Source organism: Pristis pectinata, chromosome 9 (assembly GCF_009764475.1).
Source record: "Pristis pectinata isolate sPriPec2 chromosome 9, sPriPec2.1.pri, whole genome shotgun sequence".
In the NCBI taxonomy this organism is placed as follows: Eukaryota; Metazoa; Chordata; class Chondrichthyes; order Rhinopristiformes; family Pristidae; genus Pristis; species Pristis pectinata.
In genome coordinates this window covers 100,317,528-100,389,616 of record NC_067413.1, presented here as the reverse complement: position 1 = coordinate 100,389,616, position 72,089 = coordinate 100,317,528, and the positions used below count along the sequence as shown (strand labels likewise).

At 41.8% G+C, this 72,089-nt stretch overlaps 1 protein-coding gene across 1 annotated transcript; it reads right to left on the bottom strand.

The window, feature by feature from the left end:
- Positions 1–44,135: 44,135 nt before the first annotated feature.
- plekhf2 (pleckstrin homology domain containing, family F (with FYVE domain) member 2) lies at positions 44,136–71,710 on the bottom strand. The gene is made up of 2 exons (XM_052022926.1): positions 71,568–71,710; positions 44,136–49,209 (listed from the first exon to the last, which is right to left on the bottom strand). The coding sequence occupies exons 1-2, from the start codon at positions 71,677–71,679 to the stop codon at positions 48,458–48,460; spliced, it is 864 nt and encodes a 287-aa protein (XP_051878886.1). The 5' UTR covers positions 71,680–71,710; the 3' UTR covers positions 44,136–48,457.
- Between the last annotated feature and the right edge of the window lie 379 nt (positions 71,711–72,089).

Genomic DNA, 72,089 nt, shown 5'->3' with positions numbered 1-72,089 from the left:
CTCAGCAGTGAACCTCCAGAAAGATTTTACAATTCAGCAAAGGATCACCAAGAAATTGTGAAAGAGGAACTAGAAGATGAAAGAAATCAGCAGGAGACATAAACACATATTAAACGTTACTGTGGGCATATAAAATATGAAGAGCTAGACAAAAGAAACAACATTTTAAAAACATTTTGTAACTCTTTAGAACAAAAATCACAACAAGTATTTTGTAAATAGTGAAAATTAAGAATCAAGTAAGAAAGAGGAATGAATAAATTAATATCAATTAAGAGAGTACTGAAGAAACCAATGAGGCCAAAGACAACTTATCTCTCAGATATAATGATTAATGTCGGAGGGGCTTTGTAAGAAGTAACTGCAGAGGCAGCGAATGCATGTATTTTGACCTCACAGAATTCATAGATTTTTGAAAAGGCGATGTTTGTTGTGAATGTGAAGGGATCAAATAGACCAAGCTGATTAAAATAGGAGGCGAAGAGAAAAGAAGGAATTATAGGCCAGTTACACTGACGTCGGCACTGGGGAATCCAGAGCAAAACACGGGACTAGTGGATGTAGAATGTATTTTTAAAAAAAGAATTTGATAACATGACAGAAAAATGGTTATCAGAATCAGGTTTATTATCACTGACATATGACGTGAAATTTGTAATTTTGCGGCAGCAGCACGGTGCAAGACATAAAAATTACTGTGTTACAAAAATACAGAGTGCAAAAGAGGAATAACGAGGTAGTGTTCGTGGATCGTTCAGAAATCTGATGCTGGGGGGGAAGAAGCTGTTCCTAAAACATTGAGTGTGGGTCTTCAGGTTCCTGTACCACCTCCCCGATGGTAGTACCGAGAAGAGGACATGTCCTGGATGGTGAGGGTCCTTAATGATGGATGCTGCCTTCTTGAGGCACCGCCTCTTGAAGATGTCCTTGATGGCGGGGAGGGTTGTGCCCGTGATGGAGCTGGCTGAGTCTACAACCCTCTGCAGCCTCTTGTGATCCTGTGCATTGGAGCCTCCACACCAGGCGGTGATGCAACTAGTCAGAATGCTCTCCACTGTACATCTGTAGAAATTTGTAAGAGCCTTTGGTGACGTACCAAACCTCCTCAAACTCCTAATGAAGCAGAGCCGCTGGCGTGCCTTCTTCATGATGGCATCAATGTGTTGGGCCCAGGATAGATCCTCCGAGATGTTGACGCCCAGGAACTTGAAGCTGCTCACCCTTTCCACCGCTGACCCCTCAATGAGGACTGGTGTGTGTTCTCCCGACTTCCCCTTCCTGAAGTCCACAGTCAATTCCTTGGTCTTGCTGATGTTGAGTGAGGTTGTTGTTGCGACACCACTCAACCAGCTGATCTATCTCACTCCTGTACGCCTCCTCCTCGTCATTTGAGATTCTACCAACAACATCGGCAAATTTATAGATGGCGTTTGAGCTGTACTTAGCTACACAGTCATGAGTGTAGAGAGAGTGGAGCATAATGGGATTGGGTTTATATATTCTCAGGAAGTGATCAATTGTTAACAAGCAGAAAACAGGTCTGTCAGGTTGTCAGGCAGGCCTCACGTATCAGAGCAAACTGTATGAATCCAGACTTCTATTCTGCTGTTTCCAATTGCCCGGGAGGAAATAACAAATGTGTTTCCTTTAACCACTATTAATTTAATCACTTAATGACTATAAATTATTACAAGCCTGAACTGCATACTGACTGACGTGGCCCAGATAATTGGGGATAGCCTTGAAGTATCTGAAGCCAAGGACAATCAGAATTGCAGTGACTTTACTGCAAAAGTAGTGCTCTAATAGTTGTGCAATGTTATTTAACTCTTTGCCTGCCCACCTTTCTTTTCATCCACTCGATGCTTATGAACATCTTTCTTGCTGTTAATGGTAGGCCCCTTAATAGCATTGAGGTACAGAGGGAAACCAGGGTCCAGGTCCATCGTTCACTGAGAGTGGCTACGCAAGTGGATAAGGTGGTAAAGAAGGCGTATGGAACACTTGCCTTCATTGGTCGGGGTGTTGTGTATAAGAGTAAGGAAGCTATGCTGCGGCTGTATAAAACTCTAGACAGACCACACTTGGAGTATCGTGTGCAGCTCTGGTCGCTCCATTATAGGAAGGATGTGGAGACTGTGGAAAAGGTGCAGAAGAGGTTCACCAGGATGCTGCCTGGATTAGAGGGTATGAGCTGTAAGGAGAGGTCGGACAAACTTGGGTTGTTCTCCTGAGGGCGTCAGAGGCTGAGGGGAGACCTGATAGAGGTCTTTAAAATTATGAGAGGCATAGATAGCGTAGATGGTCAGAGTCTGTTCCCTGGGGTAGAAACGTCAAACACCAGAGGACATGCTTTCAAGGTTAGTAGGGGGATGTTTAAAGGCGGCGTGAGGGGGAAGTTTTTATGCAGAGAGTGGGAGGTGCCCGGAATGGGTCACCAGGGTTGTAGTGGAAACAGGTAGTTTTGTGGGGTTTAAGAGGCTTTTAGATAGACACATGAATATGAAGGGAGTGGAGGGATGTGGATGATACACAGGAGGAGGACATTTAGTATAAATTGGCATCAAGATCGGCCCAACACTGTGCTGTACTGTTCTATGTTCTCCTTATGTAGCATGTTATTTTGTGTCTCTGATAACTGCTGCTGTGGAACCATTTGGGATGATTTCCCGTGTTCAAGGTGCGATATAAATCCAAGCTGCTGCTTAAGAAGAACAATAATGCAGCTATGTTCACCCTACTGGAGCATCACTGACTCCTCTAGTGACATGTCTTCTTTTATCTCTTGTACGTGCAGCTGGACCTTTATGTGCACCTTCCTCTAACAAGCGTCGATTTGTTGTATGATGAAAAGAGTGTGTTGTCAGGATCTCAGTTAAAGTTCAGAACTTTATATAGTCCCACCAGACGGTTTAAAATGATATGGTGTGAATGGAAACATTTTAGCTGCCTCCTGAAGCTATAACAAAGCCAACAGTGCCCATGTCTTCCTTATCCCCACCCACATCACAAAATATAACCGTGCAGGAAAAGAGCAGTTCACCCCATTGTCCCTTTGCGTTTTGCTCCATATATGCCCTTCATTCTACTTTATTGCTTGTTTCAGGACTCTGATTATCAACCACTTGTTCCCCTTTAAGAAGGTTTAGGAATTTTGCTTAAGCAAATACAAATAATGTTTAGAAATGAGTCATTTAATATTGTCCTCACAAACATGTTGCTGTGAGCAACTAAGTCAGTTATTGTCATATTTCATTCAATAAATGTTAAAACTGAGGAGCAGATCACTGGAGCCAGGACTGATAGTCCTTAGACATTGGCTTTACCTGCACCTATGTAGTAACTTGCAAACTAATATTGGCAATATTGAACGTCAGGAACAAGTGCAGGATCACTGATCACCCCTCCCCTGTATGTTCCTGAAGTGCGCAATCTGATTCATCTTGTTCACTGCTTTACACAGGTAATTGATTCTGACAGGGAAAAACTCTGAGATTATCACGCTGAAAGGTTCTTAGTCTAATGAACACATCTGTTGTCTTGACAATTCTGTGGACAGTGGACAGATAAATAAATGGTGTCCATTGAATTGTCTTGCTTGAGTTTCTGTTAACAATTCGTTTTAAAAGTTTCTTTAAAAATTCCCATGTTCCTCATGGCATACCAGAACAGAAATTTTGGTAAATATTGGTCTAGTGTTTGATTTAGCATGAGTTAGCAATGTTCTTACTGCAGGTTTGGCCATAGGACTGAGATGGTTAAATTATTTGCATGCCATGGAAGTCAAAGGTATGTTGTGGCTTATCGCTCACACCTGTGCGTAGCTGACCAGAACAAAGGAGAGAAATCAAAATCATCTGTTTAACCTCTTGAGGAAGATATGATGGGGGAAGTTTAGGCCTTCAGAACATTTCTATTCATGTGTAAAAAAGATTTTGATTTAAATTAGATTTTTAATTACTCTACATTCAGCAATAAATGAGAAAGACGATACTGCTGTACTACATACATAGAAAATTTAAGCTCTTCCAGTAAGTCCTGCTTCATATCCAAGCCACAGCTGAACTCACTTTACTCATTTGTGTGGAGTGGGGCATCATATACTTGAGCAGGTCCACAGAGAATTTTAATAGACAAGAAAGTAATTGCAGCTTTGATGTGCCCATGCCCCAACCCAACACTGGCCTTGGCCTCAAATGGCTTCGCACCAACGTAAGGAAAGAATTCTAACTTTATCTCTTTTTTATTACTTTGTCTATCAAAGCTCCGCCTTATGCCTGACATTAATTATTACATTTGCACAATTAATCATGCAATGATGTAGAAAATGTTATAATTGTGAGGAGAACTAGACCAGTTCTTTCCATCTGTGACAAAGTCCTGGCCCACTAGTCCCTGAGTGGACTGTGTGGTTAATTGCTCATGAAGCATTTACAGGAAGCTGTAAGCAGCAAAAAACATTATTCACACCAAAGTTACTTTGTCGGTGCTTTTCCATTTTCTGTACATAACAGAACTGTGAACAGGGGCCTCTTCTATATTTGTTACCACCCAGGAGGCTGTTTGGCCCATTCAGTCTGTGCTAGCTCCCAACGGAACAATTCCATTTCTGCTCTCCTTACTTCTCCTGAAGCACTACAACTTGTTCTCTCTCACATGCCCTTCAATTCCCCTTTGAGTTTTTTTGTCATGTGCCTACACCAAGGGGTAATTAACAACAACAAAATAATCTGTTAGCATGTCTTTAGGAGGTGGGAGAAAACTAGACGACCCTGAAGCCCACTTAGTGCCAGGGATAAAGTGCAAACATTCCCAGCTGGCCTGACACAATCACCGTCACAATCGTTGGTTTCTTTCAAATCCAGGGTGAGGTGAAGTGTGTAAAGACCAGTCGCTCCCATCACTGCTGCCACAGGAACCAGAGAACAGGGTTTGCTGTTCAGGGCAAGAGGTGCAGAGGGGACGTGAGGAAGGATTGTTTACCGCAGCAAGCAGTGACCACCTGGAAAGGATGGAAGCAGAGGTGGAAATAACCTCACAGGGCTTCAGCAAGAGAGCAGGAGAATGAGGTTGTCCGGATGGGTCTTCAGAAAGACGGCATGGACTTGAGGGGCCGATTAGCCTCTGTGTGTCCCATTGACTCATTGGCCATAAGGAGAGGTTGGACAATCTCAGATGTTTCCTCTGCAGTGTGGAAGGTGAGGAGAAACCTGAGGGAGGTTTATAAAACTACGAGAGGTGTAGATCGGGTAGACAGACAGAATCTTGTTCCAGGGTGGAAATGTCAAATACTAGAGGGCAGTTCTTTAAGGTGAGAGGGAGAATGTTTAAGAGATAAGATAAGATAAGATTTCTTTATTAGTCACATGTACATTGAAACACACAGTGAAATGCATAGTGGCCCACAAGTGTCGCCACACTTCCTGCACCAACATAGCATGCCCACAACTTCCTAACTCGTACGTCTTTGGAATGTGGGAGGAAACCAGAGCACCCGGAGGAAACCCACGCAGACACGGGGAGAACGTACAAACTCCTTACATCAGCGGCGGGAATTGTACCCAGGTCGCTGGTGCTGTAAAGCGTTACACTAACCACTACCCTATGATGTGAGGGGCAAGTCCTTTTACATAGAGAGCAGTGGGTGGCTGGAACCCACTGCCAGGGGAGGTGGTGGAAGGAGACGTGAGAATGGAGTTTCAGAGGCACACGAACAGGCAGGGACTGAGGGATATGGACCAGGTGCAGGCAGATGGGATTAGATTAATTTGGCACCATGGTTGGTGCAGACATTGTGGGCCAAGGGGCCCACTCCTGTGCTGTACTGTTCTGTGTTTTCTGTTCTAAAAGGTTAAGGGGAAAAGGAACAACTGTGAGAGGAAGGGAGCAATGAAGTGAAAACAAGGTGAAGGAGAAAGGGGCACTAAAGTTCTCTTTACACCTTCAGAAATCTAATGGGCAGTGAACTGATGTCCTGCTCAACTTTCCTCTCCATTGATTTCAGTCTGATCCACAACTGCTAGGAAGGTCCAAAGTGAAAACTACCCAGATAATCTTCACTCAGCTGACACTGAGTCCATTCACAGACGACACTGACTGGGCTAAAATTCAGAATGTTCATGGAATAAAAACTAAGCCCAAAACCGGTTTTATCTGAACTGGGACTAATTTTGGATCTCTAATTCATGTCAAATGCAATATGCAAGAACTATTACAAGGAGATTTGACTTCTGCAGATTGGGAGACAGTATAAGCATTCTACAGTGGCCCACATAAAAGAACCACTTCCCTATATGTATATTTTCATTGCCAGACAGTTTCTATAGCAGCTGAAGTGGCAGTTTTTAAGTTTCCACTTTTAGTTGCTTCAGTTTTCAGCTTCCAAAAATCCCCCACTGGCCAGAGAAAATCCAAACAAGTCATTTTATGAAACTTATTGAGTGCTTACAGGAAATACTTCACATTGGAGACTGTGGTGATGCTGTCATTTAAGGCACAGCTGAAAACTATTTAATTTCCCAGGAAATGCTTTATGCTGATAACTTTAGTATTAACATTGTGCTCCAGGTGTGAACATAAGTGGGCTGCAAGGTAGTTGTACTTCAACAGTTCAGAGAATGGAATGAGTGCCCTCATTGGTAAAGTAGTAGTACTGAACCAAACTGTAAGATGCAATTCATCCTGGAAGTTAAGTAACGTTAGTGAAGTGTTTTTAATTCTTACCTCCATAAACCTTCTAACATCTCACATTATACTTGACCCACCAGCACTACACTGTCTGACAGCAATGGTGTCTTCTGCAGTTTGTTACAAACAGTGCCACTCAGAGTTTCCCACCTCCCCCCCTGCATTTCTACAGAGAAGCAGCTGCTGACAAGATAAAAGACACACTGTGCCAGTCAATCCGCCTTCAACTGCAACAGGTCAGGACCATCGACTCTGTGCGGAAGCTAGAAGTAAGACTGAATCAGGAAGCATAACAGGTGTGGCAATAACAGAAAAGCAGAAGCCAGCGAGAGAGCTGCTACTCAGATACAGAGTTCCAGTAAAGTTCCACATCATAGCTGAGATCTCTCTGCTCTGCCGTCTCCAGTCATTTATGAAAATTCCCATATCATTCTGGGTCACTGCAGGCAGAAAGACCCAACACAGAACTGCTTGCGCATATCTAACTGTGGTACACAGTTTAAAAGATCTCAGGCTTGGCTATTAAAGTTACCAAAAGACACAAGAGACTGCAGATGCTGGAATCTGGAGCAAACTGTTAGAGGAACTCAGCACGTCAGGCAGCATCTGTGGAGGCAATGTGAAAGTCAACATTTTGGGTCAAAACCCTGCATCAAGACAGAGTGTAGAGGGAAGATTAAAGTTACCAGTCACTATATCCTTTGAAAGGAAGCAAAGATCAATTGGCAAAAATGAGGAACAACATGGATAAGTCCATTACTTGCACCTGTGCCATGACATTGACTACTTCACAGAACCCCTGTCCCCTAGGCACATACACCATCAGCTGGGACACAGCAGAGCAGCTGTTTTAGCTAAGTTCCTAAGCAGAGCCATGGACTCCCTCAGAAGGGCCAGAGGCTGACGTTCAGGCCCTTGGGTGGTAATCTTTGTGACTTGATTCTTACAGGATCCTCAAGGAGAGGGGATCATTCACCCAGGACACCAGCGAGCATTTGCAAACACACGTCTGATTGCCCGTCCGCACATGCAGATGGTCAAACATGCCAGTGGTTGATAGTTGGAGACAAGAATGAAGAAAATCTCTCTCAGAGTGAGTCATCATTCCGTTCAACCCAGACAAAGTACTCACTCAGAAGCAGGAAGCAAAAGCTCAGCCACACACCACGATGCCATGAGTGCATGAGGAGGTTACTGTCACAGCAAACCCTCCACTGCCTTCTCTTCCCAGGATACGACATTTCTTTGTTATCTAATAAGCAATTCTTACCATGCAGAAAGTAAAGCATGAAGAAAGCCTATTTTTCAAGAATTAACCATGTAAATTTGTACTAGAGTTTGGTATGGGAGCTCAGTTTGAGAAGCGGGAAGTGTTGTGTAATCACACGGATCTGATGTAGTGTCAAACAGGTCAGCAACACCTCAGAGGTAGTGTTGGTCACCTGAATCTTTACTTGAACAATCTAACCGTGTGCTCTTTGAAGACCCATTTCCGTCATCATTTGCTGCATTAGCTTTTGTTTGTTTTTCCCAAGGACTATCCTTCATCAGCAGAATGGTGTTGAAATAAATGAAATAAGATGTTGTTGAATACTGTAAAACTGCAGCAATTTCAAGTTCCCTGAAAGAGGAAGTTCCTTCGTTCATCATGAACCCATGCTGACTTTTGTCAAACCCATTTCTCTGATTTTCTAAGTTTTCTGTTATTACATTTTTTATAATAGATTCTAGCATTTTCCCCACTGCTGGTTTTAGGCTTCCCGGTCTGTAATGCTCTGTTTTTATTCTTTCTTTTTCCAGTAGTGAGGTTGCATTTGCTGGATCACGTTAGCAATCATTTCTGGGTCACTTAGCAACCAATCAGGAAATTATCCTGCACACTTCCACGCACGATTACCCTAAGCACAACTGGCACTCTCCCAGCAGCAGGTGACACAGCACACGTTTACCCCACTGCCATCAGAAGTTGCTTTCTAGTGAAACCGATGACCTTCATTGTTCACTTATTAAAAAAAACAGGGAGAATATTGAACACTGTTCAGGAATGAGATGGCAATGAAAGGGTCTCCAACATCACATTAATATCTTTCACACAGCACAGTCCAAGCCTTGTTATTCATTGGCCTGCATTAGGTCACTGATCACAACCTCTTTTATTAAATCAATGATAAGCTGCAGTCACTGGGCCCATGTTCACTGACGGTGGTTTGGGGCAGTACAAGGCACTGGGCTTGATTAGGGAAGTTCATTAGATAGGGAGAGTGCTGTATCCACACATTTGCATTCTTCCTAACCTCCATGGCAGACTTTTTCCTCAGGAAAAGTCTGTTAAGGTGCTGCCTCACTTCCAAGTGAGCTCCAGATGCAGCTCCTCACTTGAACCACAGAAGTTCCACTGTAATGCACCAAAATGTGTACCAAATGCCACAGCACCACCTCCATCAAGCTTCTGCCCAATTGTATGACGTGAGCATTATTGCTAAAGGCAGCACACACTTGGTGTACCAGAACAGTGTGAACACCACTTTCTAGGCATGGGTGGCTCATCAAACCATATCATGGTGTGATATAGTTACAAGGTAGCCAGGATTTATTCTTGCAGCTACAGAAGAGTTAAAAACTGTGATTCTACATCGTACCTGAACCCTGCTCTATCCAACAGCCATCTTCCTGGATTGGGAATCTTTAGAAGTGCGAGGGAGATCCCTGCAGTATTCCCAAGTGATAGAATCTGAGGAAGCTGAATACACTAAAGCAGGCAAAGGAACCCTCAGAAGCGGATAGTTTATACATAGAACCAAACCTTACAGTAAGAAACCTAATGACATAGATAGGTGCTCTCTCTGAGCCCTCCTCTCCTAAAGGGCAGTATTGTGGCAATCCCTATGGATAATTGTGGGTTGGGTGGTGGGTGGGGAGCATGGTGGTGATGTTTCTAAGACCCTACAAGATGCTCTCTATACGTGGCTGTCAGGAAACTAGCAGGGTGACCACATTGATCCATTAAAATTACTTGCCTAATGAAAGTTATCTCATTTTGTGCAGCTGTGTTTTTGATTAAAAATGACTTAATTGAAATTCAAAAGTAAGCTCTTTCATACAACCATGGATAATTGCTGAGAAATTCAGTTGCATAGAGAATGTTTTTTATTCATTAGCTGATTGAATGGAGGTGTAAAATTGAGCACCATCTATGCCTGGCATTGCCAAGCATACAGGGCTCACCTGGCAGATTGAGGCACATGCTCCAAGTGTGTGTTGCCCCTATGTAGGAGGGCTGATGGGAATGCAATGCACACTTGGTATTGTTGCTGTGACTTTGGAGCATGCGTATGTTACTGTGAACTCTGGTGGTCCTCAACCAGGATAGCAGGCCTCCTCACACAGAGTAGAGTTATGGCATGTTGAATCAGCTATGAAAGATATCCATGAATTTTTCTCTGATGTAACAATAGATCAGGCGTATCTGGATTTACAGGTGAGACCTTTGGGGGAGTTGGTGTGCCCGACTGCTCAGGTCACGTCCCAGAAGTCCATCTCTGCCACCACACTGTTTAATTGGGTGTCAGAGAGGTGGGGTGCCTGCTTCCATGTCTGTTCTGCCACTTCCAACATAAAGTTAGCTGAATTCACCTCGCTACTGGCAGCAGCAGTTCCTGTTAAGAACTACTAATTTAAGAGCTCGCATGTGACAGGAAGTTTGTGATGCTCACACTGTCCCTGGTGTCACATGTGGTTACTTAGCGTAACTGGACTGAAGGAATCACAGCAGTTCTGCACACAGCATCTGGCAGATACACAAATTACTTCTCTGCAGTCTGAGGAAACTGTCCTGCCCCACTTCAGCCTATACTTCCATATGCAAAACAATTTCCAGCCCAACTCATCTATTCCTGGCCCAAACTGAACTGTTATAACTGCTGAAGTTGGCCTGAATTTACATATTTACTGAATGACACCTGTATTTTGTACTCAAGACTTACAACATACCTGCACAATGGTTTGCATTGACAATGGGATGGTTAACATTATTCTGTTCATTATGCTAAACAATAAAATTTTCCATAAAAATGATAAAGAGAAAAAAATGATGCACCAATGAACCTTTACTCCTTTTCACCAAATGCAGTCAATGCAGAATCAAAAAAATAAAAATTAGCAAAAAATACTTTTTTTACCTGCACAAGCAACTTACAACCACAGCTAACTTCCCTACTTTTATTGTAAGAATTTATTTATTATGCACAAAATTAGCCACATCAACCACACAAAGTAAAGCAGCACAAAATACTTCCCTAAAGCAACGACAGAAGCAAGTTTGAATCTTCTGTACAGCTGTGTCCTGTATATTAAAAATACCTTAACTGAATTCAAAAATAAACCTGTTTCTATACTTGAGATAATGGCCTAGAGGTTCAGTAGCATAAAAGATGTCTTCTATTTAAATTCAGTACGTAACTGAATGGAAGTGTGAAATGATCATCAACCACGATAGGAACTTCTCAGCATGCATATATCATTGTGGTTTATGAAGAAGGGAGAGAAGTGAGTCAGGTTTTAGGTGCTCATGAGCATACCTTTTTGTAATTTAATTATTTTTCAGAATCTGGGCAAGAATGGCAAGGCCAGCATTTAATGCCTATCCCTGATGGTACAATTGAAATGACCAAGCAAGACCCTCAGAGGACATTTAGCAGTCAAGTACATGGAGTGGGTCTGGAGTCACATTTGGGCTGAGAACAGGTAAGGATGCAGGACATAGTGAACCAGGCGGGTAGTGTTGGTGGTCATCATTGCTCAGATAATTTGCTGCTCTTCCTCCAAATTCTGGATTATTAACTGAATTGAAATTCTACAACTGCTGTGACAGGATTTGAACCCAGGTCTCTGGATTACTAGTCTAGTAATCATAACACAGGATTGTTGGGAAATGATCAAGGTGGACCGGTTGATCTGTCAAAATCATCGATAACTCATGATAACTGAATATCAGAATTTTAGGCCTAGTTTTAATTATTTCTGTCAAATCTGCTCCACAGAATAATTGACGTGATTTTGCCTTCATGCTCCCGCACAACCACGGTAGGCATGATAAACAATCCCAAAAAGTACACAATCAAATCTAATCCAAAAAAATTGTGAAACATAATCAAACCTTCATGAAAAATAAACTGCAAAGTACGTGGACAGTCAGCAACAGTTTTCCTCGATTTCTCAGGCCATCCCTTGGGACTGAGGATGATTTACTTCCATTCCAGTTCCGGGGCTTCAGAGGTGACTGATGAAGCCAGTGAGAGAGTCAGGAACTGCCACAGATATTGGAGGGGGTACTTGATCGGGCAGGTGGGCGGACGACATGGCAGGTGAGATCCTTCCACTTTTCCACTGGGGTTTACGTGTGGGTCCTGATGATTGCATTTTAGCCTCTTGGTGCCATCTTGGATCCTCCTTCTCCACTTTAATTGATCACAAGCCATGGATTCCCATGAGTCGTGGGAATGTTTTACTTTGAGGAGAACGTTAGAACGTCCATGCAGCACTTTCTCTGTCCTCCTGGTAATCCCTCGTGCTGACAGAGCTCGGAGCAGAGTACTCATTCAAGAACAGAGATGCAGTACTGAGGACATTGGGCTGGGTGGGAGCAGGACGTAGAGCATCCCTGCTTTGCACATCTTAAATGAAAGGCTCATTCCCTCATGCCCTTCTACGAACAAGTCATCAATGACTTCCAGCTCAGCCTCCACCTGTGCACAAGCAAGAGCATGACCTACGTACCACAGCTTGGTGACTCAGGTTGGAGTCACCTCGGTTCTGGAATGGAAGTGAGAAAGGCTGAGCAGCTTCCCATTCCTCTTGTAGATTCGCTCCACACCAGTGGAGAGTTTGTTGTAGTCGAAATACAATACTGCAATGAAAATCAAAAGGAGGGTTGGAGCAATGGCACATCGACACTGGGATTGAGGCTGTGGTGAACCATTGGTGGGAATCTCAATGGAGAATGATTCTCAGTGCCTGCCATACTTGAGAAGGCTGCTCCAGTCCTACAATTGACAGAATCAAATGTTTCTGTAAGGCCAGAGAAAGCCACATATCGTGGTTGATGCTGCCTACTGTATTTCTCTTGGAGTTATCGTAAGTTAAAGGCATGTCACCGATGCATCGAGATTGATGGGATTCCATACTGTGATTCAAGGAGCCACGCTTTGGCCACAGAGAGAGGAGGCCAAAGGCATCCTTGCAATGACTTTCCTTGTGCAGACAGCACAGAATATTCCCTCCAACGATACCATTGTAGGGTTCGTCTTCTTTCTTGAAGCCAGTCAACATTATGCAAGTTGGCCTCTTCCCAGGTGTGGGAAACGAGGCCATGTATGTACCTTGAAGTTCCTCTGCATCAAGGATCAGAACTTCAGCAGGGAATACTTTTTCTGCCTTAGAAGCTACTTTTTCCCTGTTGATGTTTTGCCTTTAAACATTGTTGACCTGGGTGTTGGCAAGACTTGATCAGTTGGTACGTTGTGGGATTGAGTTAAGGACACACTTCAAGGACAGTGTCTTGATTGAGGAGTTTCTCCCCCAAAGTATTCCTTCCATAGAATTCCAGTTGACGTCTGCAGTCACAGGTCCATAAATTTGGGAAGCCGTTTCATTGAATGACTACAGTAATGCATCCTACGATTCCGTCAAATGTTCATCTATAATTTCCTAATACCATCACTCCAAAGACATGGCATTACCATCAATATTGTCCTAAGGGAGAGGTCATGGAAGTGATGAGCACTCGAGGGGTAGAGAGATGGGTCACAGGGACCGAGGTACCATGCTAAACACAACGATCTTTCTGTCTGAGCCTCTCATGGAACCTTCTCACATCTTGCTAAATGTTTGCTTGTGCTTTGAGTAATAATTCCTGAACGTGCTTTGTTTGCATCATTAAGACACCTACAACCGCCACTGTTCCATTTGAAACCCATGTCCCCATTCATAGGTTAGACTTCTCGTTTAAACGATGGCCATCAATAGTGTACACATTGTCAGTGAACAGATGATCTTGTGACAGGTTCAGTACGTGCTTCGATGGAGATGGGAGCCCTAACCAGACTACGGCAAATGCCTACCTGAGCAGTGCTGCAAATCCCAATGCATCTGCCACTCCCTACATCCGTGCCAAGGGACCGGAAGACATCTGGAAATCAACCCTGGCGCTTCATCCAAATACTCAACATGAGCTGACAACACCTACAGCTCTGCCGGGGGAAGGCCTCTAACTCAAGACAACTGTCCTCCAGCCTATCCTTCAGGTAAACTCCCAAGAGGGTAGGCATAGGACGATGATAATTCCTTACAAACTTTTGCAAACTAGGGTGCAGGAAAATGGAGACACAAGAACTGCAGACGTTGAATCTGGAGCAGCACAGAGTCTGCGGGGAGGAACTCAGCGGGTCGAGCAATGTCCGAGGGAGGGAGCAGATGCTGCTTGACCCGCTGAGTTCCTCCAGCAGATTGTTTATCGGCTGCAGCAAAGCCAGGAGAGCTTCAGAAGTTCTGAAAGTGGCCCGTACACAGGCCCCATGATCAAAGGGATGAGTCATGACTCCCATGAAGGGCAGCCATCTAACCTAAAGTTTAAAGGAATGTTCCTCAGACATCTTTGGGAACTTGCACCTCAAAATTAGAACCAGATGAAAAAGCCAAAATGAAAAATTACCCAACAGGAATGAGTTGAACACAGGCAGAGACCATATATACTGTCGACAACTGCCTGCAGTGACGTGCCTCAAGGTTATTCAATGAGTCCATCCAGCTGTACTTCCTGGTTTGTGCAACCACATTTCAACTCAAATATTTCGACATCATATAATTTTGTTACAGCTACATGTGAACGTGAGTTATTTTTAACAGCAGTGTGTGGATGCTGGAGTGCAGATAGCCCAAGGATTTCAGCAAGGAGCTGGAAGTAAAAATCAGAATCAGGTTTATTGGCACTGACGCACGACGTGAAATTTGTTGATTTTCCAGCAGCAGTACAGTGCAAGACATAAAAACATAAAAATTACTATAAATTACAAAAATAAATAAATAGTGCAAGAGGAATAACGAGGTAGTGTTCATGGACCGTTCAGAAATCTGATGGCGGAGGGGAAGAAGCTGTTCCTGAATCATTGAGTATGGGTCTTCAGGCTTCTGTGCCTCCTTCCTGCTGGTAGTAACGTGAAGAGGGCATATTCTGGGTGGCGTGTTGGGCCCGAGATAGATCTTCTGAAATGTTGACGCCCAGGAACTTGAAAACCCACATTTTCTTCAAAAGCTTCTAGCAACACCAAAAAAAACACTCTTAAAGAAGACATTCTGTAACACTGGTAAAATTGGGACTGTGTGATTCCTGACCAGACTGCAACCTGATACTTAGTTGAGCACCATTCAGAGAAGGGCCTTAACTCTTAAAGACAAGCTACACACGGCAACTACACAGCAGGAACGCATACTTTGCCACAGATGAGACGGACGCTACAGGAAAGAGGGAGAGAATTTCCACAGTCACTCAGAGATGCATGCAATACCTGGCAACAAGGAGGAAGGTCACATGATCTGACAAAACCCACAGCTCTTCTGAGGGAAGACCTCGAACTCAAGGCAACTGTCTCCAGCGTATCCTTCAGGTAAACTCCAAGAGGGTAGGCATAGGACGATGTTGTAGGAGGCCATTCAGTAAATGGAGCAGGAATTCATTACTTTATCTGTTACATTCAGCACCAGCTGGATCTGCACGGCTGGCTATGAAGAATTTTGTCACCTGGTCTCTTCCTCAATTATTACTGGTGTACTACATTAGTGTTAGGGATTGTAGGTATTGGTATTGGTTTATTATTGTCACTTGTACTGAGGTACAGTGAAAAACTTGTCTTGCATACCATTCATGCAGATCAATTCATTACACAGTGCATTGAGGTAGTACAAGGTAAAAACAATAACAGAATACAGAGTAAAGTGTCACAGCTACAGAGAAAGTGCAGGCAGACAGCAATGTGCAAGAGGTTGGGCAGGCTGGGTCTTTATTCCTTGGAATGTAGGAGAATGAGGGGCAACCTTATAGAAGTGTTTATAATTATGAGAGGCATAGATAAGGTGGAAGGTAACAGTCTTTTCCCCAGGGTAGGGCAGTCCAAAACTAGGGGTCATAGGTTTAGGGTGAGAGGAGAAAGATTTAAAAGGAACCTGAGGGGCAACTTTTTCACACAGCGGGTGGTGAGTGTGTGGAACGAGCTGCCAGAGGAAGTGGGTGAGGCAGGTACAACAGTATCATTGAAGAAGCCCTTGGATGGGTACATGGAGGGGCGGGGCTTGGAGGGATATGGGCCGAACACAGGAAATTGGGACTAACTGGGTGGGCACCATGGTCGGCATGGACTGGTTGGGCCGAAGGGCCTGTATCCATGACTCTCTATGACTATGACTGATAGACACCAGTGAGATACAGCACAGAATTTGCAATCCAGTGTCACATAGCTTATTGCTGCATGCTATTTGAAACTGTCTACTCAGTCTATAAATATTTTATTACATCAGACAATATTCTTTTTCAACTGGCTATATTTAACTGAGCATCACGTAATAGCAGACATTGACTCACAATGGGATCACTGGAAAACTTCATGAGCATAATATGACTCACCAATGCAAACAAAGGCAAATTTCACAGATTTTAGTTCTTAGAAAATACGTTTCAAATCATTAGGTAAACCCACTCAATATTCTTGGTTTTATGCGTGCCTCTGTACACTGTCTTGCCAATTTGATTAATTGCTCTTAAAAGACTATGAATTAGCAGGAGGAAACCAGATTGTGGCCGATCTGACTGTACCCTCAACCACATTCCTGACCATCTCTAATGACCTTTCTCCCCCTTGCTCATCAAACTCTGCCCTAAAAATATTCAGAATTCTGTATCCACTGCCCTTTGAGGAAGGAGGTTCCAAAGACTCACAACCCACAGAGAAAACAATCCCCTTCATCTGTCTTAAATGGATGCTGCCTTACATTTAAGCAGTAACCGCTAGTTTTAGCTTCTGCCACAGAGGAACCATCTTCTCTACATCTCCCCGTCTCGATTGCCCCGGATCTTACATGTTTCAGTCAAGTCCCTTCTCTTCCAGCAGATACAAACTTCGTCCATTCAACATTTCCTCAGAAGATAATCTGCTTATTCCAGGTATTAGTCTAGTAACTCTATACCCTCTCTGAAATGCTTGCCATGAATTTACATCCTTCCTCAAATAGATTCTTATACTGTACATCATACTCCAATGCTAGTCTCACCAGTGCTTTATATAACTGAAGGATAACCTCCCTACTTTTGTATTCAACACCGAGCTTTCCCATTTGGTTGCTATGAGCCTTCTGTGAACCATTTCAAATAGAGCTCCCAAATCTCTCACCACTCAGATAATATTGTTTCTTTTTCTATTCCTCCTGCAAAATGAACAATTTCACACTTTCTCACATTATGCACCATTTGCCAACTCTTTGCCCACTCGATTTATCTACATTCTTTTGTGCTCCTTGCATCTGCTTCACAACTTACTTTCTTACTCATCTTCATGTCATCAGCAAATTTAGAAACCCTATCTTCAATACTTTCATCCAGCTCATTTATACAAGTTGTAAAAAGCTGAAACCCCAGCATCGATCCCTGCGGTATGACACCCATTACATCTTGCAAATTGAAAAATGACCTGTTTGTGCCCGTTTAAAGAACTATTTTGTTGGTAGCTGCTTCTTTTGGGGGTTGGCGGAGCTCAAGAACTGCCCCTTCACCAAGAGAAATTGAAAATCCCACTAAGGAATTGGTGTCCTAATTTCTGGATCAGAAATGGTCTTCCTTATGACATCAAATCCTAGAAAGTCAGATGTGTAGCCCTGATTTTACGTTAAGCATCTGAAAATCTATTTTTTTCTGGAGTGGGACACGATTTCGATTACTTCTGGGTAAAATTGCGGCACCTCCCGACATTCAGCTGAGCACTTCCGATTGAAATTGATGCTTTCTTACCTGACGCTCTATTCCACAGCCCTGCACTGAACATCATAGCCTCTGATGGTCCTTTCTGATCATTTTGGCAGAAATTAGATTAAATTGTCCTAGTAGTGACCGTATTTGTTTTTGCACCTTCAAACTCCCCTCAACACCTAACTGACTACCTCCCTCCACCACCAATCCTCCCTGACTGTGCTATTCAACCTGACGGCTTCTCAATTCATCGAGTGGACCGTACAGAGTCCTCAGGCAAAGTTAAAGGCGGAGGGGTCTGCTTCTTAATCAATAACTTGTGGTGCTCAGAAGTGACGGTCCTGGCGAGCTCCTGCTCACCCAGCCTGGAATATCTAACGGTGAAGTGTCGACCATTCTATCTGCCAAGGGAGTTTGCTTCAGCTATCCTGACGGCAGTCTACATCCCACCACAGAAGGACATGAAGCCTGCACTCAATGAGCTATACTCCGTGGTCAACAACCTTGAGACAGGATACCCTGAGGCCTTCTGCATCATCGTAGGGGACTTCAATCAGACCAACCTCAAGAGTGTGTTACCGAAATACTATCAGCACATCTCCTGCCCCACCAGGGGCGCCAACACCCTTGACCACTGCTATACAACCATCAAAGGTGCCTTCCGAGCCACCCCTCGTCCTCACTTTGGGAAATCAGACCACCAGGCTGTGCTCCGTCTCCCTGCATACAAACAGAAACTGAAACGGGAGGATCCGGTACGGAGAGTCGTGCAGTGCTGGTCTGAGGAAACAGATGAGCTCCTACGTGACTGCTTTGAGACAGTGGACTGGTCCATGTTCAAAGACTCAGCTGCCAGCCTTGATGAGTATGCCACCACCATCACAGACTTTATCAGCAAGTGTGTGGAGGACGGTGTACCAAAGAAGACAATCCGGGTGTTCCCAAACCGGAAACCATGGATGAACTGGGAGATCCACTCCCTACTGAAGGAGAGGACTGTTGCACACAAATCTGGTGATCCTGATCTGTACGAGAAATCGAGGTATGACCTTCGGAAAGCAATCAGGGATGCCAAGAGACAACACTGACTCAAAATAGAGTCCCTGACCAGCCGCCAGTTATGGTAGGGCTTACATGCCATAACAGGCTACAAGACAAAGTCGGGCTGCATAGTTAACAACAGCGCATCCCTTCCTGATTAACTTAACGCATTCTATGCGCGTTTTGAACAAAAGGGAAGTGGATTGTCACCATCCACCCTGACAGCCACAAACGCAGCTGAACCTGTGATCACAGTGGAGGACGTAAGATCAGTCTTCCGAAGAGTGAACACGAGAAAAGCACCTGGCCCAGAAGGTGTCCCGGGCCGCGTGCTCAGATCTTGTGCTGATCAGCTGGCAGAAGTATTTACGGACATATTCAACCTCTCCCTGCTTCATTCTCAGGTTGCCTCCTGTTTTAAGAAGACCTCTATCATTCCGGTACCAAAGAAAAGCAAGGTAACATGCCTCAATGACTACCGACCAGTGGCTCTGACATCCACCATCATGAAGTGCCTTGAGAGGTTGGTCATGGCACGCATCAACTCCAGCCTCCCAGACAACCTGGACCCACTGCAATTCGCCTATCGCCGAAACAGGTCTACAGCGGATGCCATCTCCCTGGCCCTACACTCAGCTCTGGAGCATCTGGACAGTAAAGACACATATGTTAGACTATTGTTTATTGACTACAGCTCTGCCTTCAATACAATAATTCCAAGCAAGCTTGTCACCAAACTCCGAGACCTAGGACTCAACACCTCCCTCTGTAACTGGATCCTTGACTTTCTAACAAAAAGACCGCAATCAGTGAGCATAGGCAGCAATACCTCTGGCACAATTATTCTCAACTCTGGTGCCCCACAAAGCTACATCCTCAGTCCTCTACTCTACTCTCTATACACTCATGGCTGTGTGACCAGATTCTGCTCTAACTCCATCTACAAGTTTGCAGATGATACCACCGTTGTAGACCGTATCTCAAACAGCGATGAGTCAGAGTACAGGAAGGAGATAGAGAGCTTAGTGGAATGGTGTCATGACAACAACCTTTCCCTCAATGTCAACAAAACAAAAGAGCTGGTCACTGACTTCAGGAAGGGGGGCGGTGCACATGCACCCGTCTACATCAATGGTGCTGAAGTCGAGAGGGTTGAGAGCTTCAAGTTCCTGGGAGTGAACATCACCAACAGCCTGTCCTAGTCAAATCACGTAGATGCCACAGCCAAGAAGGCTCACCAGTGCCTCTACTTCCTCAGGAGACTAAAGAAATTTGGTTTGTCCTCTTCGACTGTCACCAACTTTTACCAATGCACCATAGAAAGCATCCTATCTGGATGTATCACAGCTTGGTACGGCAACTGCTCTGCCCAGTACCACAAGAAGCTGCAGAGAGTTGTGGACACAGCCCAGCGCATCACGGACACCAGCCTCCCCTCCTTGGACTCTGTCTTTACTTCTCATTGTCTTGGTGAAGCAGCCAGCATAATCAAAGACCCCACCCACCCGGACAATTCTCTCTTCTCTCCTCTTCCATCGGGTAGAAGATACAGGTGCCTGAGGGCGCGTACCACCAGACTTAAGGACAGCTTCTACCCCACTGTGATAAGACTATTGAACGGCTCCCTTATACAATGAGATGGACTATAACCTCACGTCACTTGTTGTGACCTTGCACCTTATTGCACTGCACTTTCTCTGTAGCTGTGACACTTTACCCTGTACTGTTACTGTTTTTACCTCTACTACATCAATGCACTCTGTACTAACTCAATGTAACTGCACTGTGTGATGAATTGATTTGTACGATCAGTTTGTAAGACAAGCTTTTCACTGGACCTCGGTACAAGTGACAATAATAAACCAATACCAATACATCCAAACAAACAGAAACCTCCCTCCTGACCTCAATCTTACTTACAGACATCCTCCCACCATCACCAACCTTGCTCAGTTGCCTGACCGCTGGGGTCTGACGGAGCCTACAGCTGGCTGCCACCTCTCCCCTGCCCCTCTCAACCAGTCTCAGGCTCCATCCTGGTGGCACATTTTCAACCTTTTGGTGCATTAGAGTTTCCAGGTAGATACAGCAGGGGCAAGATTTTGAACCAAGCAAAATCCAGTGCCTCAGAGGCAAACTACTAGTGCGAATACACACAAAGACCCTCAGACAGAGGATGTGCTCCAATGTTGGTTTCCATGAATACTACCCAGTGAAAGGAAATAAATACTTAGACTATCACCAAGTACTCAGAGCTTGTACCAGGAATGGAATCAGTAAAACACTCCCTCTTCCCCAACCTCAATGAAGATATAATGTTGGGAGTCAATGGCAAAAGATTTCCTCGCCTCATGTATCTGCTTTCCCAACAATCACAGAATGATATAATTTGGCAGTGGATTTGAGTCATCGACTCTATAGATTATGGATTACAATGGAATAGTTAAGGAACTAATCTCATTGAAAGCACATGGTGCTGTAATGTTAAATCTAAAGGTAAAACAGCCAAAGTACAAAAAGCAGATAAAAATAAAAATGAAATATTATACAAAATGAACAATGTTGGAAAGGTTAAAGGAAATATGGACCAAATGAAGAACCCAAGGACAAGGGTTGAGCTCCTCCAACCATGAACAAGTTATGCACTCATGTTTTCACAACACTGGAATGTGGACAGGAGAGTGGGTTCTTGTTTGTATTTTATTCCATTGCTAAAAGATCTGTTTGGCCTGTTGTTCTAGAAGGAGCCTGCTTCAGGAAAGAACTTGCACTGCTGGCAACAACCAGCAGTAAAACAGACAAAAACAAACCATACAATAATTGCAGTGAAATTTTCAAGGATGAACTTAGTGTATTTGCACCAGCCGAATAAAGCAGATGCCGTATCTTTATCCTGCTAACCATTTACACTCAGTTGGTAACTAATAGTCAGATATGTCTGTTGTCACTCTATTACAAAATACTAGCCTAGAAATACATCTGTGTAAACTCTCACATTAACACAATACTTCACAATCTGCCATCAATGGCACTGCTTTAATGAACTGAAACCACTGCTGCAAGTGCAATGTGGGCAATCAGCCCTGAAGAATGCAGGACAGACACAACTGTTCTTTGACAAATTGGCTCCACGTTTAACTTGTGGCAACGACAGGGGGGTTTGTATCTTATTATAGAGATCAGTAGGACTTGTGGCAGTTTCACTGGCATCTACCGGCCCCGAAACGTAGGAGGCTTCATTTTGAAGAGGTTCATTACATCACCGCACTTTAGCCCTGGGAGGTTCATGGTTATCCTCTGTAGTCACGACTCTCAGCACCTGCCTGTCTCGGAGACTCTAATTTATTGCCACTGTAATGAGTGTAATCAGTACCAGCGTAATAATTAAACAGAGGAGCAGTAAAGCAGCACTTCAGGCACTGAGAAATGGAGGTTGTAATCTGGATGGCTGTTGCACTTTAGAATCAGGGATGTTTATAGCAAAAGAAGATTCTACTTAGATGGTGACGGGGAGGTGTACAGGAGTGAGATAGATCAGCTGGTTGCGTGGTTTCGCAACAACAACCTCACACTCAACGTCAGCAAGACCAAGGAATTGATTGTGGACTTCAGGAAGCGGAAGTAGGGAGAACACACACCAGTCCTCATTGAGGGGTCAGCGGTGGAAAGGGTGAGCAGCTTCAAGTTCCTGGGTGTCAACATTTTCAGAGGATCTATCTTGGGACCAAAACATTGATGCAATCACAAAGAAGGCATGTCAGGAGCTTTACTTCATTAGGAGTTTGAGGAGATTCAGTATGTCACCAAAGACCCTTGCAAATTTCTACAGATGTACAGTGGAGAACATTCTGACTGGTTGCATCACCACCTGGTACGAAGGCTTCAATGCACAGGATCACAAGAGGCTGCAGAGGGTTGTAGACTCAGCCAGCTCCATCATGGGCACAACCCTCCCCACCATCGAGGACATCTTCAAGAGGCGGTGCCTCAAGAAGGCAGCATCCATCATTAAGGACCCTCACCATCCGGGACATGCCTTCTTCACTTTACTACCATCAGGGAGGAGGTACAGGAGCCTGAAGACCCACACACAATGATTCAGGAACAGCTTCTTCCCCTCCACCATCAGATTTCTGAATGGTCCATGAACCCATGAACACTACCTCGTTATTCTTCTTTTGCACTATTTGTTTTTGTAACTTATAGTAATTTTTATTCCTTGCACTGTACTGCTGCCGCAAAACAACACATTTCACGACACGTCAGTGATAATAAACCTGACTCTGATAGTCCTGGTAGATAAGGGTAGAAGGGTGGGAGGGAGGAGAAACACCAATGCTGAAAAAATAGAGCTCCAGATAAATATAATGCCAGGACATGATCAGCTTTTCCAAAATTTTATTCCCAGTATGAAAGCAGCAACCAGCCAGATTAACAGGCTGTGGGGAAGACAACAGAAAAGGTCCACAGCCAAGAACCATTCCCTGACAACAGATAAACAGAGGGTTGGCAGGGTGGGAGCGCCATTCAATCCAACTGTAGGTGTGGAAAAGGGGATGGGGGTTTTGACTGATTCCAGCAGATTTATGGGAAGGGCCAGACTGCTAACTCAAGTTTAAAATATCAGCATCATTACACACATCTATTCCCAGAGATACATCTTTCATACCAAACAATCCCCAGATAAGCACATGCTCCTCTTCCCAAGCCTACTCTAATATAAACAAATACAAGAGAATTCTCAGTCGATACACAACACTTGAATATAATCAACACTAATACACATAAATCAAATGGATGCAATTAGCATATATATTGGAGCCAAGCAATGCTGGTGATCACTGAACTACCCGCTAGACTTAAAGCCCTTCAAGTTTTTTCCTATCCGTTCAGGAAGGTAGTCTACACCAGTCCAGGTGTACGTGTGACTCAGGCTCACAGCAGGATGCCGTAGCAAGGCAATCAGTTCAGGGCCCCACCTACAATGTCCCTTTCCATAATTCTTTAATAGAGTAAAAAAAACTGAACCTTCTGGAGGAGGAAGCAGCTGTACTCTCAAGGCGATGCAACAACAATCTGTTGCCAATTGCGAGAGATACTTTCATTATTTCAACATCTGATTTAGCTGTACATCTCTCCCTTTCCTTCACATAAATGTACATCATCTGCGGACCAGCTCATGAATGGTCCCACCATCCTCTCCATTCTACACCAGCCCCAATTCCATACCCAAATAAACCCCGCATTTGCAGGAGTTATTCGCATTTACAACTAATGAACCAACAATTGCAGACTAAGTAAGGTGCTTGCTGCAATTCAAAGTTACAATAGCAAGCAGTGCTGAGGAAACCCTGCGGCTATCTCTGCAAGATGCACTCCGTGTTTGTTTTAGTTCAGTTTGGGCAACTTTGAAATGCAGTTATATTTATACAATGCACAAACTAATTAGCATTTTTTCTGCCTTTGCAGTTTATTAGCAAGCATATTTCAGAGCTGCCTTCTTCTGCAAGCAATATTGATTGATACAGAATAAGACTAAGTTGAGCAATTCTTCATTCTCATGCTCAATAACAATGAACAAAATATTTCCAGCAGATACGCAAGCCTGAGATTAGTTTTAAATGAGCTGTGACAAACAGCTGGAACCTCTGGCAATGACCGAGGTTGCTAGCTTGTCAATAGGAAGCAGAAAAACTCTGGTTGGGGCATTGCCATTAATGGAATCTCTGGTGATCTGACCGAGTTCCTGCCTTTCACATCATTTATAAAATATCACAAAACTTACATTTTACAAAATACACTGGTGAAATAAAGCCATCTGACTTGATGACTAACGTAAAGAAAAAGTAATAGCATTCCCAAAAAGATCTAAACTGGTGGCGAGAGCAGTTTCTACTGAAGTCCAAGTCTGAGGCGTTCAAGTTGGGTGACGCTGACCCATAGAGGAAATCGAGGTACGATTCCTGAAGCCATCAGGGATACTGAAGCTAGAGTCCCAGACCAGCCATCGATTGAGGCCAGCCTTACATGCTGTAATGGGCTACAAAACAAAGTCTGGCAGTATTGCTGGCAACAAGCATATCTCCCTGAGGAGCTCAATCCATTCTATGCATGTTTCAAATGGAAGGTCAGTGAAATGACACCACCTGCCCTGACAGTCTTTAATGCACCAGTACCTGTGGTCACTACCACTGACGTCCGATCAGCCTCCCTGAGAGTAAACCCGAGGAAAGTGTCTGGCCTGGATGGAGTCCCCAGCCGTGTCCTTAGATCCTGCATGGATCAGCTGGCAGGTGTACTTGCAGACATCTTTAACCTCTCCCTACTCCAATCAGATGTTCCCACCTGCTTTAAGACTACAATCCTCCCGGTGCTGAAGTTAACATGCTTTAATGACTACTGACCGGTGGCTCTGACATCCACCATCATGAAGTGCTTCAAGAGGCCGGTCACGGCACGCATCAACTCCAGCCTCCCAGACAACCTTGACCCACTGCAAATTCACCTACTGCCATAATAGGTCCAAGGCAGATATCATCTTCCTGGCCCTACACTCATCTCTGGAGCATTTGGATAACAAAGACACCTGTCAGACTCCTATTTTATTAACTATAGCTCTGCCTTCATCACTATAATTCCAAACAAACTCACCTCCAAACTCCTAGACCTAGGACTCAGCGCCTCCCTTTGCAACTGGATCCTTGACTTTCTGACCAACAGACCGCAATCAGTAAGGATAGGCAGCAAGACCTCCGTCACGATTATTCTCAACACCGGTGCCCTGTAATGCTGTGTCCTCAGTCCCCTACTCTACTCCCGATACACTCAGATTTTGTGGCCAGATTTTGCTCTAACTCCATTTACAAGTTTGCAGATGACACCGCCATATCTCAAACAATGATAAGATGGAGTACGGGAAGGAGATAGAGAGTCCAGTGTCAAGACAACAACCTTTCCCTCAATGTCAGCAAATTGAAGGAGCTGGTCATTGACTTCAGGAAGCGGGGTGGAGAACACGCCCCCGTCTGTACCAGTGGTGCCATGGTGGAGATGGTTAAGAGCTTCAAATTCCTAGGTGTAAATAGCACCAACAATTTGTCCTGGTCCAGTCATGTGGATGCTATGATCAATAAAGCACACCGATACCTCTACTTCCTTAGAAGGCTAAGGAAATTCAATATGCTCCCAATGACTCTTACTAATTTTTATCAATGCTCTACAGAAAGCATCGTGTCTGGATGATTCACAGAGAAGTATGGCAGCTGCTCTGCCCAAGACTGCCAGAAATTGCAGAGAGTTGTGAATATAGCCCAGTCCATCACACAAACCAGCCTCCCCTCCATTGACTGCATCTACACTTCCTGCTGCCTTGGGAAAACAGCTAACATAATCAAGGACCCTTCCCACCCCGGTCATTCTGTCTTCTACCCCCTCCTGTCAGGCAGAAGATACAGAAGCTTGGGAGCACGTACCACCAGGCTCAAGGAAAGCTTCCATCCAGCTGTTATCAGAGTCCTGAATGGACCTCTCATACACCAAAAGATGAACTCTTGATCTCCCAATCTATATCGTTGTGGCCCTTGCAGTTTGTCTACCTGCACTGTACTTTCTCTGTAACTGCAACACTATGTTCTGCATTTTGTTTTCTTTTTGTACTTCCTTGATGTACTCATATACAGAATGATCTGTCTGAATGACAAACAAAAGTTTTTCACTGTATCTCGGTACATGTGACAATAATAAAACAATACCAATTCAACTAGTTTTTCACCAGCCAGAATTCCAAGGTGAACATCAGCTGGCCTTTAGGGCTTTATATGAAATCCAGTTCCTAGTAAGTCTGGATTACAAAAATGGAGATAGAAAGAAAAATACTTGTTAGGCCGCCATACCATATGTAGATTTGAGCCCATTACAGAAACTATTGGGATAATGTAATATTGATTCACCAGCATGAAGTCAGGGATGGGAAACTACGGTCATGAGGAAAGACTTAAATACTTGGACAACTTTGAGTGAAACACTGAAGAGGAGGTGGAGAAACAAATGACTTCGGATGCTGGAATCTAGATAAAAAAAACACTGTGATGGTGGAGGAACTCAGCAGGCCGGGTGGAGATGCTTTTAAAATGAAGCAAGTGTTTTGATAAATGATCAGGGAAAAAAACAGTTCATTTCAGTCCAACGAGCCCATTCAGAAGCTGGCATGAGCACATCAATAGTTTGTTTAGAGCCTGTCCAGTTTAATTGTGGCTGAAATAAATAAAAAGTAAATCAAGCAAGATTGATAAAAATCACCACCATTATTCGCTGGAGCTGGAGTGAGGGCAAGACATTAATTGAAAATTATCACCAAAGAAACTGGACAGAACTTGAGGTTATATATTTTATAGATACATAGATAGTATTTTATATATTATTATAGATGAAGTGTAGGCAGTGGGTCTTTTACAAGAAGTTTGGATAAATACAGGCAGCCCTATAAGATACAGGGCTGTGAGGGGAGGAGAAGGCAGCGTGATACACCATGAATTGCTCTCACAATGAACCACCAGACAAGATGGGGCAAACCATGCCTTCTACTGTCTTATCTTTTTTATTTGCCACAAATCTGCTCACACAAAACATTGAAAGGATTTGTATAAATTGACAAAAGCAAAAAATTGCAGATCCTGGAAATCTGAAATAAAAATTAAAAATGCTGGAAATATTTAAGATAAGATAAAGATATCTTTATTAGTCACATGTACATCGAAACACACAGTGAAATGCATCTTTTGCGTGGAGTGTTCTGGGGGCAGCCCGCAAGTGTCGCCACGCTTCCGGCGCCAACATAGCATGCCCACAACTTCCTAACCTGTATGTCTTTGGAATGTGGGAGGAAGCCGGAGCACCTGGAGGAAACCCACGCAGACATGGGGAGAACGCACAAACTCCTTACAGACAGCGGTGGGAATTGAACCCAGGTTGCTGGTGCTGTAATAGCGTGATGCTAACCACAGCACTGTGAAGAGGGGAAAGGATCTAACATTTTGAGTCGATGATTTACATGAATCTATCAGGTACCACCTGCCTTGTTAACATATAATATTACATAGCAGATTGTCACTAATGCTGGAAATCTGAAAAAATACAGAAAATGCTGAAGATCCTCAGCAGATCAGGTGGCACCTGTGGAAAGAGAATCTCGAGTTAGTCGCTCTGTCTCCTCGAGTGCACCATTATAAGACAGTTGGAAGCAAAGGTAAATTCTTGATCACAAGGATTTATTACAAATGGCTAATTCTGAAGCTAAGTGAGATAGTTCAGACATGACATTTGTAATACATACAAAGTTTCATTGAGGATTGCATTTGCTTTTGTTGCTCAGTGGGTAATACTAGGGTGCATAAATATTTAGGTTTCCAATCCAATACTAGAGGGCATGCAATTAAGGTGAGAGGGGGTAGGTTCAGAGAAGACGTGAGGGGTAAGTCTTTTACTTAGCATGGTGGATGCCTGGAATGTGTTGCCTGATTGGGTGGTGGAGGCAAATTCATTGGGGGCTTTTAAGAAGGGCTTGGATGGGCACATGAATGAGAGGAAAATGGGCATTCTGTAGGTAGGAGGGACTAGCTATGTCGGCACAACATTGTGGGCCGAAGGGCCTGTTCTGTGCTGTACTGTTCTATGTTAAGTAGTGCTGCACTGAGGAAACTACATAGAGGTTATATTTTTGAGACATTAATCAAAGCCGCATTCAAAAGACATTCGGACAGGTACGTGGATAGGAAAGGTTTAGATGGAAATGGGCCAAACGCAGGCCAATGGCATTAGCTCAGGTGGGCACGGACCAGTTGGGCTGAACGGCCTACTTCCATGCTGTACGACTCTGTAACTTTAACATTTCATCAGCCTGAAATAAGAACACACAAGAGAGACTGCAGATGCTGGAAATCTGGAGCAATGTACAAAATGGGGAGGAATTCAGTGGGTCAGGCAGCATCTGTGGGGAGAAATGGACAGTTGACATTTTGGGCCGAGACCCTTCATCGGGACTAAAATATTAGTTTGTTTCTCTCTCCACAGGTTCTGTCACACCTGCTGAGTATTACCTGTATATTCTGTCCGTATTTATATATGCTATAACTGCAGGTATAATATTAAAACAAGTCAATGAGAGCAAGTTAGCATGTCCCAGTAGAACTGAAAAGCAACTTGCTGTTTATCCTCATTCAGTGCAGAGAGAGAAAATTCTAGTAACAAATGAATGCTTGCCGGCAAGAATCCAAGTGCAATTAGCAAGAGTTCAAAACTGGCCTCCAGAGCTAAATATTCTGCCAAGAATCAATGTCCAGGCTCAAATACAAGGAATATTCATTTGAGAACCATACCAGCAATGGGAGACGAAAAGTGCAAGAAAACAGCATGGGTGTAATTGGGTGATGCGGGCTCATTGGGCCAGAATCACAAAATAGATGATTTTATCATGAACCTTTGGAAGCGGCACTAACAGAATTTATAAAGTAACCTGGGGTATTACTCAAGATATCCACATAAATTTATCACCTTTTTAAATTTCAAACATCAGACTTGGAAATTAATCCAAAATTCTCTCAGAAAATTGTAACTCTAATTTACAGTTCTATGCAGTCAACTTATCGTGACAAATTAACCAAATTGCAGTGGATGTAAGGGTAGAGATGGCATCGTTCCAAAGGCAACTCTGCAATCAGGACTTCAGCTGTAGAACTGGAGACAGGAGTCAGAACACAGGTGAAGAATGGTTTGAAATTAATAACAAGGAGTTGAGTCAGTTTTAAATTATGCATGATTACCAATTATGAAATGAATTATTTACCTTCCTCTATCACATTGCCTCAGATGTGGTTTTCTTTGAAGCCCACACTTCTTCCCTTAAATAACAAGCAAATAATTTTCATCTTGGGCAGATGAGTTCCCCAAGTGTCAGCAAACCCCCTGCCAGTTACACATCCTGCCTAATTATCCTTCCTATTAATTTCAATTGAATATAAAATCCCACAGGATACATAATGGATAGGTGAACTGCTATCCCATTTTAGATTAGTTTATTGACGTATACACCGGGGTGCAATGAAATTCCTCGTTTGCCTGAAGCTCACAGAAAACAGTAAACAGTTTCACAGCCAAATGTTTCCCAACAGAATAAAAGTTTTGTTTGACCTTTCTTACTTGATCCTTTCTTCTTTCTCAAGTTATGCCCAATGCCGGTGCCACACCAGCAACAAGTCTAACCCACACAAAACATTATCCAAGTCAGCAGCAGTTGAAAATCTTGGCTGGTTTCTCTCAATCCTCATTATGTTTTATGTCCTTTTTTTGTTGCTTCTTTTCCTTCCCCTTCCAGAAAGTCAATATTGATTTTAAAAATTATTATACCATTGGGGAGGGTGGTATAGTTAAAAGGTCAAAGAATTAAACAGTAAAGGCTCTATTAACATACTGGTATTGGAGGATTTCAATTACCCCGTTGTAAAATGGCATAGTAAAGTTACAAAGGGCAAAGAGGGGGAGGAATTCCCGAAAAATGTACAGGAGAAATCTTAATTTACCTGCTTTCAACTCAATAAAGGAGGCTGTGCTGGGTCTACTGGATGACGGAATTGATGGCTTTGTGGCCATGTTTGCAGATGATACAAAGATAGGTGGAGGGGCAGGTAGTGTTGAGGAAGCAGGGAGTCTGCAGAAGGACTTGGACAGGTTGGGAGAATGGGCAAAGAAGTGACAGATGGAATACAGCGCAGGGAAGTGTGGGGTCATGCACTTTGGTAGAAGGAATAAAGGTGTAGACTATTTTCTAAACGGGGAGCGAATTCAGAAATCAGAGGTGCAAAGGGACTTGGGATCCTAGTGCAGGATTCCCTAAAGGTTAACTTGCAGGTTGAGTCAGTAGTAAGGAAGGCAAATGCAATGTTGGCATTCATTTGTAATGCTGAGGCTTAATAAGGTGTTGGTCAGACCACATTTGGAGTATTGTGAGCAGTTTTGGTCTCCATACATAAGGAAGTGTCTGCTGCCATTGGAGAGGGTCCAGAGGAGGTTTACGAGAATTATCCCAGGAATGAAAGGGTTAATGTGAGGAACGTTTGATGGCTCTGGGCCTGTACTCGCTGGAGTTTAGAAGGATGGGTGGGGATCTCATTGAAACCTACTGAATATTGAAGGGCCTGGATAGAGTGGACGTGGAGAAGATGTTTCCAGTAGTGGGAGAGTCTAGGACCAGACGGCACCAGAAATGAGGAGGAATTTTATTTAGCCAGAGGGTGGTGAATCTGTGGAATTCATTGCCACAGATGGCTGTGGAGGCCAAGTCATTGAATTTATTTAAAGTGGCGGTTGATAGGTTCTTGATTAGTAAGGGCGTCAAAGGTTACGGGGAGAAGGCAGGAGAATGGGGTTGAGAGGGGAAAAATAAATCAGCCATGATCGAATGGCGGAGCAGAATCGATGGGCCGAATGGCCTAATTCTGCTCCTATGTCTTACTTTTGGGGAAGGAAGTGGCGCAAATAGGACCTCTTCAGTGTCAGAGAATTAGAGTAAACACTAATCATATTATCATTAGCTTTAGTAAATACAGCTTGAGGTGGGCTGATTTAAGGAAGTTAGAAAGTGATCTCATAAGTTGGAATCAAAATTTAGTAGGCAAACTGTAGTTAAACGAGGAGACCTCCGAACGAGGAGATAGCTTGGGAATGGATTAAGTATATTCCTATGATGGAGATTGGAAAGGCATCAAAAGTAAGCAGAATTACTAAAAATAGTGGTAAAAATTAGAAAAAAGGCCAATTTCAGTACACAAGGTTTGAAGCAGCATTAGATCAAAAAGCACTTCAAGAATCACCAGTCAATAAGATTGTAATTGAATTTCTACATCAACTCCTATTTGCACAAATCTATCCATCTCATCTTTGAATATACTCAACAAGTGAGCTCACCAATCAACCCCAATGCACCCTGGATCCACTATTTGCAGTGTGAGCACCCCAGAGTCCAGTGCCATGCCCTCAACTGCAACATAACCCCGTTATGTGGTGACAAGGCCCCACCTCCAAAATGCAACTGCCTAGCTTTGTACTAACTGATTTTAATAAGCGAGTTCAATCATTTGAAATTCAGAGATATTTTTAAGTTATTCTAATTGAAGTAAATAATCCAAATAGAAAAATGTTAACATGCACTAAAATATTAAAATGCACTAATAAGATAACAGTTAACAAGAAACAAAACCATTATGATTCCTTAAAAAATTACACCAAAGCAAAATCATTTAGGTAGCTTACCTTCCCCTTAGCCCCCTAAATTTTTCCTCTATAATCCCCAACAAAATTAGTAGGGTCCTGGACCTTTTGCCAAGGCAAACCAGGATCCAGGAGAAATTTCCCCAGTGTAGGGATGGAGAAGTCCAGCCAGGCTCCACCATTTGACTCCATGTGCAGTCCAGCAGCAACAGATCTGGCCTTCCAAATGTGCTACCAAGCCCCAGTCTTCCATGCTTTGTTTGAACAGAAATCCAGGACTTACTTCCATTTCACTGCTTGGAACTCCATCCATTCCAAACAGAACAATCCAATTTTGAACATTGCTTCTAGACTCCCCAACTATTAAGTTATAAATTTTATATGTTTATTTTCACTCATTCTTCTAAACTCCAGTGTTCCATTCTAATCATAGAACAGTTGTTTAATTCCACAAATCAAGCAATCACAGTACAATGTGTATGAGGATGTATATAATAATAGAAGAGATCGAGAAGAGGGTACAAAGGAAAAGGAACAAAAGGCTATTACAAAACATATAAAAGACCAAAAAGGTATTCTCAACTGAGTCTTGTATTCACCTTTGCTTTAATAGTCCTTTTAGCTAATAAAGCATTGCAAGGAAACACCAGCTTGGATCAGTTATAGATCTCCTGCTCTGTAGTCTGAAAGTTCAAATCCCACTCCAGAGGCTGCACTGTCAGAGATACCCTTCAGATGCTACATTAAGGTGAAATTGCATGGTCTGCCCGGGTTTAAAAATAAGCAAAGTATTATTTGAAAACCAGTCAAATATTTTTCCTGAAGTCTGTCCAAGGCATATTCCTTAAACATCACCATCAAAACAGATAGAGGACACTTCCCTCATTTGCTGTCTCCCTGCATATATTGGCCATGGTATTTTCTACGGAACACACGTCATCACAGTTCAATGTGTACCAAAAAAAAGAGTAAAAACAGAACTCACAATTCAGCAGCTTAACATGTTACACAGAACACATGTCATTTTCATTATGTGCACTTATCTAGTGGAGGAAATTGTCACCAATCCACATCAGTACATCAATCTACCCCACTACTGTATACTCTAATATTCTTAATAGTCTCTTGTGTGGCACCTTATCAAAGGGCTTAAGGTCCAAATACACACCATATCCAGAAAACACTGCACCAAAATAAAGGCACAGCACGTGGGATGGAGTAATATACTGACGAGGACTGAGAGTTAGTTCATGGATAGAAAATAGAGAAGGAATAAATGGGTCATTTTCAAGCTGGGAGGCTGTAACCAGTGAGGTACCACAGGGATAGGTGGTGGGCTGGAGCCTCTGCCATTCACAATCCACATTAATGATTTGAATTAGGGGACCAAGTGTAATAAATCCAAAGCTGGGTGACACTGTGGCTTGTGTGGAGGATACAGAGAGGCTTCAGGAGACTATAGACTGGTTAACTGAATTGGCAAAGACAGCACAGTTAGAATATAATGTGGAAAAATGCGAGGTCATGCACCTCGGTAGAAGAAATAGTAAAGGGAGTATTTTGTAAGTGGCAAGAGATTAAAAAATGTTGGTGTTCAGAGGGGCATGGGTGTCCCAGTACATGAATCATTGAAAGTTAACATGCAGGTACAGCAAGAATTAGGAAGGCATATTGTATTTTGGCCTGTGTTGTAGGAAGATTTGGTACAAGAGTAAAGACATTGTTCTGGAATGATACAGGGCCCTTTCAGACCGTCCCTGGAATACGGTGTATAGTTCTGATCTCCCTACCCAAGAGAAAGGCACTTACAATAGGAGGGCAACAAAGTCTCACTGATTGACATCAGGGATGACAGCTTTGTCCTGTGTGGAGGGATTAAGCAGTCTAGGCCTGTCCTCTTTTGAATTTAGTAAAATGAGAGATGATCTAATTGAAATATGGATTGATGTTTCCTTTGGCCAGGGGTCACAACCTCAAAGGATTGGTCCTTCAGAATTATGATGGGAAATTTCTTCATCCAGAGAGCAGAAAATGGATGGAATTCTCTACCCAAGAGATTACTGGAATTTTGGTTATTAAATCAGGGAAGTGAGATTTGAGGGATAAAAAAAAATCAGCCATAATCTTATGAAACCAGGGGCCAAATGGACTACTCCTGCTTTCATTTCTTCTGTCTCACTACCCACACTGGAGAACGAAGCAGTTCCCATTTTCAGGAACCAATGTAACTGCCCAACATTCCAAGATTAACCACGACGTTAGTTGAACGTTTATCTGCTCTACGTTTGCTGCAGTAATACTTTATCCTAAACATTAGAAGAGCATTAAGAGTCATTGAGAGATAAACACAGAAACAGGCCCTTCGGTCCACCCAGTCTGCCCCAACCATCTAGCACCCATTTGCACTCAACCTATGTTAACCTTTTATTTAAATTCTCCCTACATTCTCATCAACTCTCCACAGATTCTACCACTCGACTGCACACTAGGGGCAATTTAGCATAGTCAATTAACCTACTAACCTGCACATGGATGTGGGGGGAAACCAGAGCACGCAGAGGAAACCAACATGGTCACAGGGAAATAGTACAAACTCTGCACTGGCAGCACCCAAAATTAGGATTAAACCCAGGTCTCTGGCACTGTGAAACCTTACTGTACTAAAATGACATCTTACTCCAATGATCCATTTTTCCTTTGAGTGAGATATTGCCAATAGTGCTGAATTTTGCCACCGTTAGTTGTGCCTATTAGGAACCAGATTGAAAATCAATGTTTTGGGTCTCTAAAACTCATTAAAAACTGAAAAATTCTTATTTGTCAAAGTATGAATTTGTCCAACTTCATGCCTGTGTTTGCAAGAAATGTTTAGCCTTATTCCACTAAAAGAAGATGTCTTTATTAGTCACATGTACATCGAAACACTCAGTGAAATGCATCCTTTTTCGTCATGTTCTGGGGGCAGCCCGCAAGTGTCGCCATGCTTCTGGCGCCAACATAGCACGCCCACAACTTCTTAACCCCTTCGTCTTTGGAATGTGGGGGAAACCCACGCAGACACGGGGAGAACGTACAAACTCCTTACAGACAGCGGCCGGATTTGAACCCGGGTCGCTGGCGCTGTAAAGCGTTACGCTAACCGCTACACTACCGTGCCTGTGTACAGTACACAGAAATATGCTAGTGTAGACGGCAACCTTTACCCAATACTCTGAGGTCAGGGAATGCCAATGATTGAATACGTATGCCACATTAAGCACATCTTAACCAAAAGATATGGGAATGGAGTGGAGGGAGGAAAAGGGACAAAAGGAAGAATGCCACTGTCATAGTTTCCAGCATTACTATTTTTTAAATCTATTCAGTGAGGTGGATAAGGAGCTCCCAAAGCAAGTTCACATCCAACGACAAAAGTGACTGCTTGATGCTGAAGACTAGTACACTCTGCAGTAAGGCAGTCAGCTCTGAGGAAATTCCTAGTTTGGAAATTCTTTCTGTTCAGCCCCTCTTTCTCTCTCACTCTCCGAGACATCTTTGGAGATTGTGTCCCAAACACCAAATGAAGCTCCATTCACTGGGCTAGGGCCAAGTGTATCTGGATGGCAAGGTCTTTTTGCTTCGTCTGCTGCACTCCACATTGGAGTGCCTAACTGGGCCATGCAGAGATTTAGGGCAGAGTGTTGAATCTCCTGTAATCCAATTCATCCACTTTTTCCAATTATTTTAAATATATATTAATCTCACTGGGAAAACTAAAGTTCTTGGACCACTACAGTTTCAGAACATAGAGTCCTCCCTATCAGAATCAATCCTGACCTTCAACAATAAGAAATAACTGAATTTAGTCATTATAATCAGTTACTAATGTTTTCATTTTATTCATTCTTGAGCTGATAAGAACGTATGAAAATGAAAACAAATAGATTAGGCAGAGAAAGTGTTCTCATTTCATTGCAATTTGTAATGTGGTGTTTCAATGTATGTGTACGTAACATTCTTGCTATAGAGGGGATGAGGGATATTGCATTCCACATGAAGTTGACAAGCGTGTGGATGGACTGAAGTGTGGTAGCCCACAAGAGGGAATGGAAGTGGGCACCCCACTCAGGGTATTCCACCTTCTCACCCATCGACAGACCCCAGCCCCTGCTTTCCCATCACTCGTCAGTAGCCTACATGCTGCCTCGTCTCCTGACAGTCAGGACTTGCACGGCACGATTGTAAGTTTAGTAGGAGTCTTTGGCAGAGCCATCAAGTTCCAGCACAAAGAAACTTCCATGCTTGTCCAAGTCATGACTAATTTCCAAATGTTACACCTAACACATTTCTATGGCCTCGCAACTTGGGCCCTTTTGCTGGAGAAGTATTTCATATTTTTGCTATCTTTCCAAATACTTCCTCTATTTCTGAAGTATGTCTCTTAATCCTTAAAAGGCTTTCAATTTCAAAGAGTCAATTTAAAACAGGTTCTTTTTGGCTAAATCCCTTAATAAACGGACAAAAAGGAATCTCAACTAAATTAAAGAATACTCAGAAAACTGTTGGGTCTGTCTTCCATTTCATTCTGCCATTGATACTAAAATCAGCTGGGCAGCATTGGCCAAATCAGTGCAGAAGATCAAGAGACTGGAATCTGGAGCAAACTCACGAAATGCAGGAGAAACAGCTGCAGATCAGGCAGCATCTGCAGAGGGATCTGAACAGTCAATATTTCAGGTCAAGACCCTTCATCTGGACCTGAAAGGAGGAGTGGAAATAGCCAATATAAAAAGGCCTCATCTGCCTATCACCTGCCAGCTCTTGCTCCACCCCATCCCTCCACCTTTTTTATACCGGCTTTCTCTCCTCTTCCTTTCAGTCTAGATGAAGGGTCTTGATCTGAAGCATTGACTGTCCATTTCCCTCCATAGATGCTGTCTGACTTGCCGAGTTCCTCCAGAAGGTCAGGGAAATTTATAGAGGTTTAAGGTTCAATTTGGCCAAAAGTACATGTCTCATTGTAATCACAGTTTAAAGGTATGTTTCAATTATTTGGTTTGCGAAAGCCTTTTAAATTTTGTTCGTTTTCTTAAGAACACAGGCACTCATAAGCATAAGTTATAACAGAAATTGACATGAATGAAAAATTTAACTTTATTCATGTACACCAATGTAATTTTCATTCACTTTAAGTGGGATTGGACACATTACTAAATTCTTATTTTTGTAATTTTAGGTATATTGTTAAAACTAGAAAGGAATAAATCTAATAGAAAGATATAAAAATATGCTCATTTGCTAGCAAATTGCACAGATTCAATGAAGATTGTGACTATTCAGATAATCATATCATAAACTGGACATAGAACATGACTAGTACAATGTTAGTCACAATTTCCTAATTATGCCCAAAGCAGAAATTCTACCATTATATCTTTTATGGGGAAATTGTCTGTGTCTAGAGAAGGAAATGGAAGTGGAGAGGCCATGGATTGCGAAAGTTTTAGATTGCTCTAACAAATAGCTGGTACCTATAGGATGAACTGAAAGCTCTATTTCAGTTCTATAAACTGCTTTGGTACTATATTGCTGCTGTGCTTGTCCAAATTATGACTCATTTCAAAATGTTGCACTTACTAAATTTCTGTGGCCTTGCAATTTAGGCCCTCTTGCTGGAGAATTATTTTGCATTTTTGCTGCATCTTTCCAAATACTTCTTCTATTTCTGGAAACTCTCTTAATCCTTCTGAAGGCTTTCAATTTCAAAATGATCACCTTCATCTGGAAACACTCAGCAGTTCAGGCAGCAGCTGTGGAAAGAGAAACAGTTAATGCTTCAGGTACAGGACCCTTTGTCAGAACTGGGAGAGAAAGAAGACGCATCAATTTTCAGTAGGAGAGTAGTTGGGGGAGGGTGGGTAGAGAAAACGGAATCTCTCCGATTGGGCTAAAAGGCTGCAGTTGTAGGCATATTGAGCTTCATTGTCTGTGCAATGTGCTGTTAATAGCATGGCTATGCAACATACCCAGCAGGTCAGATTATACAAATAGAATAAGTAAATCAAAGCCTTGAACTATATTTCAAGCAACTCCTCTAGACCCATCTAGAACTGATTGATTGAGGCCACTATAACAATGGATTGTTAATAGCAGCACCTATGTTTGTTGCCTTTTAGTGAGTAGTACAACAGCTTCTAATCATATCAAATGTACATTGCATGTAACTACATAAAATGAAAGTAAAAGATGAAAGTGAATCATTGGATTGTACATGTCATGTGACCTCACATACCAACATAACACTCAGAGGGTCGGACCTGCTAGCTTTCAAGAAAGTAATTGCTAGCAGTGATAAAAGGCCAAGATTGCTTTATTGGTACTTCTGCATTCAAGAGTGCAGACACAATCGTCTGGTTCCAGATCAGAGAACATTAAAATAGCTACCAAAGCCAAAATAGGTCAACACTGAAATTAGCTCACTTTCATTCTAAATTATGTTTGAATTAACTAATTTTAGTGATATGAGAAGAAATCAAACCCAAGTTTAGTTGGTTGAAAATAAAGGCATATTAAATAGTAGTGGAAAGTACTTAAACAACTTGAACAAGGCGAGTACTAGGATTAAGAAAGATATACCTAGTTAGGGAAAAAATAAATCAAAAGGCATGAAAATTGATCTGGATGTTTAAAAACTGTTCTTATGGTGCTTTAACATACCAAATCAATTGATACCAATATTAACAATACTGCTTACTTCCAACTTCACAATACTGACCTATGATCTCTTTTACATTCATACCAAATCTCTCCACCGTTTAAACATTTCTAAACTCATCACTTCACTCATCACCTTCCCAACATCTTGCTTCCAAGATGTACATTTATTTTCATTATGTGGGAGTGCTTTATGGCTTTGGATTCCGATTGTTAAATTCTGTCTTTCATCCGATCACAAACATTTCGCTCTTCTCTGTTAACTGCATTTTGATCAAAAATCGTGATTACCTCACAGTGCAAATTTTCCTGATGTTCCCAGACATTGAGCAGCTTCGTGTTGTGATGTACACTGCTATAAATATCCACAAAGCACACTTGACTTTTGGGAGCTAAAGGCTCAACAGCACTCCGCTTGTGAAATTTAAAACTTTAATGATTTTAAGAGTTAGAATTGTACACAATTTCTAATTTTAAAAAAGTTCTTATAGAATTAATTCAATTTCATTAAACAATAAAACTTAACTTCATACAACTGAACTAAAACTTGTGTATCCACTTGTAACTACATCATGTGTTCCAAGAGAGGTTTTCAGTTACATAAATTAATGGGTAAAGATCAGGATATTACAAAACTGCATTTTGGTAGGTAGAAAATGCTGGAAATATTCAGATTGGCAAGCATCTGCAGAAAGAGAAAAATACGATCAACATTTTGACCATTTTTAAGTAAGAGGAAGATGGATGCTCAATAAGCAAGGAGCTTGGAAAAATTACTACAGGTGGACAGCAGAGTTGAGCTTACAATCAGACCAGTAATGGTCTTATTAACCCTAGCAGGCAGGAAGGGCCAAGTGGCCCACTTCTGTTCCTAATTCACATCTAGGGGTTTCTGGTCAATGCCTTCATCAGAACCAGGAATAGTTGAGAGAGAAGGGATTTAAAATACAGTTAAAGGAGGATGGAAAAACAGCACAGTTCTAGTAAGCCAGTTCAGAAGAAGAGCTACTGTTAAGCTTCATTTAAACAGAATAGGAGGCCAAGACCAAAGGGATCACAGTGGGAATAAGGGGAATTAAAGCAAGATTGGAAGTAAATTGACTTGTCCAGTAAAATAATCACCCAGTCTGTAGTACACCAGATTGCTGCTTTACGGCAAAAGTGTATGTGGGGCTCTGGATGCTGAAAAGTAAAAGGGCAACTGTTGCATCTCCTGAAAATGTAGGGGAAGCACATGGAATGAGAGTGGATGTTTCTTGAAGGAACAATTTCTTTGGAATACTGAAGGGAAAGATGTAGTTGGAGGTGGCATCATGATGGCATTGGAAATTACACCAAGGCAATACACCAGCGTTCCAAGATTTTAAAAAAACTATCAAATGTTGGTTTCCTGAGAAATTTTGCTGGTATGCAGGAAATTAAGATAGCAAATAGAGCGTTTGCAGTCCAACCCAAGAAAAAAAGCCAAAAGGAGGTCTTGCTGAAAGTACATTGTGTTTTGGTGACACCTCAGTGTAACACTGTGTGCAGCTCTGATTGACATACCTTGAATATCCAAGGCAAATCTATCCTCTTCACTAAGTTGATTCTAGGAATGAAGAGGATTCCACGAGAAGTGATTAAGATCGGCTACAAGAGTTCATGGAGATCTTAAGGCATCATGACTGAGTGACAGCATAGTTCAGGTGTCAACTATGCAGCAAGTTCATTGCATAGTAGAGTGGAACACAAATCAGTTCCAAATGTTTGACCCCTTTTCCTCAGATAATGCCTGTGTAGTAGGTTCTCCAGCTAAAGGAACCAATCTCTTGTCATCTTTGTTGTCATTCCTCTCTACTTCAAAGGGCTGTAGATGCTCAATCTCTGAGTATGTTTGAGACGAAGATCAATAGATTTTTGGACATTATAATAGAACTAAGGGAAATGGGGAAATGGATGAAGCAAGGGATCTCAGTAAACGGCTGAACTGATTTAAGGGGCAGTGTGGTCGATTCCTACTTCATAATTTTACATTTGTAGAGACCAGAAAGAATTTGAATAACTCCATCTTCTGCAAACTCTACCCAAGAAGAGAATGTGATTGCACTGGAGCTTCAACATTTGGAAGTCTGAAATGCAGGATTCTTTCACAAATATTACCACTTGGTTCACTCTTAATTTCAATAAAAATCATAGCTAAAGATACCTCAACTTTGTTCCTCCCCAAAAACAGGGAAAATAAGATAGCTAGTCACTCCAGTCAATTCTCCAAAGTTCATTATAAAACCAAAAAACAACCTGCTGGGAAAACTCAGTGGATCAAGCAGCACCTGTGAAAGCAAAGGGATAGTCGATGTTTTGGGTCAGAAACTTGCAACAGGACTGCCTTTTATCGCTCCAGATTCCACTATCTGCAGTCTTGTCTCCTGGTTATAAATCCATTTGGTGAAGGTTGAGCAGGTGTTCTGCCACGCTCAATGTGTATGAAAATCTAAAAGGAAAGAGGCAAGAATGTACAACTTTCATTGTTGGATGAAAATGAAATCCCTTAATAACTGGGAATCAGTTTATTCAATTCAGATTTAAAATTGTTGACATTTGCATCAGTGGGACCAATTTTAATTAGAATTTTATTATACATTAAAGGCAGCAAATAATCTGCAAGTCTGCTGCTATTTATAAGAAATCTAGAATCTTATCACAGAATTGTCATAGTGGCTAAAATGAATAGTATTGATGTGTTCAAAGGATTTGGGAAATGGGAATAGGGGATTCTGGCAATCAATGAGATGGAAGGATCACTACTGGGGCGGACTGGTTGGTCTGGTCTTAGTGCAAACATTTTACATAAATTTGTTATTTTATGCAATGAAATGCAGCCTCTGGTGCCACCCTACATGGAAGTTGTTAAGCTATGAATAGAATGCAGGAATATAAAGTAATTAAAATATTCTCAGCCACTACTGGCTGTCCTTAGTATTAAATTTGCAACCATTCTGGTTCAGAACATAGTGTCAATTAAACCAATTCAATGTTCTTCCTCTTAGGATCCCCTAAATGCAGGAGGACTTGTTTCTTTCAGTTACTTGGGCTCTGAGGTCACCAAGTCCAGTATGAGATCCAGACTTTGACACGAGTGGGTGGTGAATTGTTTGGGAAGTTCTGCCTTCCTCCTCTTACTTGGCCTCCATGTGCCTGTGAAGAGATTCAAGGTGCTCAGTGCTTTCTTGGATGCTTTGCCTCCATTGAGCAATCACTAATCAGGGATTCATGGGAGTCAACAATGTAAGCTTTTTCTGAAAGACCTTGAAATGATCTGGCAGCTTCTTCTGTCTGCTTGAAAGTCTTGTCATGATAGACCATTGTGTAAAGTTCCCATTTCAGATAGCATCAGGCCTTCAGGTGATGTCTCCCACCCGGTGGAGCCAGCTGATAGTTATTAGAACCTCTATGCTGGAGACACTGGCCTGAATGAGGGCACAGGCATTGGTTTGCTTATCTTACCAATGGATAGGGTACTTTCCAAACACAATATTGGTGGTACCTCTCCTGGCCTGAAGTACACAGGAAGGCAGGGATCATTCTCACGCAGTAGATCTTGAGTGCTATGTATGAGTTTCAAACTTTTATTTTTCAGATGGCTAAAAGTTACACTACTGCACTGGAGATGAACTCCATAACCAATGTCTACATTTGATGAGAGGCATCTCAAAACAAAGTGATGCATCTTTTCCAAGGACTCTTTACGTATCTGTGTCAGGGAAATTGAAGGGGTTCACATAAGTATGATACGATACAAGGGTGCAACATGGACACATTGGCAGAGGACCTTTAGTTTAAAAATGTTTAGGCAATGTCCATTCTCCTCGAATGATTCATGTCCTGCAGTTCAATGAGTGAGGTTCTGCAGTGCATGCAGTAAAATTTGATCATTCCAAAGTCGTACGTGTTAGGAAGTTATGGGCATGCTATCTATGTTGGTGCCGGAAACGTGGCGACACTTGCGGGCTGCCCCCAAAATCACTATGCAAAAAGATGTATTTCACTGTATTTCGATGTACATGTGACTAATAAAGATCTTATTTTATAATCTCTGCTCCAAAGGGGAGCTTGTTAGAAATGAGGTGCAATGTTATAATTTGAGAGTCGAAAGCAATAACACAGCCACACTTGAGCCAGTGCTAATTAAATTTATGCATTACATTGTGTTGATATTTAGTCCACACAGGAACAAGTAGCTCCAATAATCAAACATTCCATCAACACTCACTTTATGTGCTAAGATTTTATGCTTTCAGGGATAGAAGGCATTGAACCATATTCCCTTGACTTCTTATTTTCAATAAGGGAAGAAAAACAAAGCTTTAACAAAATTGTGGTGGTCAAATTGACTTTTGGTAGATGAATTGACTTAAAATCTGCAAGATGGAGCTCAACTGCCATTTTGCCCAGGAATATCCACCACAATTCAGATGACTGAACACCGAATAGGGACTACGTGCATGTGCACAAGGTATCCAGGCACATTTACAAATTCATAATCCTGTTGGGACCCATCTTAATAAATGCAAATCACTAGCAACCAAAACATGGATTTCATTGTCATATCTTAGTAGTCAAAGTTCTTGCATCACTTAATTTTATGCAAATATGGATAAGTCTACTTAAATAAGATACCAAATTTGTGACACCAAGGATGAAACTTAACAGCAGTTAATATTGATATGTACTATACTGATCACCCAAGCGACTGACTTTGGAAATAAGTCCAAATACAATTTTTTTTAGTGTTGCTAAATATATGGCCAAAATGCACAGCTTCCTCAGGATGGTCCATAATAATCTGGTTCCCATATGCACCCACTGATAACTGTACCTCTGGTAGCTGAGGCACCAATGGAGGAAAACATCAGGAAAATGCCTCCAGGACAGCATTGGTCCCTTTCAGCACAAAACTGATAACCTGCTTTGTTAATCAAAAGCAGCAAGGCCCTATTCCAATACCCAACATTCACACCAGAGCGGTGTAATGGAACTCCTTTCAAGCTCCCTAACGTACATTTCTTCTGTTAAAGAAGCAATGTAAATTAGGAATTTTCAGGTCAAATAGTATGTGTTCAGGTCTATAAACTTTTGTCAGAATGGACACAGATTTGATACATTAACTCTCACCCACATTTCCAACATTTTCTTTGACTGTTGAATGCTAATCACCATTCGTGAACAGTTAACATGTCCATTAAATGACTAACTTTATAAAACATTCATTTTAAAGTTACATCCAAATTCTACCCATTTAAAATAGTGATTGGCATTAACATGGAAAACACAATTGACCAAAGCAAGCCAATCAAAATCCATTAGGGTCCTAAGTGGAATTTCAAATAGTTTTGCACTGGTGTCAAAATAAAATTTTGAATAAATGTTTCAATTTTACAGCAAGAAACCACCAAGTCCAATACACAAATATAATAATCAGTTTATTAGTTACATTTAGAAGACAAATTTAAAAGACAAAGTTTCCCTAACCAACATGAGTAATTTCCCCACCAATTTGTAAAGGAGATATTTTTCATTCTCAAAAATGTTACACAAATGTGATCAAGCAGACTACACATATTTTCTTGCACTGCAGAACAGGAAAAAAGGAATGATTACAATACAGACAGTAGAAACCCCAGGATAACTGTACAACTTGAAACACCGATATCTGAGTAACTGGTCACAAAAAAAATTGTAAAGATATTAGATATTAAGATGAACCATTTTAAAGACAATTTTAGATGCAGCCTAATATGCATCCTACATTACATCAACACTTCAGAAAACCTGGTATTAGTGTCAGATATCCAATAAAAGTATTTTAGGTAAGCAATGCAATATATTATGTAACAAAATATATATCTGTTACAAAATACTGAGCCCTTTCATAATGTTTAGACATCACCAAGAATAATAAACAGTAAAACCTCTAAATCTGAAACTTGGAAAATGAGTAATTGGAAGCATTCCACACCAACATATACAATTCAAAAAGTAATAACTTCTTTAATCATAATTAACTGTACTTAAACATTTCATACTGTATTAAAAGTAGAGCGATGTTCCAACTCTGTGCAGTATAGTGCAAGACTCAGCTTCTACAGATGCAAGAAACAACTTGAATACAAGACATCACATTTATATTTGTAGGATCCTTACTGAAGCAAAATAAAGTGCCAAACTTCGAAAAAAAAGTATTATACAAAAAGAGCTTGACAAAATAATTTTAAAGCAATTTCTAGATCAAATCTGTAAGCCAGAAGCCAAAAGAGACGATAGAAATAAAGTTCATTTTATAAATCTTAAAATATGTGCCCTTTGCACACTAATTTTTCCTGAGAAAGTTAGCTTAAGAAAACAAGATTTTCAGTTTTAGAACATCTCAATTTCATTCCTGCAAAGTTTAATCAATAGCTCATTATAGCTGGAAGTAACACAAATTTTTATCAACTGAATGTACAATAAGGAACGGAGAGGAATTGTACAAAAGAAATAAGAAACGTTTTCTATAGATCCACAGAATTCACTTGCTGAGCAACTACAAACAATTAACAAAGTGGATTCTCAGGATTTCAGGTCAGTGTAATCTTTAGAATTTTGGCTGACCTCACGCAGTCATGCCACAGTATGACTTTAGCACCTAAAGCTAGCTGCAGGTGCAGAGGCACCAAAAACTATTTTGCAATGTAGTTCACTAGCATTGTTGAAATGCAGGATATCAGTACATCTGAACAATGCTGAATAAAGATTTTCAGTGTGCTATTATTTCTATATTTTATAAATGTAGATAAAGTGAGCAATCTTAATTTGCATTCATGGGATCAACCACATTCAAAAACAAAGTCCCTCATGTCTATCCACTATATATCAAATAACCCATTTAAGCCCAATAAGGCACCTCTGTATATTTAAATACTGAGGCAATTACAAAATGAGACAATCAAAATGGAGATTACTCAATACTTGTGATGTATTCATGGAGTTATCAAAGGAAAAACAATAGTTGTAATTTTAAAAACATTTCATCACACTTTTACTGACTAAATGGAAAGGGAAAGAAACTGGGGAAACAGAACAGGTAATTATTAAAACTATGCTATGCCACATTATTAAAAAATGTTTGCTCTGACACAAGCACAAGGGGAATATGCCCCGCTGTGTAATGGCAAAGGAACCAAAGGAATTTTAACCTAAACGTAAAGAAAAAATGCAATTAGCAGGTTTCATCTTCTAGCAAATAAAATTTCAGCACATGCTTAAAAATGAGTATGCCAACTGTTAGTTAGCTTTTTCTTCTCAACAGCTAGCTACAAATACTGCTAATTATAGCATCATGAAACCCAACCCAAGATCTACTGAGCGAATGTAAACACAAGTGGTTTAGCAGTGGGTCAGAATGTGAATCACTAGTTTAGTTTGGTCAAGATGAGAGGGTGGATAAGGCCTGAACAGACTGAACATGACTTTTAGGTGCACTTTTAATATTACCACACAGTAAACCACAGTATCACAGTGGATAGAGACTTCAGTATATCCAGGTCACTGGACATAAAAACAGTGTGTAAAAACAAAGCAGATTTTGTAGAAATTATATTTGCAGAATAATGGAAGCCTGCCATCACTGCCTTTCATAACAAATGTTTTCTCTCATTAAGTCAGCTACCATATGTTAGTTTCTTTTTAAAAAAAGCAGACATTAGATTTTCTACTGAACGTGCCATTTATCACAAACTTGCATCATACACTGCAAGTGGTGTTATAAATAATAAAGTACTATTTTAAATGTTTGATTTTGACTTCTTTTAAAAATAAATTTGACTCATTTACAAAATCAAAAGTGAAAGAACAGTTCTACACGAGACTGTCCCCTCACTACAGAACAATTTACAGAAAACTCCATGCAAAACATCGCCAATGAGCAACAGACCTGTTTTCCTTGCATTACTGTTACATCAAGACAAATCATGGTCTCTAAAGAAACTGTCAATTTCAGAATGCCCCACTACTCAACCACGAACCACACCAAATTGCTCACAATAAAAACACAGAACACCAGAAAAACTCAGCAGCTTGTGTCAGCATCTGTGCAGGGAGAAACAAAATTAACATTCCAGCCTGGTACTTTTCATCAGTTCTGATGAAAGTTATCAACCCAAAACATTAACTTCTTTACAGGTGCTGCCTGACTTGCAAATTTTAGCATTGTGTGTTTTTATTACAGATTTCTACCATCTGCAATTCATAAACACATATTTAACATTCTCAGCTAATTGCCTTGGCAATAATAAATCTTACTAATAGTAAGATTAGTCTGGAACCTTATAAATCAATGTTTGAAGCAAAATCCTTGAAGCCTTCAAATCCATTACTAGGTTTAATCTAACTATGAGTGTTTCAATTAAACAGACGCTAAAGTATATATGTACACCTGGATCTCAGTATTTCAAATTTGTGATCAAAAAGTGGCACTGACAAATGGATTGTTCCCAAGTACAGAAGAAAAATCAATGAACTTGCAATATTCCAATCTTGTTTTTCAGTTAGTTAGTACAGTGAGGCAATGGATATTCCATAGTTTAATGTAGCACAATTCATATTTGCTTAAGCATCAAGCCTGAAAATCAAAGTATCAGCCAAAGTATTAGATGTGCCATACAAAGGAGCATTGCAGAGGGATGAACAGAGTGACAAAACTATTATGTAAATTAAGTGCCAATGTGCAGTCAATTCTCAGCTCTTCTCCTATTCTAAAAATTAACAAGCCTTCAAGAATTTAGAGGGGCCTGGTGTGCAGGTGACCTTGTTACTGTGAACTAGAACACTATTTTTGACTTTTGCTCAATTTATAAAGCTTAATTTAAAAAGTAACTGCAACACAAAAAGCATTCTATAAATAATCAATGAAGATTTAATATTAAAAATTAACTTTCAAAAGTAATCTTGATTTTATGACAATTGCTCCATGACATTTTCTAAAATGGTTTCAGAGCTGTTTACGAAAAAAAAGACTAAATCTGTATCCCATCATATCCAGCTGAGTTCCTTAAAATGTTTTTTTTAAAACTACATGGAACAGGACACCATATTTGAAAGGGGAAAATATTTTAACAGGAACACCTCCCTTGTTAAGGTCTCAATTTAGAAGCGCACAATGTCAGATAAGCTTTTCCAAATTTATTCATCTTAGTCACTTATTTCTGCTACAGCGCAATATAACCAGCTTCACTGCAAACTACAAAGTGCCAAGATTGTGTGTGTAAAATTGGCCAATATTAAAATTCAAGAGTCAACAATATCTGAAGTTGACTTAGAAATGTTGTGCTTTACATCCTGCTCCATTTATATTAAATTGCAAACTCCTCTGAAATCCTTTTCACAGCAGTATTTGAGGGCTTTTAATTTCATTTTAAACTTTAGTGAAAATAAAAGAAAATAATAATACAAACCGAGGGCAATAAGATTTATTTATTTTTAGGTACTGCAAGCAAATCAAGTAACTCAAAAAGATCATGGTTACAACCAGCCTAAGAATGATAATTTGCAGTCAGCAATGCATCCCTGCAGAAGTAGAGCAGATACCATTAGTATATTGAACAGTTAGGCACAAGTTTTGTTTTAAGGTTTGCAGGTATAGTTTATGGCTAATGTCACAAGAGAAACATTGAGGGAAGTTAATAGACCTCAAAAAAACTGCTCATTTGAAGTTTTAACTCCAATTACTTAAATACCAAAGTTGACATTTCACTTTTAATCACTGCTGTCATCATCATCGTCATCAGATAAATTTCTAGGGGACTGAAGGGATCCGCGGTAAAACTCAGAACGATTTGGAAGAGTTGCAGTCAGTTGTCCAGTAGAAAGCAAATCAAAGCAGAAAGAGCACACACGCACTGGTTTGGAAGACTGGCTAGGTAGGAGGAATCTTTTTTCTGAACAAGGCCCACACACAACAAATCCACATTTGCGGCAGTGATGTCGACGGCTGACTGGTGTGAATTTGACTTTCTGACAACGCATACATATATTTGCCTCCGAATCAGGCACCCAGACTGCAGCGTGCTCATTACTGGGTACTTTTCCGCTTTTTGACAGCAAATCAGTAACACATTTGTTAATGTGATTCATCCACTCGGATTTCTCAGTAGCTGTGGCAGCATAAACAGCAAAGGATTTGGTTGGAGTCTTAATAAGCCAGCCATTACGCAGGTCACCATCATCTTCAATGGAATCAATTGTAACATTCTCCAATGGAATTATATGCTGTTTGTTGTATCTCTTCTTTTGGATGACAATATTACCATACACAAGGATGTCATTAAACAAGAAAAACTGCCTGGCTTTTGGCTTCTTTCGACAAAGCTTTGTAAGAACTCCCTCACCTATGAGTACCCGACCAGGTATAGTCAGGGGTTGCCCAGCTGCTCCAAAACAGCTCTCAACCATGCCAATGCGTCGAGCATTTGCCTCACTGTTTGCTAAGCGGTCCACCATCTTGCTTTCTGCAAGGTAAAAAGACAAATTAAAAAGGTATTAGCTATCAAACGCTTGGCTTGAAAAGGTAAAACAGCAGCTAATTGAAATCTAGCACTCTCCAAGGATGTCACTGCAGTATTATAGGAAAAGCTAAATGACAAAGCAAGAAATTGCACGAGAAATGGACCATTCGAACTCTCATTTGCTGCATCATTTTATTTTGAGAAATAACCCCTTATTTTGAGACTGGAAACCCCTTGTTCTATTCATTCCAGTCAGAGGAAACATCCGCTCTGCATACGCCTCGTAAGAATTTTGCACATTTCAAAGAGATCACCTCTCATTCTTCCAAATCCACAAGTATATAGACCCACCCCACAATCTCTCTTACTAAAACACACCCGCCATCCCAGGAATCAATCTAGTAGTGAGCCTTCAACTGCAACTCCTCACCAGGGTCCTACACTCGCAAATATATCCTTCCTTATGTAGGAAGACTGGACCTGCACACAATATTCCAGACATAGACTCACGAGGATCCTATAATAGTTTGAGCAAGGCATCTCTACTCTTGTACTCAATTCCTCTTTTGCAATTATGCCCAAGTTATCACTTGTGGTCCTAACTGCTTGCTGTAACTGCATGTTAACTTCAGCGATGTACAAGTACAACCACATCCCTCTACACACCAAAAACTTTCCATCTCGCACCATTTTAAAAAAATTCCATTTTTTCTACACTCATACTTTTCCACATTATATTCAAACTGCTATTTCCTTTGCCCACTCACTTAACTTGTCTACATACCCCTCTGTAACTTCACTATAACCTCCTCATAACACAATGTGCCATCAGCTATTCCGGATAAATTACACGATCTTCTCATCTTAATTACTGAAATAGATTGTGAACAGCAGGGGTTCAAGATCAATCCCTGCAGTACCCCACAGCCTCCTAACCAGAAAGTGAACATTTTATTTCTATGGTTTTTTGCCCATTAATCAATCCTCAATCCACATCAGCACCGTACATTAGTTTTGTTTAATAATCTCATCTGTGTCACTGTCAAATGTCTTCCATTTATCCAAATACACAACTATCATACCCATATCTATTGTACTAGTTACAACTTCCAAACCATTCCGGGTTAGTCAAATATTATTGCCCCTTCACAAATCCACTTCGACTCTGTCCAAGTCTAACAGTATGGGCATGCACAGTAGTGTAGCAGTTAGTGTGACACTACTACAGCACCAGTGACCCGGGTTCAATTCCGGCTGCTGTCTGTAAAGAGTTTGTACGTTCGCCCCATGTCTGCATGGGTTTCCTCCGGGTGTTCCGGTTTCCTCCCACATTCCAAAGACGTACGGATTAGGAAGTTGTGGGCATGCTATGTTGGCGCCGGAAGTGCAGCAACACTTGTGGGCTGCTCCCGGAACACTCTACGCAAAAGATGCATTTCACTGTGTGTTTTAATGTACATGTGCCTAATAATGGCATCTTATTTTCCAAGTACACTATTACCACTTTTTATTTATAGATTCAGGCTAACTGACCTATAGTTTCCCGTTTTCACCATCACACCTTTCTTAAAAAGTGAGGTTACATTTGTTACCTTTCAATCAGCAGGAAGAGTTCTAAAATCTATGGAATTTTGCACAGAACAGGCTCCAATAAATGGCAACAAAGTAATAGCTAAATAGTTTGTTAGTAATGTTGAGTGAAGGATAAATTTTGCCTAGGAGACCAGGAATAACTCCTCAGCTTTTCTTTGAAAAAGTGTCATGGGATCCTTTTTGTTCTTTCCAAGACAGACAAGGTCTCAGTTTGATGTCCCAAAGACAACATATTTGATTACTGCAGTACCAGTGTCAACCTAGATTTTAGTGCTCAAGGCCCTGGAGTGGGGACCAATGACAGATTTTTTAACAATGGATGAAACCACTGAAGCAGCACAATTGCATAGCTCTGGAATCTGGGTGCGATCCCAACCTCAGAGTCTGTATGGAATATGCACTCTCTCTGTAACCAAGTAGGCTTCCACAGGTCACTCTGGTTTCCTTCTACATCACAAAGATGTGCTGATAGGGAGTTGGCCACTGCAAATTGCCCCATGGTGTAGGGAAGTGGCAAAATAATCAAAGAGGAGTTGATGGGCATGCGAGAGATCATGACTTGCAGGGCCACAGGGTAACAAAAAGGAGGTAGGAATGAGACTGAGAACTGCTCTGTCGGGAGGTGGCATGGACTCGGTGAGCCAAATGGTCTCCTGTGTTGCCGTATTATAGCGTTTTGCTTACTTAAGGAATTTTATTTAATGACAGGTGGAGGAAGAGGACATAAGTTGCACCACTAAGAGTGCAAATCAATAATGTACAGGTAATCTTCTGAGTATACCTGGTGAATACATAATAAAGGGATAGCTTAGTGCTTGTTCGATCTTGAAATGTTCAACCAGAAGCAATGGAGGCAGAATCCTGAACTGCTTTTAAAAGGGAATAACATGTATATGGAGGATAGCCATTAAGTGGACAGACAGCTGAGAGCAAATTGGCATGACATGTCAGACCAGATGTTATCCACTAAGCTACTAAAAAAATTGAGAATGGTGCTACATTTAAGCTAACTCACACAAATATGCCTTACAGAATATTAGTCTTCAAAGGTTAGACTTGATTGTAAAGTGACAGCAAATAACAAATTATTCAGTTTTATTTTGTTCATTTAATTTTATATATGAATGGGTAAAATACCTGATGAAATCTTTCAGTTGGTTCATCCTGATAAGGACTCCAAGGAAAATACCAACTTCATGACCTCACAATCTTCCCCATAATTATTATGGGCATTTAAGACGTCTGTTAGACACAACTCTATAACTATACTCAAAATTCGAAATGCCTTAAAATTGATTGGTTGGAGAGCTAGAAAATTCCAACTGACTGCTAACCAATACACACCTTCCCCGTAGGAGTGATCCCAAACCATTTTGAAAGTACTCAAATATACCAATTTTAATAACTACAGTTTTCCTGTAGAGGCATGTTATTCTTAAAAACTTAATAGTAGCAAGCAGGCATTCAGCAATTATTGGACATGGCATTAACCCTTCAAAATTACTATGGACACAGAATAATCAATTCCCATTCTACAGCTGGATGAATCTCTCAGTATCCAAGCTAGCAGAGTGTTCAGCACACACTGCCCTTGAGATAATTGGAATCATTTGACCCCAAGGGATTCTGCTACAGGATTTCTAACACAGGGCAGCAGTACTTTTGATTGGCAGTTCAACTGATCAATTACTAGCAGAGCTGTAAGAAATACATCCCCTGCTGACCACTACATCTATAAGGGCTTTCTAGTTAACTTGCGAGTTATGTAGATTTAACCTTTGCTGCAATATTCACAACATCCTTCTACACAGCCATCTCCTAAAAGAGATGAGCACCAGGAAACATGCCATTCTAACCCAAGAAATTGGGTGATAAAAATAATAAATCTTCCAAATTCGAAGTCAAACACTTTCAGTATGTTATTCAATTTCCACACATTCATCTGCAACTGAATTTTCTTCAAGTATTGCCCAGCAATCATGGTTCCTCTTACTGTTGACACCTGATTCCTTGTACACTAGAGGTTCATAATGACAAGTTTCCAGGACGACCATTTTACACAAAAATTAGAGATATATTTGCCTGGATTTTGTGGTCAGCAACAAAGGAGATCATTATGCTGACAGCTGCCTGCAACATTCTTCACTGTTTTTAAACATCAACTTGCTGTTATCATATCCAGTGCAGCACATCTTACAGGAAATTTGTGGTTTGCTCCAGTTCCTCAACAAATCAGAATAGCCCTTTACAAACTGAGCATAAATAAACCAGGAAAGATAAAATTGTTTAAAAATCACATAAGGGAATGTAAAATTAAAAATGGAAAAATATAATTGAATTGTAGATATTAATTTAGTTAAGCCACTGTTAGCTAGTATCCTTGCATGAAGTTTCTATATTCAAAAGGGAGCTGATGCAAATTCTTGTAACCCTGCAGCTTAATATTGGTGGTTGTAAAGACAGTATATGCGATAGAATATTAAAAAAGAATAATCACCACAGATTTCAAAAGGCTTAATCAATCTTCTCAGATTCCTTGAAACAGCAAGAGTGCTGCAACATTTGTAGCTTAAGTGGATTTTCAAAAGAACAGAACATAGAACAGTACAGCACAGGAACAGGCCCTTCGGCCCATGATGCCTGTGCCAAACAGGATGCCATATCCGTCTGTTCCCTGCATATTCACGTGTCTATCAAAAAGCCTCTTAGAAGCCAGAACCATAACTGCTTCCACCACTACCCCTGGCAACCCATTCCAAGCACCTACCACTCTTTGTAAATAAAAAGATTTGTCCTGCACATCTCCTTTAAACTTTCCCCCTCTCACCTTAAATGCATGTCCTCTAGTACTTGATCTTTCTACCCTGGGAAAAAGTGTGTGAGGACTGTAAAGCAAAGAGGACAATCTGGGTGTTCCCAACAAGAAACCATGGACGAACCGGGAGATCCTATTGAATGGTTTCCTAGTACAATAAGACAGACTCTTGACCTCACAACCTACTTCGTTATGACCTTGTACCTTACTGTCTACCTGCACTGCACTTTCTCTGTAACTGTAACACTTTATTCTGCATTGTTATCATTTTACCTTGTACTACCTTAATGTACCGTGCAATAAATTGGACTTGCATACCATTCATACAGACAAGTTTTTCACTGTACCTTGGTACAAGTGACAATAATAAACCGAAACCAAGATTCTGACTATCTAACCAATCTCTCTCTCTCATAATGGCATGGACTTCTACCATGTCTCCCCTCAGCCTCCAACCCTCCAGAGAAAACAACCCAAGTTTGTCCAACCTCTCCTTATAGCACACATCCTCTAATCCAGGCTGCATCCTGGCAAACTTCTTCTGCAACCATTCCATAGCCTCCACATCCTTCCTGGATGGAGGCAACTAGAAATGCACACAATACTCCAAGTGTGGTCTAACCAAAGTTTTATATAGCTTCAAGATGACTTCCTTACTTTTATACCTAATGCCCCAACCAATGAAAGCAAGAATGCCATGTCTTCTTTACCTCCTTATCTAGTTGGCCAATTTCAGAGCTATGGATTTGGGGCCCAAGATCCCTCTATACATCAGTGTTAAGGATCCTGCCATTAACTGTATAATTTCCCCTTACATTTGACCTCCTAAAGTGCAACCCCTCACACTTGCTTGGATTAAACTCCAACTGCCATTTCTCTGTCCATATGTCTTGCTATATTCTTTGATGGCCTTCTACACTGTTCATAACTTCACCAATCTTTGTATCATCTGCAAACTTACCAACTCACCCATCTACATTTTCATCCAAGTCATTATATACATCAAAAACAAGAGGCCCCAGCACCAATCCCTGCAGAACACCACTTGTCACAGACCTCCAGTCAGAATAACACCCCTCCACTACTACCCTCTGTCTTCTCTGGGCAAGCCAATTCTGAATCCAAATTACCAAATCACTGTAGATCCCATGCATCTTAATTTTCTGGATCACCCTACTATGAGGGACCTTGGCTCCAAAAGAACTTCAGTAACATAACAGAATAATGACCAAGTTGAGTGAATATGGTATCAGTACACAATTGACAGATTGGATAGCAAACTGGCTGCAACACAAAGTGGAGTTCATTTACTGAGATAGGCAAAAGTTGGTAAACATTCTACAGGGACTGGAAGTTAACTACTGTTCACCATTTTGACTCAGGAAACAGAAGTACAATCAAAATTTACAGATGCAAGTTAACTGGAACTTATAGCAAAGACAAAATATAACATGGCATTAAGCTTTGAAAATTGTTTTAAAACAGCATATTAATTGTAAAGTAGCTAAGTGTGAAGTGGTGCATCTTGGTACAAGACTAACTCCTTACTCTTTGGAAAATCAGAGCTTAAATTTGGAAGGGGCTCCAAAAGTTCTAAAAATATTAATATAGGCAATTGCTGGGGTACTCTGTTCCTGAGAATTGTCCATAAACTGATCCCTCCACCTCTTCTCTCCCCCAACACGTCAGAAAAGAACAATTTCAATGAAGGTTGATTAACATGAACATTTGTCTTCCCCATATAGTTACAAAGAAACAGAATCAGAATGGCTAGTTCTGATGGCCTTAAAGCATCAGTGGATGTTACATTGTTTGATAAAGTATTTTACAAGTGTCAATAGAAAACATTTGCTTTAGAAACTGACAAGGCAAATCTCTTAAGTGCCCCCTCCCCCCACTGTGAATCAGCAGTTACATTCTTAAAGACAGTATATCTGTTGATTAACGCAGGGATCTTACATGTAAACAGGTTTTTTTGAAGACTTGTTGTCTTTTAAATTAATTAGCTGCTATCCTATCCCATAACTCGTGAAGATGTTTTCATTTCTGTAACTAACTTTCCTGTCTTGAAAAATGCTTTTAAAAATTTATTGGAGAATTTGCGTAAAGTTGGTTCTCTGCAAGTCAGGTCTTCTGGAACCCAGGGAGCCCCTGTATATATAGTAAAAGCAGCCACACAAGATAATAGACCAGGTGCTATTTGGAAGGGTGTGAAGGGATAGATGTTAAGTTATTTCCACTTCCATCCAAGGAGCCGGAAGGGAGGGTTGGCAGTGAGAAACTACAGTCTGTCACATGGGAAAGTTGGTAATAAATTCAATGAAGCATTGGGGAAGGGAGGAAAGGGGAAGCAAGCAGTTTTTGGTCCCCCCAATGTGACATTCATTCCTACTTGGAGTAGCTGGTGCAAATACGATAGAAAGTTTCAGTTTAGGAATTTCACATTAGATGGGAGGAAAATAAGGAATAGTGATCATTTAGAAACGGGAAAGAGGCAGTTTGGACAAATTACCTAAAATGGTTCAATCTTAATCAGTTGAAAGTTAACCATGCAAGTTGGCATGTGATTGTATTTTGCACTTCCTCTGCTATCTAACACGTCATTACACATCTAAGCCACAAGCATTTAAAATAGATAACTAATTGAAAGCAAATCAAAGTACAGGATAAATCAACCAAGATAATGATCTAGCAACGAAGTGCAACTATACTTAAGAGTTTAAAAAGAGAATCCCAATTACTTCCAAAACAATTTGTAAATTACATAATCAAACATGCCATGCTGGAAAGAACTGTGTGGATAAATTAGAGCCACTCTCTTCAGGAAGACAGTAAGTAATGCTGGAGGAGACTCACCCATGCATGTGACAGGCAGGTATAAATAGGGCTCTGTAGCTTATGTTGTGAGATCAGGGGCTGCAAACTGGTCACAGTGGCAGTGTGTTGGGGGCTGGGGGTCGGGGGTAAGGAAGAGAGAAAGTCAGGGTGGTGATTGGGGTAAAAATGTAGTAGTGGTATGGAAAAATCTTCAGAGGAAAGCAGATCTTTAAGGCCGAGTTCTTTGCCCAGAGACAGAATTAAGTTTGTCCTCCTTGTTAAAAAGGAACTTATAGAGTGTGAAGGAGAAGACCCAGTTGTCATGATCCACAAAGAGGTAGGAATGAGAGTTTTGCAGAGGAATACAGAATCTAAGGTTCTACGGTTTAAATTAGAAGACCAAAAGTTATAATCTCTAATTAACCAAGCCATGGGTGAAATTAGTATAGTGTCTTAAAGGCAGGAGTTGAAAGCATGGCTCAGTGTGATGAGGGCGAGATGCATTTCAATTCATGAGGCACTGGTATCAATAGTGGGGAAAAAAGAACCATCCTGCTGGAATCACACTGGGGTTCATTGAATCACCAGTGCTACAGACAGTGTTTTAGTATAATCATTGGCAGGTTGTGCCAGGGAAATTTAGAAAAGTAAAAGAAAAAAAGACATGACCAGTGTGACAATACAATTAGTAGACAGCAGAGCACAACAGGAAGCATATAAAGTGCAGCAGCAAATAGGGTCAAAATAAAGTCACAATTAAAGCCTCTAAATATACAAAGCTTTCAAAACAAAGCAAATGAACTAGTGGTACAAACAGTGCAATGTGAATGATCTAACAGATGGTACAGAGATGTAGTTACAATGTCTAAAAACTTAATATTCCAAGGTACCCCGAGTTTAAGAATAGGTGGAATAGCAAGGGAGATGGGTTGGCTTTAAAACAAAGATCAATTATAGGATTCTGGTACAGAACATCAGCAACTAATATCAGTTTGCTTGGAGACAAAAAAGGAAAGAATTAAAAGTCAGAACACAGAAACAAGCACTTCAGCCCAACTGGTCCATGCCAACCAAGATTCCTATCTAAGTTAGTCCTATTTGCCCACGTTTGGTCCATATCGCTCTAAACCATTCCTATCCATGTACCTGTCCAACTACTTTTTAAAATGTTATTAATGCACCTGCCTCAACCACTTCCTCTGGCAGGTCATTCCATTTACCGACTACCACTGGGTGAAAAAAGCTGCCCCTCAGGTTCTTACTAAATCTCTCCCCTCTCACCTTAAACCCATGCCCTCTGGTTCTTGATTCCCCAACCCTGGGAAAAAGACTGTGCATTCACCCTATCTATGCCCCTCATGATTTTATACACCTCTATAAAGATCACCCCTCATTCTCCTACACTCCGATGAATACGTCTCAACCTTCTCAACCTCTCTCCATAACTCAGTCCATCGAGTCCTGGCAACGTCCTTGTAAAGATCCTCTGCACTCTTCCCAGCTTAATCACATCTTTCCTATAGCAGGGTGATCAAAACTGAACACAATATTCCCAATGTGGCCTAACCAACACCTTGTACAAATGCCACATAACATTCCAACTTCTATATTCAACATTCTGACTGAAGAAAGTCACCGTGCCAAAAGCCGCCTTCACCGCCGTCTACCTGTGACGCCACTTTCAGGGAACCATATACTTGTACACCTAGGTTCCTCTGTTCTACAACACTCCCCAGGGCCCTACTGGGGAGCTATATTGTCAGCTATAATCTGTAAGCCCCCTTACAACAGCTACACTGTTGATCATGAAATAAGGGGTTTTAAAAAAAGATAATTCATAATTGTGGGTGGCTTTTATCTTGATTTGGTTTGGTAAATCAATTTGGCATAGGTAGCCTTTAGGATGATTTCATTTGAAAGTACTTCTTAGAAATGTATATAATTAGCGATCACTTTGGGAAATAATGATCACATCATGCTGGAATTTCACAGTGACAAACCAAGGTCCAATGCAAGAGTCTGAAACTTAGTTAACCACATGGATATGAAACAAGAGCATCTTCTGTACCATCAAGGTCTTTACCAAAATGCAGGGCTCAATTTTATACCTCATTTCAATTGAAGTCTAATCAGGTTTGTAAAACTGGGCTTTGTAACTGCCTTCTCAATGTCCTTGGCTACCTTCAAGGATTTAGGTAAAAACCCACAAACCTTTCTATTCTTGCAACATCCTCAGAATTAAGAAATATTTCATAATCTTCAACAAAAATGTATATTTGAGCTGAAACTCTACCAGAAAAGGGATCCATCTGTGGCTAAGGACAGTATTAAATCCAAAGAAAACACTGAATGTTGCAAAAGGTAGCTGTAGGCCTGAGGATTAGTAGAATTTTAGATGCAAACAATGATTAAAATATTGAAAAAGGGAGATGATCCAAAAGGTACACCATCAGGAAATAGACAAATAGGATGGAATGGTAACACAGTGGTTAGCACTGCTGCCTCACATTCCCAGGAATGCACTTGGGTGGGAAATGTGGAGCTTGCGTATTCTCGCCAAGATCACGTGAGCTTCTGCAGTCCCTTCAAAATCCCAAAGACTTGCTGGTATTCTAAATTACCTGTGTAGCTAACTGGCAAAAGAATCAGAAGGGTATGAGAGAGAGAGAGAGAGAGAAAACTGCAGGACTACAGGAACGAGGTGGGCTGGTGGGGAAGAATGGGAAGAAAAGAATTAGATTGATGGTATTGCCCTATTGGGAACTAACATGGTTCTGATGAACTAAATGAAAACTGATGGATCAAATGACCTCCTCCAGTGGGATAATAAGGGTTATTATAATAATTTGGTTCCTTAAGGGCCAAAACAAGAAATAGTATTACCTTAAAATAAACATTTTGTATTTATCTTCACTGACAAAGCCACAAAAAAAAGTTCCCAAAAAACTTGTCAGTAGACAAAAGGGAAAGAAAAAAGTTAAAACCATCACTGAACTATAAAACCTCTTGCACTGGATGGCCTGCATCCAAAGATCCTATAAGACAGTGGATGCATTGGCATTGTCGCAAGAGGGTGGAATACGAAGGCACTAACATCCTGTCGAAACTGTACAGGGCCTCGGTGAGACCATATCTAGAATACTAAGCACACTTTTGGTCTCCCTTTTAAAGGATATATTTGCATTGAAAGCAGTGCAGACTTTCACTTGATTGATTCCCAGGATGAAGGGTTTGCCTTGAATGGAAAAATTGAGTTGATTAGGCCAATTGTCCCTTGAAGTAATCTTACTGAAATGTAACATTGAGTTGTTGAAAGAGTAGATACCATGAAGAGGTTTCCCCAGGTGGGAGAATTTAGAAGGTGGGTTTCAAAGGAAGTATCACCATAACAGGCTACTTAGTTAAAACGAAGTTGTCAAGGGTTGTGTCAATTCCCTAGCCCAGAGATCTTTCAATGCCATAGCATGCTGAATCTGGCCAACCACCATTGGTTCACTCACCTGCACTGACCTGGGCTTGATACTGAGAGAAGATGGAGCTGACCATCTGTACCTAACAAGGCACAAGACCTAGGCAGCATTGGCCTCAGTTGCCAAATTACAGATGGCCCTCACCACACCACACCCCACCCTTGTTTTGGGGGAGATGCTAAATACTACCAATTCCTTTTAACCACAGAAGCACAATTAGCTCCAATGTGTATTTAAGGTTGACTCAGATTTCAAATTATAAGGGAATCAAAGGTTATGGCGATCAGCCAGGAAAGTGAAGCCGAAACAATAATCAGATCAGCAAATAATTACACTAAATGGCAGAGCAAGAACAAAAGGCCGTGTGAATCTCTTGTTTATGTTATGAAAATGAAATTTAAAATTTTGCATTATCATCAAACCGTAAATTTCATAACATGCATACTCCCATTTACTCTTCAGAGTAAACAGAATAATTTACATGCTCTACTAGGTGGGGAAATACTGAATTCAAATCAACATTTTGTTAGTTATGACAGATGCAATAAATTAGAATCATACTGCCTTAATAGCAAAGGGGCAGATCACTCAGCACATCTGGCAAACTGGTTGAAGGAATGAGACAATTGCAAGGTTAATTTTCAATATCAGAGGATGATTGGCAATTATTAATACTGTTATTTCAGCTGGAATGAATAAGACTCAACTTTGAGTTTTGCCCACATCTACCATAAAGACAAGAATTTGATGCCAGTCAATGAAGCAGCAGTCAGTGACTTGCCGTTTAGTGAAATTAACTTTAAGTGACACAACTTTTTGTTGTTCATGGAATGTGGTATTGCCACCATTTATTGTCCATCACTAACTGCCACTAAGTGGCTCTGGGTCATCTTAAAAGAAACAGTCAAGGGTCAACCAGATTAGCAAGTTCAACATTAAATATTGAACAAATAAGGCAAGGATGGCTTCCCCCTCTCCCCCCAAAAGGAGAATGGTGAAGCAGAGAGAATTTCACAACACCCAATACCTTCATAATTAGTGTTACCTAGTACTTCATTCCATGTTTATTAAACTTCCTATGTGCCATCAAACTTATGTCTTCAGATCAACTGAATAAGCCCCAAGATCTAACACCAGTAATTTAGTCAATGTGCCACCATATTTCCCTAACAGCACATTTACTGTTAATCTCAACTGTGTTTGTTTCTTGCTTCAAGTTACCATATGACATGCATACAAGTAGCAACAAGTGTTTAACCTCAATATTGTGGAGATTCTGTCCACAATATTGAGTTTATTGCAGAGACTTTTTTCAGTCTCAGCAAATTCATACGTTACTTGTTACAATATCTTCACAAGTGAGAGAATGACTCCATGAATAAATTCAGACTGACCATATATTTAATCACTAGACAAAAATATTAAGAGAAAGAACAAAATAAAATATTTGTATTTGTATGTCGCTCATGGTCTTATGGCATTCCAAAGCACTTTACAGATGACCTTTTAAATTGCAGTTACTGGTGCAATATTCAGAAGTGGCAGCCAAATTGCATACCAGAGATTTTCTGGTTATTATTGATCTTGATTCAGAGATAAATATTGGGACAGCAAAATAATTTCATTGTACTTCAAAACAGTGTCATGAGAAGAAAGGCAAGGCCTTAATGTTTTGCTTTATTGGAAACAGAACATTTGTAACAGTACAGTAACACTTCCTCAGCAGAGAAACATCTGCTTGGATGTTGTGCTCAGTGGAACTTAACCCTTCCCTACTACACTGCCTAAGAAAGAATGCTACTATTGAGCCACGGCCAACAGAATTTACTTTAGTTGCAAAAATACAGTCATAACAGATTCTAAACATTACCCGTAGCATTGTAAAGAAATAAAACACTTTAGTTTTCATGCAGATCTCTGCTTGAAAAGATGCCTTCCACCCCTACCATCAACACACTGATGTACTGATTAAAAGTATATTTGTTTTCTGCAAATTATCTAAAAGTATAAAAAGCACCTTGCTGCCTCCAGAGCTCAACCTAACTGAAAACATTTCTTAAAAAAAGTGAACATTGCTACTTCTACGTTAAGTGTAGTTTAAAAAGGATATAGCTTAATAAGTTTAATACTGTAATATTAAGGGCCTGGAAATATAGTGGCTACACAGATGTACTCAAAACACGAGTGTGTATATAACAGTGAAAATAAAAGTGTTATGAATTTTTCAGAGGGATATAAAAAGCAGGTACATCCTTTCATCATGAGATGGAACACAGTTTTTCTATGCAAATAAAAAATGTACTGTAAGAGGATGTGTTGCCCTATTGTTGGGCATTTAACAGGGTAATTAGGAATTTACAGCTCTCCCACACAGCACAAACATGTTCATTCCCTACTAAAGTCACTACTCTGCTATAAATAGAATTCAGTTAATTTAAGACACTGGTTGGGCCATAGGTGGAATAATGCAAGTAGTTCTGAGCATCATTATTTACTAATTGTCCAAAAGCCATTTAAAAATACTACAGAGGTAACATTATTACTTTAGTAAATCGTTAAGTAGTTATATTTAATCACTGATAGTTTAAGGAGATTTATATCAGAAGGTTAGGAATCCTAATCAATACCAAATAAACTAGCTGGAAAATGCCAGCAGCTCCACAGAAATCCTGTGTCACTAATCAAACTCTCAGATGTGTTCTGTTGCTGGAATCTACATGGAATCCAACAGCAGAGCATGAACATACCGAGACTTGTAGCAATCATCAAGGGAAAACTGCCACAGAATTTGAACCTGGTTCCACGAACCTAATCATTTCAATGGAGATTTTAGGTCTTTGAAGAATAAGAAAAGTCAGATTTTTCTAAATATTTCTCAATGTGCTCCCTTTAAACTCAGTGAGTTCACTAGAAAATTTATCATTCTATTGCATGATATCTAAAACATGAATTAAAAGCATGTTGCAGTATTAACAGGATTAACATCAATAATCCAGAAAATCTACCAGTCCAGCAAAGTCCTGAACATGTCAGATTAGTGGAGTTTTACTGTATTTGAACATTTTTTAATGTTTTAATTATTGAGAAAAGTTTTAATCAATTTTTATTTTTGTTTTAAACATTTAAAACGTTATTTGAACATTAGCAGCTTTTGAATGCTTCTAAATGTCAGGAGCATTCAAAAAGCATAACAGGCATGGTAGACGGCAAAGCTGTCAATCTAGGATTTCTTGCTGTCATTTCATTGACAAAGATTATTTTGGTCACCCACATGACTGGACCAGATTATACAAGGCCATGCCACAACACAGGTTCCAGATGCTTTCATCCAGCCTTCCTACAATCAGCAGCAAGGTGCTTTCAGCAAGTTTCAAACCATTAAAGGAACCCATCACTTGCTTTATCCATATCAAAGTGTCATATTCATTTCCCTAGCAGATGATCGTTTGTTAAATATTTCCAAGGTTTTCATTTCCACAAATCTATATATTCAATACAACTGTGTAGGAAGAACGTCCTTATGTTAACACTTAATTTGTCTTTTACCATCTTGAACCTTTGGCCTATTACCCGAACTAATTATCAACAAAGTCTTCTTGAAGGTCTCATTCTGCACAGAAAAGTGGAAATGCATCATTGTGGTCAATGGCTTCAGCAGTAGGGACTACTCACTACATCACCTCCAATTCTTCAAATGTAATTCTTGCTGGAACTGAACACTACTCAGATAGCCCAGGCAGAACACTGCACTGCCTCCAATTCAAACTCACCTATTCTGTCAGGAACCTCCAGCCTCTAATTGGATTCGATGATTGCTTTTGTTTCAAAAAAATACTTTATTCTTAATATGTACAGTAAATACAATCAAGACATATCTTTCTCCATGCTCATTGACTATCAATTCAATACATTATCTTAAAGTGCATCAACACCACATTTCTTCATTAAACAATGCACCCATGAAACATTAGAGACCATTTCACAAGGCTCAGCCCCTCAGTGCACAGTGGCAGCAGACCATAGACTCTGGCCCTTCTACTCAGAACCTTGGCAGTGGCTGCATCGAGCTTCAATGCATCCCTCAGCAGGTACACCGACACCTTGGAATATGCCAGTTAGCAGCATTTGCACAAGGACATCTCCTTGTACTAGAAGACCAACAGGATTTGGGCAGACCAAGATGCATTTTTCACTAAGCTCATCATCTTCCAGCAGCACATGATGTTAGATTCAGTATGCATCCCTGGGAACAGCCTGTAGATCCAAACTCTGTTTTGCAGCAGCTTGGGGCAAACCTTGACAACCTTTTCCAGACTTTCTTGCAACTAAACAGTTCAATGAGGAAATGGACAATCATCTCATCATCTATAATCCTACTCTATTTTCTGTCTGTTAACCAATCTTCAAGCCATGCCAGTATATTACCTCCAAAACCACATACGCAAGTTTTAGATTAATCTCATATGGTAACTCACTGAAGGCCTTCTGAAATAGCAGATTCACAGGTTCATCATTATCCTGCTAGTTACAACCTCAAAAAAATTTAACAGATTTCCCTCCCATAAACCCATATTGATTCTGCCCAGTCTTAATAGTATCATTTTGAGTTATCAGTTGCCACTAACATAAAAACAGTTTCCAGCACTTTCCCTACTTCTGTTAGGCTCATCCCCATTTTTGCTCTCCCTCATTTTTAATGGCAAGACTTGATATGATACTTTCCAATCTGTGAGAACCATTCAACAACCTATGGAATTTTGGAAAACAGCAACCAAATTTTCCACTATCTCCTTACTTCAAAAGTCCTGGGGATTTATCATCTTGGTTTTCACAATACAATTTTCTGTGAAGTCATAATTCACTCTAGATCTGTAGGTTGCCATTACTTCTGCATTATCTTCCACAAATACAAAATATTTAATTTTGCTGCCGTTTCCTTTTTCCCCGATATAATTTCTCCAGTCCCAGCATGTAAGGAACCCCCATTAACTTCTGCTAATCTTTTGCTTTAACACATCTGTTGAAGCTCTTAAAGCCCATTTTTATCTTTCTTGCTGGCCTCTTGTTTGCTACTTTCCCTTTATGAATGCCTTGGCCCTCCTTTGTTGAATTGTTAAATTTTCCCAAACCTCAGGCTTACTGTTTTTTCTCATAATATTATAAGACTTTTCTTTTTATTTAATACTATTGAGCATGACTGGGACACTTTTCCTGCTGGATGTGTGTCTTAAAAAGCATATGTTATCTATAAATCAAGTGTTAACTCTTTAAAAAGTTAGCCATTGTCTGTTTACTGTCATACTTTTTAAAGTAGTTTCCCAATCTGCCCTAGCTACCCAGATGAATGCGTATCTGTTTTACAACCCTTGTTTCAAATTAGGCCAAAATCATTTCTAATCCTGATATAACATTATGATCACTCTTCTCTAAAAGGCCCCTCAACCAAATTAGCAATTAACCTCTCTTTACATTAAACTTGATCCAAAATAGCCTGCTGCCTCATTAGTTTTCTACACAGTATGTTGTACTTTCATACAAGAATTCTATGGAAGTCCAAGTCTTCTGCAGTTCCCTGACTTGATATGGCTTTCAAGAAAATGAGAGGAAGGGAAAATATGATCAGAAAGTCAGTTTAAGAATTGCCAACTTCTCTTATATTCTCCATGAATTCATCCTCCACAAAATCACTCCTAATTTGGTTTGCCCTCTCTATATATAGGTTAAAGCTCCTCACAATTATCCTTCCAACATTTGTATCTAATTTCCTAAATTACAAAATGCCTTACGTTACTGCTTTCTCCAGCCTAGTTGACTCTGCTTGATTTTTTGTAGTTAGTTCTAAATCTGATTATCTAGCTTAGACATAGTTGTGATCATGAAGGAACCTTGAGTCACCCAACTTAGTAGCATTACCCCACCCACATCCTAACTGTGCAAGGTTCCCTCTAACAAGTACCATGGCTTTCTTCCCATCAGATAACTTCATACCCAAACTCTAAATCCCAACAACTTTGAGGTTAATTACATTTACAAGTTCTTTGCAAGACTGAGTTTTCTGCAGTCTGCTTACTAGAATGACTTTCAGTGAAATGAGAATGGGAAAAGAACCAGATAATTAAAGAGTTGGCACCGCCACCATGAGCTAAATCTTTGTGGTGACATTTTTGATCCCACACCCACGAGAAAAATGTTGCACAAAGATGTTCCATGAGTTGCACTATGCTGTGCTATATACAAAGTCTACATACAGTACAAATTACTGTAACATTTCCATTCAAAATCTCAGTCATGGTTAATCCTGCTTAACATACCAAATGTACAATGCCACACTTAAGTGGTTACCAAAAGGCTGAGCTTTTCAAATGTTATCTTTACACTTGATTTAAGTTTACATTCTAATTTGTTACCTCTGATCTAATAATTCGAGGTGGCTCTCGTCTGCAATCTACAACTGAACTGGGCAAACATTTCAGCAACACATAGCACTATCAAATTTCAATTTGAAAGTATACACCTGCATTACTGTTCTTACCATGAACAATGGCAGAAATAGGAATGTTTTATCCAATATTAAATAATGTAATAACAAAACAAAGTTTGTCTTTTGTCCATAGTTTTGAGATTTGATTTACATTATATGACAACTTCAAAACTCTTCAGAAATATTTTACCCACAAAATGCTTCCATCCATTGCAACTGAAACCAATTTGCTCAATCTTTGTTTTGATTTAAAATTACCATAATGTGAACTTTTCTTTTGCTACTACAGTACTATAAATGGGTGGTTGATGGTCAGCATGGACGATGGGCCGAAGGGCCTGTTTCCATGCTGTCTCTCTCAATGACTCTACACATTGGCCATTTGAACAAGAATGTCTGCCTCATTAATATTGCTTGTCTGTGCATTATCAGTCTTGGATTTTGATGGGCATCAAACTGGGCCAAAATATTTTCCCAAAAGCTCCTTTACAAATCACATGACAAACTGTTACTTCAGAAGTAGTGAGTGGTTGTTAATTGGAGCTGATGAGAGAAGTTTCTGATGAGTACTTAAATTGTAATGTTATCAATAACATGAAGTAAAATAGACCTATATTCTTTAGAGTTCAGAATGACAGGAGATCCTTTGGAAACAAAATCCTTGACAGGTGATAGTTCTTAACATTAGGCTATTTCCCCTGACTGGAAATTCCTAAATTCCAGAACTACAGATAATAATAGCACCAAGATTTCCAAGATTTATGAATTTTTAGAATTCTCTACCCCAAAAAACTTGTAGCTGGCCAGATATTTTCTAAAATGAAATCAACAGAATTTTGGTCACAACCAGTATTACACTTACATGCCCCATGCTTTTTCCACAGAAGTGCTTATTGTGGGTGATTTGTTAAACTATTCTATACTCCCTTTATTACTTTTAGCATAAAGACTAATCTTTATTTTTCAATGCATGACCTGCTTCCTTCAAAATCAGAATACAGATTGTTTTGATTTAGAAATTCTAAGGATAGTTAGCCCTAAAGTAATTTCAAGCAGAGCATGTAGGTTGGCTTCATAGGAACAGAATTCTCTTGCAAGATACAATATGATGTTCATTCTGAAAGTGCCAAGACCCGTCTTAATTTGTTATTCTACAGGAGCTCAAAGGCTAAAAGTAAAGTTCATCTCAAAAATAAACTTGTGTGATCTTTGACTACACCAGAAAGGATTGTGGTTTTCTTTTTAAAAAAACACATGTAATGGGTGGGGGAAAGGAAGTTATGCTGATTCAATTACAAGTTACGATTTGAAATTGATCCTGCAGAGCTTTTCATTTCAAAGTGGGCATTAAATTTTACCTTGAATATACTACTAATTTTTGAAGAATCTCAAACTTTCTTATGATACAAGAGGCCATTTAGCCTTCTAGTCTATTCTATTCTCCCACTGAACCTCTCTCACATTCCCATCAAATCCCTCTCCGCCAACAGCAGCCCCCACCCCCACCCCCCAACCATTGGATCCTCCTGCCACCAATATACACCACAGGTAACTTGCAGTAGCCATCCTACCATCCAACAACCAGGAAGTGAAAGGAAACCAAATCACTCAGGGAAAATGCCCAAACTCCATATGGAAAGCAACCAAGATGGCAAGTTTTTAAACAACTGCCAAGTCTAAATTTAAGCTTTCATTCCAGAACTCATTTGGCATTTAGTGTTCCAAAACTAAATTTGGATGCCCAGAGGCAATTACTGTGCAATGCTAATGTACCCATTTGATAGATCGATTGTCTTGTGTCACTGATATAAACTGCAAGGGGTGAAAAACAAAAATTCCCAACTTTTAAAATAGAGCTTTATCAATCAACATTACCACAAACCCCCTTTGCCATACAGAGTTCATAGATGGCTCAACAGGGCAGATACAGAGAGCATGTTTCCCTGGCTGAGGAGTATAGAACTAGGGGGTCAGCAGCTCCAAAATGCACAGGCTGTTTTAAGACTGAAATGAGGCAAAATTTCTTCAGATGGTGGAGTCTAGTACTTATGGATTTCTCTACCCTACAGGGCCGTGGAAACACCAGCATTTATCTTGTTCAAAATTGAAATCAACAGATTGCTGGACAGGAAAATCAGCTGTGATCTTATTGAATGGTGGAACAGGCTTGAGGGGTCAAATAGCCTGCTCTTATTTTTAAGAGCTATATTTAAAACTGCTTCAAAGTAAATAGTTTTGTAATGCAGTTTTAAACCTTAAAATTATAAATGTTCTGATCAATAAGTCATTCTGAAACAACAATAACCAGAAATTAATACACTACATCATACAATGCCAACTAATCATATGTCAGAGTAATCATAAATTGACCACCATGGTCACTTGAATGGGAACAGATCACCGAAATACCCCTGATGTCCAATGTTTGACCTATAACTGATTTCCAATTATCTGTCTTGTTCCAGATTACTGTCATGATACATAGCAAAGTTTATCCATCTTGGTCTTAATTAACCATTTCAATTGATCCACCATTCAACAAGTTGAGAGATTTCTTTATGTCCATTATCCTTCGCAAAAAGTGCTTCCTGAATTTGTTCCTTGTAGCTAGAGGCCTGATTCAAAGTTAAGACAGGAAGGAATGTTGACACAATAATGCATCTTGTACAAGCGGAATACGCAACTTTTCTTCGAATTTTATTTCAACTGCTAGTCTGTTAAACACTTTAAAAAGTGTCAGGCAAAGGAATTTAATCATCTATTATATTAAAGGCCATCTATTTGAAAATTAGATACAAGCGTTGAATACAAACAATTCCAGCGTATGACAACCTGCATAATGAGTCGCACAGAAAAAGCTCACATTACCAGTCCTGCGAGAAAGCACACACCCAGAAACTTTTTTTCCCAAAAAAAGTTAACACGTGACCTAAAATTATAAAAACTTGGGAGCGGCTCACGAATATCGCTAGTGAAACTTCAGTGACAAAAAAAGTTTAAGGTGAAGACCAGTGATTATGCGCCTTGTCTCCATTTCTTTCTTTAAAGTACGGATTATGCATGATGCAAAACCCGAATATGAAAACCGGGCCAGTGATCTGACCACAGGAACAGTGACCCGGGGGTGGGGGGGGGGAAAAGAGACCGGGGGGGGGGGGGGAAGAGGGAGCCAGAGAGGGAGGGAAAGGAGGCGGACAGGAGACCGGGAGGGGAGGGGAGCGGCGGCGGACAGGAGACCCGGAGGGGTGGGGGGCGGCGGACAGGAGACCGGGACCCCTCCGGCCCGGGGGTGGGGGGGGGGGGGCCGCCCAGCTCCGCCCGCGCTGTGATTTGCTCGGTCGGACCACCCGCGACTGAAGTTACAGTGTTAACGCCCCCGCCCCACCCGACCCCTCACAGACGAGGGGGGAGAGGGAGGGGGAGGGGAGGGGGGGGAGAGGGAGGGGGAGGGGAGGGGGGGGGGAGGGGGAGGGGGGGGAGAGGGAGGGGGAGGGGAGGGGGGGAGAGGGAGGGGGAGGGGAGGGGGGGAGAGGGAGGGGGAGGGGAGGGGGGGGAGAGGGAGGGGGAGAGGGAGGGGGAGGGGAGGGGGAGGGGAGGGGGGGGAGAGGGAGGGGGAGGGGAGGGGGAGGGGAGGGGGGGAGAGGGAGGGGGAGGGGAGGGGGGGGAGAGGGAGGGGGAGGGGAGGGGGGGGGAGAGGGAGGGGGAGGGGAGGGGGGGGAGAGGGAGGGGGAGGGGAGGGGGGGGGAGAGGGAGGGGGAGGGGAGGGGGGGAGAGGGAGGGGGAGGGGAGGGGGGGGAGAGGGAGGGGGAGGGGAGGGGAGGGGGGGGAGAGGGAGGGGGAGGGGTGGGGGGGAGAGGGAGGGGGAGGGGTGGGGGGGAGAGAGAGAGGGAGGGGTGGGGGGGAGAGAGAGAGGGAGGGGGGGGAGAGAGAGAGGGGGGGGGGGAGAGAGAGAGGGAGGGGGGGGAGAGAGAGAGGGGTGAGGGGGGGAGAGAGAGAGGGGTGGGGGGGGAGAGAGAGAGGGGTGGGGGGGGAGAGAGAGAGGGGTGGGGGGGAGAGAGAGAGGGTTGGGGGGGAGAGAGAGAGGGTTGGGGGGGAGAGAGAGAGGGGTGGGGGGGAGAGAGAGAGGGGTGGGGGGGAGAGAGAGAGGGGTGGGGGGGAGAGAGAGAGGGGTGGGGGGGAGAGAGAGGGGTGGGGGGGGAGAGAGGGGTGGGGGGGAGAGAGGGGTGGGGGTGAGAGAGGGGACGGGGGGGTGAGAGAGGGGACGGGGGGGTGAGGGAGGGGTGGGGGAGAGGGAGGGGTGGGGGAGAGGGAGGGGTGGGGGAGAGGGAGGGGTGGGGGAGAGGGAGGGGGAAAGGGGAGAGGGAGAGGGAAAGGGGAGAGGGAGAGGGAAAGGGGAGAGGGAGAGGGAAAGGGGAGAGGGAGAGGGAAAGGGGAGAGGGAGAGGGAAAGGGGAGAGGGAGAGGGAAAGGGGAGAGGGAGACGGAGGGGGAGGGTGAGGGAGGGGCGGAGAGGGAGGGGGGAGGGTGGGGGAGAGGGAGGGGGCGGAGAGGGTGAGGGAGGGGTGAGGGTGGGGGAGGGAGAGGGGAGGGTGGGGGAGAGGGAGGGGGAGGGAGAGGGAGGGGGAGGGTGAGGGAGGGGGGAGGGTGGGGGAGAGGGAGGGGGCGGAGAGGGTGAGGGAGGGGGGAGGGGGCGGAGAGGGAGAGGGGAGGGGGCGGAGAGGGAGAGGGGAGGGTGGGGGAGAGGGAGGGGGGAGGGAGAGGGGAGGGTGGGGGAGAGGGAGGGGGGAGGGTGGGGGAGAGGGAGGGGGGAGGGTGAGGGAGGGGGGAGGGTGAGGGAGAGGGGAGGGTGGGGGAGAGGGAGGGGGCGGGGAGGGTGAGGGAGGGGTGGGGGGAGAGGGTGGGGGAGAGGGAGGGGGGAGGGTGAGGGAGGGGTGGGGGGAGAGGGTGGGGGGAGAGGGTGGGGGAGAGGGAGGGGGGAGGGTGAGGGAGGGGTGGGGGGAGAGGGTGGGGGGAGAGGGTGGGGGAGAGGGAGGGGGGAGGGTGAGGGAGGGGGCGGTGAGGGAGGGGTGGAGGGGCCGCCGCTCCCCGTCCGGGACAAGTTACCACCGACACGGGCGACACTTCTACCAGCGAGCGAGCGAGCGCGGCGAGAACCGTCCCTCAGTCCCTCCCCGCCGCTCACTCACCATTGAGGCCGCCGGGCCCCGCTCGCCGCCGCCGACCCGCCCGGTGCCGCGGGCCACTTCGCCAAGTTGCCGCCCGCCGCCGATCGCAATATGGCGGCGGCGGGACTGGCATCAGGATGGCGAGCGCTCGCACGTCGCCCACGACGTCGCCACGCACAATTCCCGGGCAACCGACGTGAGGCGTCGCCCGGGCGGCGGGGGGCGGGGCCGAGGGCGCGGGAGGCGGGAATCCTCCTGGGTCACGTGAGAGGCAGGTCCCGCCCGCAGGCCACGGCCCGCTGACATGGGGACGTGCCCACTGCACCACTGCAGCCTTGAGGAAGGACACAGAGAGCCCAGTGACCTGGTGTCATGACAACAACCTCTCCCTCAATGTTAACAAACCAAAACAGCTGCTCATTGACTTCAGGAAAGGGGGCGGTGTACATGCACCTGTCTATGTCAACGGTGCTGAGGTCAAGAGGGTTGAGAGCTTCAAGTTCCTGGGAGTGAACATCACCAACAGCCTGTCCTGGTCCAACC

Excerpts from the sequence above, each read along its gene's own strand:
- plekhf2 (XM_052022926.1), bottom strand. The coding sequence starts at position 71,679 with ATGCCAGTCCCGCCGCCGCCATATTGCGATCGGCGGCGGGCGGCAACT. Across the intron at positions 49,210-71,567 it reads GGGGCCCGGCGGCCTCAATG|AAAGCAAGATGGTGGACCGC; the intron begins GTGAGTGAGCGG and ends TTTACCTTGCAG.